At 43.2% G+C, this 70,937-nt stretch overlaps 2 protein-coding genes across 5 annotated transcripts; one reads left to right on the top strand and one right to left on the bottom strand.

Moving 5' to 3' along the window:
• Positions 1 to 5,594: 5,594 nt before the first annotated feature.
• LOC101146023 (nmrA-like family domain-containing protein 1) lies at positions 5,595 to 24,953 on the bottom strand. 2 transcript variants are annotated; one of them, XM_031008989.3, is made up of 5 exons: positions 24,550 to 24,953; positions 17,691 to 17,929; positions 14,567 to 14,816; positions 11,093 to 11,283; positions 5,595 to 6,806 (listed from the first exon to the last, which is right to left on the bottom strand). In XM_031008989.3, exons 1-5 carry the CDS (start codon positions 24,587 to 24,589, stop codon positions 6,627 to 6,629), a joined length of 900 nt encoding a protein of 299 aa, XP_030864849.1. In that variant the 5' UTR covers positions 24,590 to 24,953; the 3' UTR covers positions 5,595 to 6,626. The 2 variants fall into 2 exon arrangements, with proteins under 2 accessions (XP_030864849.1, XP_055237408.1); XM_055381433.2 differs by lacking the exon at positions 5,595 to 6,806 and adding an exon at positions 10,252 to 10,452 and having other exon boundaries at positions 24,550 to 24,716.
• A 21,062-nt stretch (positions 24,954 to 46,015) lies between these two features.
• TRA2B (transformer 2 beta homolog) lies at positions 46,016 to 67,844 on the top strand. Of its 3 annotated transcripts, none has more exons than XM_004038154.4 (9): positions 46,016 to 46,819; positions 57,939 to 58,072; positions 59,060 to 59,222; positions 60,676 to 60,864; positions 62,494 to 62,609; positions 63,430 to 63,513; positions 65,119 to 65,178; positions 66,181 to 66,254; positions 66,861 to 67,844. In XM_004038154.4, the coding sequence occupies exons 1-9, from the start codon at positions 46,784 to 46,786 to the stop codon at positions 66,869 to 66,871; spliced, it is 867 nt and encodes a 288-aa protein (XP_004038202.1). In that variant the 5' UTR covers positions 46,016 to 46,783; the 3' UTR covers positions 66,872 to 67,844. The 3 variants fall into 3 exon arrangements, with proteins under 3 accessions (XP_004038202.1, XP_063560507.1, XP_055238019.1); XM_055382044.2 differs by lacking the exon at positions 46,016 to 46,819 and adding an exon at positions 52,799 to 53,074; XM_063704437.1 differs by lacking the exon at positions 57,939 to 58,072 and having other exon boundaries at positions 46,601 to 46,819.
• The last annotated feature ends 3,093 nt before the right edge of the window (positions 67,845 to 70,937 follow it).

The following is a 70,937-nucleotide window of genomic DNA, read 5'->3' as shown; positions in this document are numbered from 1 at the left end:
CCGCCCGGCAGCCGCCCCGTCTGAGAAGTGAGGAGCCCCTTCGCCCAGCAGCCACCCCGTCTGGGAAGTGAGGAGCGTCTCCGCCTGGCAGCCGCCCCGTCCGGGAGGGAGGTGGGGGGGTCAGCCCCCCGCCCGGCCAGCCGCCCCGTCCGGGAGGGAGGTGGGGGGGTCAGCCCCCCGCCCGGCCAGCCGCCCCGTCCGGGAGGGAGGTGGGGGGATCAGCCCTCCGCCCGGCCAGCCGCCCTGTCCGGGAGGTGAGGGGCGCCTCTGCCCGGCCGCCCCTACTGGGAAGTGAGGAGCCCCTCTGCCCGGCCAGCCGCTCCGTCCGGGAGGGAGGTGGGGGTGTCAGCCCCCCGCCCGGCCAGCCGCCCCGTCCGGGAGGGAGGTGGGGGGGTTAGCCCCCCGCCTGGCCAGCCGCCCCGTCCGGGAGGTGAGGGGCGCCTCTGCCCGGCCGCCCCTACTGGGAAGTGAGGAGCCCCTCTGCCCGGCCAGCCGCCCCGTCCGGGAGGGAGGTGGGGGGGTCAGCCCACCGCCCGGCCAGCCACCCCGTCCGGGAGGGAGGTGGGGGTTCAGCCCCCCGCCCGGCCAGCCGCCCCGTCGGGGAAGTGAGGGGCGCCTCTGCCCGGCCGCCCCTACTGGGAAGTGAGGAGCCCCTCTGCCCGGCCAGCCAGCCACCCCGTCTGGGAGGGAGGTGGGGGGGTCAGCCCTCCCGCCCGGCCAGCCGCCCCGTCCGGGAGGGAGGTGGGGGGGTCAGCCCCCCGCCCGGCCAGCCACCCCGTCCGGGAGGTGAGGGGCGCCTCTGCCCGGCCACCCCTACTGGGAAGCGAGGAGCCCCTCTGCCCGGCCACCACCCCGTCTGGGAGGTGTACCCAACAGCTCATTGAGAACGGGCCATGAAGACAATGGCGGTTTTGTGGAATAGAAAGGGGAGAAAGATGGGGAAAAGATTGGGAAATCGGATGGTTGCCGTGTCTGTGTAGAAAGAGGTAGACATGGGAGACTTTATTTTGTTCTGTACTAAGAAAAATTCTTCTGCCTTGGGATCCTGTTGATCTGTGACCTTACCCCCAACCCTGTGCTCTCTGAAACATGTGCTGTATCCACTCAGGGTTGAATGGATTAAGGGCGGTGCAAGATGTGCTTTGTTAACCAGATGCTTGAAGGCAGCATGCTCGTTAAGAGTCATCACCACTCCCTAATCTCAAGTACCCAGGGACACAAACACTGCGGAGGGCCGCAAGGTCCTCTGCCTAGGAAAACCAGAGAACTTTCTTCACTTGTTTATCTGCTGACCTTCCCTCCACTATTGTCCTGTGACCCTGCCAAATCCCCCTCTGCAAGAAACACCCAAGAATGATCAATAAAAAATAAAAAATAAAAATAAAAAAATAAAAAAAAAGAATTTACAGTTTAAAGGAATTTTTAAACTTCAATAATTTAATTATCCATTTCTTAAATGCTGAACATTTTGCTTACTTCTATATTTTTGCTCTCATGAAAAAATACTATCATATAAAATCCTCAAAATTATATTTTTATCTATATTTGTGTTTATTTACTTAAGATGGTTTCTTAGGAGTTTTGCCAAGTAAAGGGTGTGTACATTTTTAGTCCTCTTGCAACACTCAGCGGGGCAGCCCGTCAGAAATGCTATAGCAGCCAAGGTGCAGTGGCTCGCGTCTGTAGTCCCAGCACTTTGGGAGGACGAGGCAGGCGGATCATGAAGTCAGGAGTTCAAGACCAGCCTGGCCACCATGGTGAACCCCGTCTCTACTAAAAATACAAAAATTAGCCAGACGTGGTGGCGGGGCGCCTGTAATCCCAGCTACTCAGGAAGCTGAAGCAGGAGAATCACTTGAACCGGGAGGCGGAGGTTGCAGTGAGCCGAGATCGCGCCACTGCACTCCAGCCTGGGTGACAGAGCAAGACTCCATCTCAAAAAAAAAGAAAAGAAAGAGAGAGAGAAAGAGAAGAAAGAAAGAGAGAGAGAGAAGAAATAAAGAAAAAAAGAGAGGGAGGGAGGAAGGAAGGAAGGAAGGAGAAAGAAATGCTATAGCAACTTCTACTCGAGACGGTTTAAAATTCATGTTATTGCCTTCCTGCTCACTCCCATGAGGAGTCCAAGTCAGGACTACATTGCCAGAGTGTTCTGCTCTGTTACTTGGGAGAATGGACAGTGCCTGAGGGCCGTTCAATACGCACTTCCTAACAGTGCCCCAGTTTCCTTTTAGTGAATTGTCTCTGCCCCTTGTGTAGTCTTGATGGGATTTCAGAGTTGCAAAGATCCCTTGGGTCGGGGAGAGGATGACAAGAAGTGTGGCCAACGGAGAAGCCAGCAGCAGGAGCACCAGCATCCAGCAAGGCTCGGCCCCAGCTGCCAGGCGGAGAAAGGGCAGGCCCTGTGCTCTGCACTCCTGGGGCAGGGTCTGAGACCCCTCTATGCAGAAGGCTCACCCTTAGCCTGAGGGCCTTCCTCTGCATGGGGCAAGCCAGTGCTGGAGCCTTTGGATAATCCCTTGGTCCTCCCTTTCCTTCCCTTAATCTCAAATCCGGCACGGAGAAGGCACTTCACCCCAGAGAAGGTGACCAGCGCACGTCTGTCGAAATGGCCACGGAGGGTAACCGACAAGGCTTTAAGATGCGCCGTATAACTATCTCCTTCGGTTTTATTCCCCAAAAAAGCCCGGGGAAAAATCACCTGGGATGAGGCTGGAGCGATCCTTTCTTATGCTGGACTCATACTGCCATCTAGTGGTAGGAGAAGGGAGCTGGGAAGGGACGGGACACCGGGCAGCGGGCGGTTAGAGCAAGATGAACCTGCAGTCCAGGAGGCCAAGGTCAGGCGACACTGGGAACCGCCCAGGGGGCACTTCAGAATTTTGGGAGGCATATGAAGGAGGCAAGGGGAGGAATTATGCTCAACAATAATTATAGCTGTTTCTTTGCCGGGCGCCGTGGCTCATGCCTGTAATTCCAACACTTTGGGAGGCCGAGGCGGGCAGATCACCTAAGGTCGGTAGTTCGAGACCAGCCTGACCAACATGGAGAAACCCGTCTCCACCAAAAATACAAAATTAGCTGGGCGTGGCAGCGCGCGCCTGCAATCCCAGCTATTCGGGAGGCTGAGACAAGAGAGAGTCGCTTGAACCCGGGAGGCGGAGGTTGCAGTAAGCCAAGATTGCACCATTGCACTCCAGCCTGGACAACAAGAGCCTCTGTCTCAAAAAAAAAAAAAAAAAAAAAAAGAGAGAGAGAGAGAGAAGAGAGAATAATTACAGCTGTTTCTTGAGCACTTACTACCTGGCAAAGACTATACAAAGTGCCTCTCATGCTTTCAATCTTTCAGTCCCCCCAGCAGTCCCCAGTGAGGATAGGGAGACCAAGCCTAGAAATCAAGTAACTTGACCAAGTTCACACAACTTGTCAGTGGCAGAGGCAATCAAATCCAGGATTATCTGACTTTGTAGCTTGAATTTCTAGGGTCATTTCTGGAATCACGGAGAGAGATCTTCTGCATCCTTTCTATTCCATCGCCCACACCCCCAACCCTAATCTACTCCTGGACAACAGAGGGTGCTCTTGTTCACTGAGATGCACGGCCCTATTTCCACCTTCTGTGCCTCTCTTGGGTCCCCAAGTCTCTACCTGAACAACTGCAAAGGGAATCCTTTCCCTCCTTTGGCCTGGAGACTGTTGGGCAGGAGTGGGAGAGGATAGTGGGTGGAATCTTTTGTCCACTGTCAACAAATATTAAAATGTCTCAGACTAGTTGGAAGTTATTTTCCCTTCTTTGTTATGTGAGATTGAGGTCCCTAAAGTGCACAGTCTCATTTCAGATCAGCCACTGCAAAGTTTGGTTCTAAATCCTGGAAGGACTTCTCATGCTTTCCAGGAACAATTGTTGGGACTGATCCATGACAGCCCTGGCCTGTCTTAGTCTTCTTTTTTTTCTTTTCTTTCTTCCTTTTTTTTTTTTTAAGAGATGAGGAAGTCCGGGCATCGTGGCTCATGCCTGTAATCCCAACACTTTGGGAGGCTGAGGCAGGCAGATAGCTTGAGGCCAGAAGTTTGAGACCATCACTTGAGGCCAGAAGTTTGAGACCATCACTTGAGGCCAGAAGTTTGAGACCAGACAGCTAAGCCCTGTCTCTACAAAAATACAAAAAGAATTAGCCGGGCATGGTACTATGTGCCTGTAGTCCCAGCTACTCAGGAGGTGGAGGCAGGAGGATTTCTTGAGCTCAGAAGTTTTAGGCTGCAGTGAGCCATGATTGCACTACTGCACTCCAGCCTGGGTGACAGTGTGAGACCCTGTCTCAAAAAAAAAAAAAGAGAGAGAGACAAGGAAGGTCTCACTCTGTCTAGAATGCAGTGGCATGATCACAGGTCACTGAAGCCTCAAATTTCTGGGCTCAAGAGATCCTCCTGCCTCAACTTCCCAAGAAGCTGGGACTACAGGCACACACTACTATGCCTGGCTAAGTTTTATTATTTTTTTTAGAAACTGGGTCTTGCTATGTTGCCCAGTCTGGTCTCAAATTCCTGGCCTCAAGCAATCCTCCCACCTTGGCCTCCCAAAGCGCTGGGATTGCAGGTGTGAGTCACCATGCCCAGCCATCCCGGTCTTAAAGAACCAACCTGCCATCCCAGCAAACACACAAAAAGTCCAGGGACCCTTGGGCCTATAGTCACTCTCCACATGGGGGACCCTGAGGTTATTTAGGGAACAGCAGTCGTTCTTCCTGTCTGGCCCACCCAGATGAGTAATAAGTCATCTATTTTTAGTTTAGGGTTTTGTTTTTCTTTTTCTTTTCCCTTTTTAGAAATTTATCCAGGCCCATTTCCCAGGGCTGAGCACTTAAGTTGCACTGAATTTATTGCTGGGGACTTGGTATTTTGAAAAGGAGAGTGGTCCTCAAATGCACTTCAATTGTGATTTCCCCCCGAGATAAAAATTTGCTTGCAACAACTTCAACATCATTTATCAACACTTATGCCTGGGAGCTCTAAAAGAAAAAAGGCTGGCTTTTGCCACCACCAAGTCTCTCTCTCCTGAGTGAGATTCCAGGCCAAGGGCTCTCACACAGTCACCACCATCTCTGTCCTTGCTCAGGGACTTCTATCATCACATGTTGGATAGTGGGGGAAGCTCCCTTCCAGGAAGTGGACAATCGCTCGCCCTTAAAAAGTATCAGTTGCTAGTTCTTTTGGGGGGATAAAAACCACACCCCCCCAATTCACACAACCAATGCACCTGTTTATTTATTTACTTATTTAGAGACAGGTTCTTACTCTGTCACCCAGGCTGGAGTGCAGTGGCATGATCACGGCTCACTGCAGCCTCAACCTCCAGGCTCAGGTGATCCTGCAACCTCAGCCTCCAAGTAGCTGGGACCAAAGGAGCACAACACCATGGCCTGACTAATTTTTTTTTTCCAGAGAGAGAGTCTCACCATGTTGCCTAGGTTAGTCTTAAACTCCTGGGCTCAGACGATCCACCCACCTCAGCCTCCCCCAAAGTCCTGGGAGGACAGGTATGAGCCACTGTGCCTGGCCACTCTTTTCTTGTAATGATAGAATTAACTATTTACTCATTTAGTCAATCAACATTTATTGATCACTTATTATGTACCAGGCACTGGGATAAAGATGACTGTAAGTCACTCACAGTAAGGAAGAAAACTAGCAAATAAGACGATTACAATATGATGTAGAAAATGCTAAGCCAGAGATATAGAAAGGTCCTATGGGGTCCTTCTGTCACCTTGTCTTTCCACATCCCTACCCTTCACAGGCCTTCCCTCCAGCTTCCTGCCCCCGCTCCCCACTGCAGATCCCCTGGATTTTGCCTAGAGCTAAACGAGGAGATGGGCCCCCTGGCCCTGGCATGACTTGAACCCAACCACAAACTGGAAAGGAGCCTTTTGAGAGTGGATCACTTTGATAAGAAAACACATAGGAATGAAGAGAAGTCCACAAATGGCCACCTGTGCTGGTGCTCAAGAAAAGTTTGCAGAATGGATAAATGAAGGATCAAGGAATTAATAGATGAATAATTGAATGGTGGCTCAATAGATGACTTCATGAATGAGTCAGAAAATAAACTTCCAATCTTGAGGCAAAACTGAATTTTAGCATTTCCAATGCTTGTGCTTGTTCATTGAACACCATGTTCCCCAGAAAATTCTCTACAAAGATGTTCATTTTTTTAAGTTAAAATTACTTAAAAGTTCACTGGGAATTTTGCAATGCAGTTGAGAAAACTGGAGCTGCCTAGGGGAATTTCAGCATTAGGGCTTGAAATTACTCACCCAGGAGAAATCCCAGTATAATCTGCCCTCCCATTAGTGTTAGGAGAGAAGCTCCAAGTTCCGAGGCTTCTCATTTTACCAAACAGGTGTACCACCCTTATCACTAACTAGCAAGTTAAATGTGAATCAAATTACTGTGTCCTATCACCAATGCAGTGCTTCCTACTGAAGAGGCGACCGCAGGAAATCCTTCGGTGTTGCAAACAATTGCATTCCAGCATGTTCTGTCAACATGAATGTTGTGCCGTAAAGAGGAAAAGGATCAGAGAGGAAAGAGGCTGTGTGGTGCAGAGGCCTATCTGAACAGCTGATTTTCTACATGCCCTTGAAGGCTCCCTGGTTCTCTGAGATAAACTGGCTGAAGCTTTTGACTTTGGGATTTAGTTGGTGGGTGAGCTTGACGTCTCGGTCTGGCTTCATTTCATAGAAACGACACATATTGGCTATTTCCTTCGCTGCAGGGAATCCCAGCTTCTCGAAAGCTTCCGGGGTAATCTTTTAAGAACAAATAAGAAGACAGAAAATGTTATAGCCCATACTTAAAATAGTTTGAAATGACATTATTCACCTTAATGATGACACAGGTCCATAATTCTGTTTTTTTTTTTTTTTTTTTTAAGACGGTGTCTCACTCTGTCACTCAGACTGGAGTGCAGTGGCGCAGTCTCGGCTCACTGCAACCTCTGCCCTCCGAGTTCAAGTAATTCTCCTGCCTCAGCCTCCTGAGTAGCTGGGATTACAGGCACCCGCCACCGCGCCCGACTAATTTTGTGTATTTTTGGTAGAGATGGGGTTTCGCCATGTTGGCCAGCCTGGTCTCAAACTCCTGACCTCAGGTGATCTGCCCGCCTCTGCCTCCCAAAGTGCTGGGGTTACAGGTGTGAGCCACAACAGCACCCAGCCAGGTCCACAATTCTTTAGCCTAACTCCAAAATCCAAGAGACTCTAAAGTTTTTTTTTTTTTCCCATAAGCCATTTGGCAGGAAACTGACCTTTTTGAACTAAATTAGTGGCAAACCTGATCTAACTATGTGAAGCTATTTATGGTCTTTAATTATACCATTTAGTGGAAACATTCAAATATTTGCCTGCAGAGATACAGATGTGTTTGATTACAGGTTCCTGCTCCAGCCCGTGCTGGTGATGTTATATATGTAGACAATAACCTATCTAAAAGCTGAAAGATTCATAAAGCTGAATTGTTTCTGGCCCCAAGCCTTTTGGGTAAGGTACTGTAGATCTGTACCAGCCTTCATGTGAATAGCACCTCACAGTGCTCTTGCCTATACTTCCTCTTCGTATTCCCCCACCAGCCCTCTGAAACCCTCCACCCACCTGGGCCTCCATGCAGCATCAAGATCCCCCCTCTCTGGCACCAGGCTCTCCTTCTCACCTGGCTGATGGCCCATCCATCCTCGCTCCCTTTCTTGGTTAGAGGTCTGTATTTTACCTCTAATTGCCCCAGCCTTTGCCAAGGCCAGGCCCAAGCAGAAATGGAGCCCATCCCAAGCCAACTGAGCTGCCTTCTGTCACCTTCCATAAAATCCACTCCTTGAATCCTTTCTAACACTAACTAGATCCATAATTTCCCCTACTGAATTAGCTAAAATCATTTCTATTGGATCCAGTATAATCTGTCTTTAGCCCTCAGAGATAAACTCTGACTTTGAAATTTTACTTGGCCTTTAAAAAATGTGACAGACACAAACAACTTAGGCAAAACAATGATTGTCACATGCATTCATAATAATGAGAAAATTAAGAACAATCTACATGGCCAACAATACAGAAATGGTAGAATTAATTGTGGTACATCTACTCTCAGAACATAATGCAGTTTAATGTTTTTGGAGAAGTTTAACAAAATAGAAAAATTCTCATAACATTAACTGAAAAGTAATGGTACATTTAGTGTTATTTTAATTGTGTTAAATATATACATATGTATATATATGTGTGTGTATATATGTATATATTTAATACAATAATGCAATTTAATAATTGTATTAAATATATACATATACATATGTATATATTTAATACAATAAATATATATAAGTATATACAGTATATACATATATAGATACTTATATATACTGGAAAAAGACAAGACAATCTGTCAAATCTTAACAGTAGCTATCTCTGAGAGATTGAACTACGTGTGATTTGTATTTTCTTTTTCATAATTTTCCGAGTTTTCTTCAATAAGCAGTTGCTATTTTTGAAATCAGAAAAACGTTGAAAATTTGAAGTGAGTTTGGAAATAGAAGTCTATGTGAGAAGCATGGAAGATTCTTTCATGTCTGTCTCCTTGAGTCACTCTTTCATCCATAACTTTGATACCAAATGTACTTCAGTAAAATAAGGGATTCTTTTACTGCAGATGTTTGAAGGAAAGAGGTCTGTTCTGTTGTGTCTCACTTTCTGAGAAAACCGTCTTCCTTTGGGGGTTAGACAGTTTCAACCAGACATTTCACACCCACTTGAGGAGGTAGGAGGAAGTCAGACCGTGAGGGCTGGAGCGCCACCTTGTGGCCAGATGCACCCTTCCCCGGAATTGTCAGACCATTCTATAGAAGTTCCAGCCTCTGATGCCCTACAGTCTGTGGTGCCAGAGGAGCTTCAGCTGCATTATAAAACAATTTGTATACCAAGAAGTGTCAGGGACCAAGTATAAGACTAATAGATGCTTGGAAGGTTCTGAGCAATTCAGAACAATGTCTACTACATCCTCTGAGAATCAATACACACACTCACCCCCTACACTCACGCTCTCTCTTTCTCTCCTTCCTTACGGAGTTCAAACCCACAAGACAAAATGAATATATGACCCAAATGCAAATGGCCTGGGAGAAGGGTCACTGAGAAGTAAATGTGTACCCAGGTGCAAGGAACCTTGCAGATCTTCTTGTGAGCCCATCTTTGAGTGGGTGGCTACCTTCTTGGGTTCAGGAGTAACAATCTCTCCGAGAAATGTGTGTGTGGCTTCAATTAGATAACCAGATGTGGTTTTGTGGCTGGATTGACTCCCACACTGGTTTTCCAGAAAAAAAAAAAATATATCTCTTTGCCTCCTCACAACTTCAGTACCCGAGGCTGAATTGGGAATCTAGATATCCCCTCTAGAATCATTGGACCAAGAGCTGTTGATCCAAACAAGAACCAACTTTCTATCCCTAATTCTAGGAAATATTCTAGAACATATGTCAACAAACTATTTTTTTTTTTTTTTTTTAGACAGAGTCTTGCCCTCTCGCCCAGGCTGGAGTGCAATGGCACGATCTTGGCTCACTACAACCTCCACCTCCTGGGTTCAAATGATTTTCCTGCCTCATTCTCCCCAGTAGCTGGGATTACAGGTGCCCACCACCATGCCCAGCTAATTTTTGTATTTTTAGTAGAGACGGGGTTTCACCATGTTGGCCAGGCTGGTCTCAAACTCCTGACCTCGTGATCCACCCTCCTCGGCCTCCCAAAGTGCTGGGAAACAAACTTTTTTTTAAAGGCCTAGATATAAATATTGTAGGCTTTGTGGGCCATAAGGTCTCTGTTGGAACTACTCAACTCTATCATTGTACCCTGAAAAGAGCCTGTTTTCTTTTCCCTTCCTCTTGTCAATACCTGCTTGGGGAAATGGCTGGTGATGCTCAATATCACCAATTCTCACTCTTCTGTAAAAAGTCTGTCCTGGCCAGGCACAATTTCCTGGAGAAAATAACTTACCCCCAAGCCCAAGAAGGCAGCCACCCACACAAGGCGGCCATTCCTGCATGATTTATAGCATGATAAGTTGCTGAGGGCTTACTAAGTGCCAGACCCAGTGCCAAGCACCTGCTGTACAGATCTCATTTCATCCTCACAATGATCCCATGAAGGAGGTATAACAACTTTTTTTGGAACATATGAAGACACTGAGATGGAGAGGGGTTAAGTAAATTACCAAGGATAGAGGCAGAGCCAGAATTTGCCTCCTTCCCGTACTGCCTCTGGTTTGTCGTGTTTATTCCAGAATTAGCCAGGCCAGCCTTCTTGATGCCTCCTCTGTCTATACACGGTCATGTTTCCTCAAGGACCAACTCAAGCCCACGTCTTCCATGAAACCTTCTTCCACTGTTTTCTGGTCATCTACAGCACAGATAGTCTGAACAACACAATTAAGCACCTATAGAGTTATGTCTTATAATAATCATGGCGACTTGATGGGCATCAATATTTTTACTCCAACCTTGCTGCAAATTCCTTAAAGTAGCACTGGGTTCATAATAGAGACTCAATACATCTCTGCCATGTGCCAAACACTGTGATAAGCCCTTTAAATATATTCTCTGTAACTTTCACAAGAACACCCAAAGTAGATACTATCATTCCCCACTTTGCAGCTGAGGAAACTGAGGCTCAATGAAGCTAAGTGTCTTGTTCCACATCAGCTAGCTCTGGATGACCGAAGTGGTCAGCAGCAAGGGCTTATGAGAGGAGTTGGGATCATGTGTGTGAAAAGGCTGTATCTCAATCTTCACATTCTACCTTCTTTCCACTCAAAAGTAATTTTACTTTTACAAGTCAATTAACCCTAAGCCAAAGAAATAAAGCCATATGGGAGAGATTCCACTGCACCAATCGATGAAGATAGATTTATGGAACCACAGTCCTTCTCAATTTATTCTGAAAGTTTAAGTTCAATCCTGCCTAAATCCACAGAGAGTCTACCAAAATTTGTAAGTCAGTGGAATGTTAACCAAGGTGGCCTCTTGTGATCACATGGATGTCCCCTAAGAACTCACCTTTGCATCTCGGACTTCTTTCCCCAAAACCTTGGACAAAACATCAGCATATTGCTGTATTGTTAGTGCTTCTGCACTGAGCCCCACGGCCTTGCCTAAAAATTCCTCTGGAGAATTAAAAATGCTACAGACGGCTGCTCCAATATCAGCAACAGAGATACCATCCATTGGTACATCTCCCATCGGTATAGCTAGTTTAAAAAAAAATAGAAAAAGATAAATAGTTAATTATATCACATCCTTGGTAGGTCCCACCAACCCAAACTAATCAATCATTTAAAGAAAAGGTGTGGGAAGGCAATGTAAAACCCAGTGACCACAATCTATACACAGTTACAAGGTTTTGTTTGAGAAATTACAGGTTGAGCACGGTGGCTCACGCCTGTAATCCCAACACTTTGGGAGGCCGAGGCAGGTGGATCACCTGAGGTCAGGAGTTCAAGACCAGCCTGGCCAACATGGTGAAACTCTGTCTCTACTAAAAATACAAAAATTAGCCAGGTGTGATGGTGCGTGCCTATAATCCCAGCTACTCCGGAGGCTGACGCAGGAGAATCACTTGAACCCAGAAGGCAGAGGTTGCAGTGAGCCGAGATGGTGCCACTGCACTCCAGCCTGGGTAACAGAACAAGACTTCATCTCAAAAAAAAAAAAAAGAGAGAGAGAGAATACTACAGTGCCTGGATATCGATTTAAAAGAGCAACCATTTACTAAATATCTTGTCTATGTAAAGTATGATTAAATGTATCTCCAGCCAAAACTTCTGCTGAATTCCAGACTCATGTGTCCCACTACGTACTCAAATCCTTACCTGACTATTCAATAGACATCTTAAACTCAATAGGCCCCAAACTGAACTCCTACACCCCCCAACCTGCTTCCCTACAGCCTCCCACCTCAGCTAATGGCAACCCTATCATTCTGATTTCTCAGGTCACAAATCTTGCAGTCAGCCTTGACACTTCTCTCACATCCCATATCCTTTTCTTTTTTTTTTTGGAAATCATATGCATGATATGTACAAAATCTGGCCACTTCTCATCATCTTCAATGCTACCACCCTGGTCCAAGCCACCATCATCCGTGACTTGAGTTATTGCAAAATTTGTCTCCTTGTTTCCACTCTTGCCCTTTTTTTTTTTTTTTTCAGATGGAGTCTTGCACTTTCACCCAGGCTGGAGTGCAGTGGTGAGATTTCTGCTCACTGCAAGCTCCGCCTCCTAGGTTCACGCCATTCTCCTGCCTCAGCCCCCTGAGTAGCTGGGACTACAGGCGCCTGCCACCATGCCCAGCTAATTTTTTGTATTTTTAGTAGAGACGAGGATTCACCGTGTTAGCCAAGATGGTCTCAATCTCCTGACCTCGTGATCCGCCTGCCTTGGCCTCCCAAAGTGCTGGAATTACAGGCACCCACTACCACACCAGGCTGATTTTTGTATTTTTAGTAGAGACAGTGTTTCACCATGTTGGCCAGGCAGCCCGTCAGAAATGCTATAGCAGCGGAGGCACGGTGGCTCACACCTGTAATCCCAGCACTTTGGGAGGCCGAGGCAGGCGGATCATGAGATCAGGAGATTGGGACCATCCTGGCTAACACGGTGAAACCCTGTCTCTACTAAAAATACAAAAAAAAATTTTTTTTGAGACGGAGTCTTGCTTTGTCATCCAGGCTAGAGTGTGCTGTGGCGTGATCTCAGCTCACTGCAACCTCCGCCTCCTGGGTTCAAGCAATTCTCCTGCCTCAGCCTCCCGAGTAGCTGGGATTACAGGCACCCACCACCATGCCCAGCTAATTTTTGTACTTTTAGTAGAGATGGGGTTTCATCATCTTGGCCAGGCCGGTCTCAAACTCCTGGCCTCAAGAGATCCGCCTGCCATGGCCTCCCAAAGTGCTGGGATTACAAGCATGAGCCATCGCACCCAGCCCTGTCTGCTCAGAACCTTCTGATAGTTCTCTGTGTCCCTCAGAGGAAAAGCCGGTTGTTTACAAAGCTTACACAACCAGACCCTCTGTTAGTTCTGACCTCACCTCCTACTACCCTCCCCTCCCTCATTCTATTTCAAACAATCATGTCACCTAAGCCTCCTGAGTAGCTGGGACCACAGGCCACCCCTCCCGGCTTCTAGTGAGTGTTAATTCTGAATCTAGGAAGAAAGCCTGAATTGTCATTGGTATTCCCACATTCCCCCCACTGCACAAAGGCCAACTCTGACCATGGCCACAGAAAGTGTCCCCAAAGGGAAGGGGAATGCCGGCCAGTGGACCAGCAGAGTTGGAATTACCGGGAGTCCTTGTTAAAACTAGACCTCAACCCAGACCTGGACTCAACCCAGAATTGGACTCTCTGCAGGTAGGGCCTGGGAACCTGTCTCCCAGGCAGGTCACAGTCCCTCTCAGCTCTAATTCTGACCATGGGACCCAGATCAGAACACTTTTCCTCCATTGTTGCCACAGAAGTTCAGATGGATGAGCTAGAAGGGTCTTAGAAGTCATCCTGAGGCTGGGCATGGTGGCTCACACCTGTAATCACAGCACTTTGGGAGGCAGAGGTAGGAGGATCACTTGAGCCCAGGAGTTCAAGACCAGCCTGGGCAACAAAGAGAGACCCCATTTCTTCAAAAATAAAATAAAATAATAATTGGCCAGATGTGATGGTATACACCTATAGTCCTAGCTACTCAAGAGGCTGAGGTAGGAGGATGCTTGAGCCCAAAAGTTTGAGGCTGCACAGTGAGCAATGAAACCCAGTATGGGCAAAAGACCCACTGCATTCCAGCCTGGGCAACAGAGACTCAGACTCAAAAAAAAAAAAAAAAAAGTCATCTTGTCTAATTTTCCCGTTAAACCTTGAGGAATCTGCCAGGCGTGGTGGCTCACACCTGTAATCCCAGCATTTTGGGAGGTTGAGTTGGCTGGATCCCTTGAGTTCAGGAGTTTGAGACTAGCCTGGCCAACATGGTGAAACCCCGTATCTATTTAAAAATGCAAAAATTAGCCGGGCGTGGTGGCAGGTGCGTGTAATCCCAGCCACGCGGGAGGGTGAGGCACAAGAATTGCTTGAACCCAGGCTGTGGAGGTTGCAGTGGGCCAAGATCACGCTGCTGCACTACAGCCTGGGCGACTCCATCTCAAAAAATAAAATAAAAATAACCTGAGGAAACTGAGGCTGGAGGTCACATAGCTAACTCCAGTACTTACATTAAGGAGGGTCAGTATGTTAAGATTGGAAACGTAACCCTTTGTGCTTCTGATCCCAGATCTAGTTCTCTGCCCTGGAAGAGCAACTTAGTGTAGTGCCCTAGAGAAGCCAAGGACAATTTGGCATCCCTCTCAGCACTTTACATAGGGCTAAACACATAGAAGGCACTCAGATGACAGGTGTCCACTGCAGAGGGGCAAGAAGGGAGAGAGGGAGGAAGGTGAGTGGAGAGGAGGGCAACCAGGTGCCTAGTGAGTTTTCACTTTGTTTTACCCAAGGTGTAGTAATCTCCATCAGAGGCTTTCACGGGCCGCCACGCCGCGAGAAAGTTTTCAAAGTAGGCCGCCACGCGGACACTGGTCATGGGGATGCCAATGGACCAGAAGTACTCCTCCACCTCGCCCTTGCTGTCAAAGTGCGGCACCTCCAGCTTGCCATCCGTCAGTCGCTTGACGTTCTCCAGGCCGCTGTACACCACGTGCTTCAGACCCAGGTGCTTGGCGGAGTCTGCCACCAGCTTCCCCTGAGGATCAAAAGTAAATCCTCATATAGGCCGCTGTATTTGTATTTGCATTTGGACAGATGTTAAGAGCAGGATCTCTTCCATCTCCCCACCTCCCCTCTACCCCCTCTCCCCAGTGCTTTTTTTTTTTTTTTTAATACAGAGTCTGGTGATTTCCGCTCACTGCAGCTTCCGCCTCCCGGATTCAAGTGATTCTCCTGGCTCAGCCTCCCGAGTAGCCGGGGTTACAAGTGCGCACCACCACGCCCAGCTAGTTTTTTGTATTTTTTAGTAGAGATGGGGTTTCACCATACGGCCAGGCTGTTCTGAAACTCCTGATCTCAAGTCATCTGCCTACTTCGGACTCCAAAATTGTTGGGATTACAGGCCTGAGCCACGGCGCCGGGCCCACACTGTCCTTTTCTTATTACCCTCATCCCTATGGAGAGGAAGCTCTACCAGCCGCAAAATATATTCAATTTACCTTATGAGAGGCCACCACAGCAGCATTGGTGAGCAGAGGCTCCACTCCAAAACGCCCATCTCCTCAGCCTGCTCCCAGAGGGGCTGTCAGCAGAACACCAGAGGTGGGGGAGTAGTAGAATAAGAAATGAGAGAGGTGGCAGAGGATAAAGGAACCCCAGGTACCTGTTTGAAGCCAAGAAGCAACCTGGTGGGAACTGACCAGGAAGAGATGGCCTTTTTCTCTGGGCTCTCAGTGTCTTTGTGATCAACTGCAATCGCATTTATTTATTTTCTATAATTGTGTCTAGTAATGGAATATATCTACACACCATTTGGATATTGAGGGCATAATGGAGGCATACATACACACACACACAAACACACAGGTATATATATTCTCTTTTTTGTGTGTTTTTAGATCCAAATTTTCCAAAGCACTTTCATCTCTCTCTTCTTTTTTCCTTTCTTTTTGCTGTTACTTTCTTACTTTTCCTTAAAAAACCTCATGCAGCAGGCAGAGAAGACATAATTAACCTGGGTTAGCAGAGGCAGGAAGTGAAGCAGAGAGGTGACTTGTATCCCTACATTTCCTAGTAAGTAAATATCAGAAGTAGAATTCAAGTCTCCTAAAATAAGCCCTTCCAGAGTTTATCACTAAAACAGAGGCTGTGAATGGTATAATTAATTCAAGAGACATTCCTGGAACAGTTTGATCCTGCTCTCGATTTTTTGAATTGTGCCATTTCTTCAAGTGGCTAATACTATCCATTATATTTTTTTAAATCTAATCTTCATTTTTTCTCAAATGTATACATATACATAGTTTAAATTTTCAAATAGTACTGTCATGGGTTGGGAGGGAATGGATCTTATAATGAAAAAGAAATTCCCGGCCGGCCGCGGTGGCTCACGCCTGTAATCCCAGCACTTTGGGAGGCCGAGGCGGGCGGATCACGAGGTCAGGAGATGGAGACCAACCTGGCTAACACAGTGAAACCCCGTCTCCACTAAAAATACAAAAACTTCTCCGGGCGTGGTGGCGGGCGCCTGTAGTCCCAGCTACTCCGGAGGCTGAGGCAGGAGAATGGCGTGAACCCAGGAGGCGGAGCTTGCAGTGAGCTGAGATTGCGCCACTGCACTCCAGCCTGGGCGACAGAGCCAGACTCCGTCTCAAAAAAAGAAAAAGAGATTCCCAAGAGGCTGAGGTGGGAGGATTACTTGAGCCTAGGGGATCAGGACCAGCATGGGCAACACAGTAAGACCCTGTCTCTAAAAAATAAAAGAAAACAAATAAAATAAAATAAGTTCCCTGTGCCCCATGCTGATTACTGTTCTCCAGAAGTAACACTTTAATTTCATTTAGCTGTTTATTTTTGTAAACGTTTATACCACTAATTCTTGATTTTTTCAATTTGAAATATCATCTACTAAATCTACTTAATGATTGTCTCTCACTCACTCGCTCTCTCTCCTCTCTTACTCACTCACGTTGTCCACCACCACACATATACGTAATTCCCTTGTTTCATTCTCCCAATCATTGTTTTTGGCTAGATCAATATTCAGTGCTTACACACAGCTGAAGCTGAGTCATGTGATATTCAATGGTTACATTTACTTTTTCTTTTTCTTTTTTATTTTATTTTATTTTTTTGAGATGGAGTTTCACTCTTGTTGCCCAGGCTGCAGTGCAATGGTACGATCGTGGCTCACTGCAACCTCCACCTCCCAGGTTCAACCGATTCTCCTGCCTCAGCCTCCCAAGTAGCTGGGATTACAGGCATGTACCACCACGCCCAGCCAATTTTGTATTTTTAGTAGAGACGGGGTTTCACCATGTTGGTCAGGCTGGTCTCGAACTCCCGACCTCAGGTGATCCACCTGCCTCGGCCTCCAAAAGTGCTGGGATTACAGGCATGACCCACTGCACCCAGCCTACATTTACTTTTTCTACAAACTTTCATTTTCCCTGAATTTAATTCATTGTGGGTTTATTTGCTCTTTTATTTCTTTTTCTATGTACCCATCCCCAAATTATCTATCTGAAGTATAAATGAAGTGTAAATTACATCTTTATTCTCTCCATTTCACTCTCAAACTAGCCTCAAATTTGGGGGTACCCTTGCCACCACCCCCCCATGCCATGTACAAACAAATGGTGAGAAGTGGAGAATCCAATGACTAGCTTCATTAAATGCTCGCTCTGAATACTCAAGGTCTCGAGACCTAGACAGATGCTACATAACATTAGTTTTACAAAGATACCTTTAACAAGTACTTAAAGTACATATTTTTTATAAATGCCAAAACGAATGTAAGACATACATTTGCCCAGACTGAAGGCCTGTCCCCTTATAGGAAGGAAAGAAGCTGCTAGGGAGGGTAAGAGGAAAGGGTTCAAGAGGAAAAAAGAAACAATTTGGTTTCTACCTGACACACTTCCTTATCTTGGTTGAGAGGGTCCCAGAAGTTGGTCACCAAGAAGGCCCCATAGACACCTTTTAAGGCACTGTCCACCGATGCTTTATCATTCAGGTCACCTTTGACTACCTCAGCTCCAAGGCGCTGGAGCTCCAGGGCATTTGGTCGAGTCACATCCCTGGTCACTGCTCTCACTGCAAATTTTTTGCTCTCCAAAATTGCCCTGGCCACAGAGCCACCTTGAGCTCCTGCAGGGTCAAGAGAAGAGGAAACACAGGAAGGATCAGGAAGAATGTTCACTGAAAGAAGGTCAGAAATCTCATAATTCAGAGTAGAGCTGCTGCAGTACCTACTGCAGGGGGTGCTACATGGCCCTTCACATATCCCCATGGCTTTCAAACTAAGTTCTTTGTGGCCTCTTCAGAGGCATTTTTGCAGAGGACATGGGAAGAGAAAAGTGGGAGAGGCTGGGGGCAGCCTCTGCAGAGGTTGCAGTGAGCCAAGATCTCGCCACTGCGCTCCAGCCTGGGTGACAGAGTAAGACTCCAAATTAATATCCTCTGAGATTAGAAAAGGTTTTGCATTCCAAACACTATATCAGCCCAAAAAGAGGAGAAGAAGAGACAGGAGAAAGAGAGCAAGCATTCAAAAGATAAGCAGCTGCTCTCAAAAATTTATTATAGCAGAAATAAAATGTCAGTAGAAAAAGTTGGAGAACTCTCCCAGAATTAGAAGGGGGAAAAAAAAGCAAGTAAAATAAGAGAGAGAAAAATAATTAGAAGATCAAGCCAGGGGAATTATAGAGTGAGAAATAGATGGAGGTATTGAAATTATCTAAGAAAATAGTAATTTCTTGGAGTCCAAGGATATTAACTGAGCTTCCAGATTGAGAGGTCACTGAGTGCCCAATACAATGATAAATGAACTCCCACTTTATGCACATCACTGTGAAATTGCAGAACACTGGGTGCTGGTTTGGATATTTGTCCCCTCCAAACCTCATGTTGAAATGTGATTCCCAATACTGAAGCCTAATTGGAGGTGTTTGGGTCATGGGAGCAGATCCCTCATGAATAGATTAGTGCCCTCCCTCAGAGGTGAGTTCTCATCTATTAGTTCCTGTGACAGCTGGTTGTTAAAATGAGCCTGGCACCTCCACCCTCCCTCTTGCTTCCTCTCTGTCCATGTGATCTCTGCACATGCCAGCTCCCCTTTACCTTCCACCATGAGTGGAAGCAGCCTGAGGACCTCATCAGATGCAGATGCACAATCTTGAACTTCCCAGCCACGAGAATCATTAATCAAATAAACCTTTTTTTTTATAAATTAGAGAAAGTAAAACAAAACCCTTTTTCATCCCTCCTAGGATGGCCATTATATGGAACCATTCACAATTAAAAAGCAGTTGGGTTGAATATTTTACTCTGACTTTATAAAATAAACATCTAAACAAACTGAAGTACTTTCTATTTGAGTATAATTTGTGCTTTTTGCAGGGGGTTGGGGGCTGCTGGAGTAGGTAGGGTGGGTCATGGTCCTTGAAAAGGATTTTTATAGGGAAGTTTCTGTTATTGTCCTGGGACCATGTTTTTGAATGACTTTTACATGCTGTGCTATGCCCTGGGGATGTAGTGGTAAACAATAGCAGGTTTGAACAAGTTGGATATAAGATAAAATTTATGAAAGACATTATATATTGGATTATGGCCTAATGAGTTCAAGGATTTACCCCAGATTATACAGCTGCTTAAGTAAGGATTTCAGGATTCAAACCTGAACATGGCACCTGCCAGCACAGAGCTTAAAGACTAGCAGAGGAGATCATTAAAGAGCAATTATAATACAGCATGATATGTGCTATTAGGGGAGGAGGTAAAGGGCTGAGGGCACACAGGAGGACATAAGTGGAGCATCTAACCCAGACTAGAGAGAGGCTTCCTGAAGGAAGTGGTAACAGAGATGAGCCCTAAAGAACAGGCAAGAATTGGGAGAAGAGAGGCATGTGGAGTGTGTTGCATGCAAAGCAATTGCAAGTGCTTTATTCTAGAGGTGACAGAGAAGGGAGTGAATTCAGAGAACTGAAATGAATCTGACTGAGAACTGCAGGTCAATGTCACACATGAGGCTGGAGAAGCAAAATAGGCCTAGAGGGCTGCACTTTGTTCTGGGAGCAGGAGATTTTATGAAATTGAGCAGTATGTTCAGACTTACATGCTGGGAAAGTGCTCTGGTTAATGGAGAGTGTGGAATAGGATAGAGAGACCACAGACAAGGGTACAATTAGTGGGCTTTAAAATAATCTAGGTAAAGGTTGATAATGACCTGTGCTAGAAGGGGTTATTCAGGTGGAGGGAATAATGCAAATTTAAGAGATACTCAGAATATTAAAGGATACATTTTTAAAGAGTAAAATGATAATTTGTACACACATAAAACGAATGTGTCAAAATTTTGTTTAACTCATTAATTAATGAGGGAACCAGTACAATGTTATAAGAAAAATTCAAAGAACACACATATATGTAGGCAATCAAGAATGCCAAAATGCTAAAATGAATGTACAATTAGGGACAAAACCAGTCAATATCCACCAGGCGATAATCAATTGTGGTCCACCAGACACAATTCATTTGTATTTCTTTTTTTTTTTTTTTTTTTTTGACACAGAGTCTTGCTCTGTTGCCCAGACTGGAGTGCAGTGGCGTGATCTCAGCTCACTGCAACTGCCGCCTCCTGGGTTCAAGCGATTCTCCTGCCTCAGCCTCCTGAGTAACTGGGACTACAGGTGCCCGCCACCATGACTGGCTAATTTTTGTATTTTCAGTAGAGAAGGGGTTTTACCATATTGGCCAGGCTGGTCTCAAACTCCTGACCTCATGATCAGCCCACCTCGGCCTCCCAAAGTGCTGGGATTACAGGCATAAGCCACCACACCCGGCCTTCATTTGCATTTCTATGGACTAGAAGCGGTTGCGTTATTATCTATTTGCTACAACTTATAGAGTTATAGATATCTTAAAAACAAGGAAAGCCTCACAAAAGTGAGAACGGTGCCCTGGGCAAGGACACCCAGCAACCTTTTTTTCCCATTTCAAAGTCTTTCACAGTTTTCCTTTTTTTTTTTTTTTTTTTTTTTTTTGAGACGGAGTCTCGCTCTGTCACCCAGGCTGGAGTGCAGTGGCGCAATCTCGGCTCACTGCAAGCTCCACCTCCCGGGTTCACGCCATTCTCCTGCCTCAGCCTCCCGAGTAGCTGGCACTACAGGCGCCAGCTGCTACGCCCGGCTAATTTTTTTTTTTTTTTGTATTTTTAGTAGAGACCGGGTTTCACCGTGGTCTCGATCTCCTGACCTCATGATCCGCCCGCCTCGGCCTCCCAAAGTGCTGGGATTACAGCCGTGAGCCACTGTGCCCGGCCTTCACAGTTTTCCTTGACAAGATGATATCAACAGGATTTTGGTGATTAACTGGATGTGGTGATGATGAACAGGGAGGATTGAGAGACAAAAGTCAAGTGTGACCATTTATTCAAAGAGGTTGAGGGGGCATTTAGCAAGATGTTGATGTTGGAACAGAAGGGTTCCGTGAGAAGGTTTTGTAGGCAAGGGAGTCTGAGATGTGGGGTCAAGGAAAGGATGCGTGGCGAAATATAGGGTTGAGACTAATAACCAGAGGGGCTTACCTCTTGGGCAGTAATGAAGGAGAATGGGAATGTGATACAAGGTGGTATTAGCTGGCTACAAAGTTTGAAAAATTAATCAGATTTGAAAGATGATTCTGTTTAAAGGTAGAACATGGAGAGAAGGCAAACGGAGTGTGGAAAAAGCTTCTAAGAGGGAGAATGGAAAAAATCTGAGAGAGATTTGGAAGACAGAATTAATAGAGTGACTGGCCACTCCCAAAAATCTTATCCAACTGCCTACCCAGTCTCTGGATGCCTAGTTGGCAATTCAAGTGTAATGGGACCAATTCAAGTTTAAGGAGTTCCTGACCTCCTCCCCCGCCACTGTCTCCCATATTTCAGTGAATCTCAACTTTATTCTTCCAGTTACTCAAGCCATAAAACTTCAGAGTCATTTTCAACTCTTCCCTTCTTACCCCTGATATCTGGTCCACCAACAAATCCTGCCAACTCTACTTTTAAAACCTCCGCAGAATCTGACCACTCTCCACAATCTCATTGCTACCACCCTGGTCTAAGCTACTATCATCTCGCCTATTTTATGACCTCCGCCTCCTAACAGGTCTCCCTGCTTCAGCCCTTATCCCCTATAGTCCCTTCACAAAGCATAAGCTAAAATGATCCTTTTAACACCAAAGTCATGTCATTCCTCTGCTCAAAATCCTTCAATGTCTGGTATGCTGTTGCAATCCTGCAGTCCCAGCTACTTGGGAGGCTGAGGCGGGAAGATCACTTGAGCCCAGGAGTTTGAGGCTGTGTACTATGATGGCTGCTGGGATGGAGAGTCACTACCCTCCAGCCCAGGCAACACGGTGAGACCCTGTAGCTAAACACAAACACACTGAAAAAACCAAACCCTTCGATCACTTTTCCCTTTCAGGAAAAGCCAACATCTTTACCATCACCCTAACGCTTAATAGAGTCATCCCCCACTCCATTGCCTCTTCTTCTCCTTTTAATATCATACTTGACTGTTGATTTTTGAGGATTTATTTCACTCTGCTTCCTGCTTTAGCCCTTGACTTCCTCCAGACAAATTCCTGTTCTCATAGAGCTTATATTCTAGTGTGGAAAGACAGGCAGAAATAGAAGAATTGAAGTAACGAAGGGAGCCAGACATGGGCAGGGTGGAAGCAGAGTTGCAATTTCAAATATAGAGGTCTGGAAAGTCCCATGGAAAAGGTAACATCTAAGCAGAGACCTGAATGGCATGAGGGGGAAAGCAGTGGGTAACTGTGTTAGTCCTTTCTCACACTGCTGTGAAGAAATACCCAACACTGGGTAATTTATAAAGAAAAGAGGTTTAACTGACTCACAGTTTCACATGGCTAGGGAGGTCTCAGGAAACTTACAATCATGGCGGGAGACACCACTTCACAGGGTGGCAGCAGAGAAAATGAGTGCCCAGTGAAGGGGGAAGCCGCTTGTAAAACCACCAGATCTCATGAGAACGAACTCACTATTGATACTAACAGGAGACAGGGAAATACTGGGTAGAAGAGGGTGGTTCCTGGCAAAGGCCCCACCCTTAAGCCTGGATACCTGCGGCCCTAAGTAATAAGCATTCCTGTTTTTGCACCCCAAAAGTTGCCTTCTGGCCTGCCACACCCCCTATCCTGTACCCATATAAGCCCCAAACCCCAGGCTCCAGAAGCAGACTAGGAGACAAGGAGACAAACAGATGGCAGAATGGTGCAGCAGAGGAGAGAGGAGAAGTAACGTCAGGAGGAGTTTGGCTGAGGATGTTCGGAGAATCAGCCACTGGACAGCCAAACTCCAGGGGAAGATCATATTTCTACTTCATCCCCTGTCTAGCTCCCCATCCATCCCACTGAGAGCCACTTCCACCACTCAATAAAACCCCTGCATTCATCCTTCAAGTCCATGTGTGACCTGATTCTTCTGGGATGCTGGATGAGGGCTTGGGATACAGAAAGTTGTCACACTAGCCCCCTCCTTTTGCAAAAAGGCAGAGGGTTCACTGAGCTGGTTAACCCTTAAGCCATCTGTGGATGGCAAGGCTAAAGGAGTGCACTGTTACACACGCACACTTGGGCTTTGAAAGTTACAGACACCCACCCCTAGATGCTGCCATAGGGCCGGAGCCCAAAAGCACTTGCCCCAGTTTCTGCACCTACCCGTATGCATGCTCCCCCTCTCTTAAAGAGTTTGAGTTTGCAGTGGCAGAACAGAGAGCCACACCCCTGTGGCACACCCTGTGGTGGGGGACCAGGACCAGGGAACTCTCCCGTTTCACTATCATGAGAACAGGCTGGGGGAACCGCCCCCAGCATTCATTTATCTCCACCTGGTCACTCGTATGACATGTGGGGATTGTGGGAACTACAATTCAAGATGAGATTTGGGTGGGGACACAGCCAAACTGTATCAGTAACAGAGGGAGATCATTCTAGGTTGAAGAAGCAGCCAATACAAAGGCCAGAGCCTTTGTATTTGTGGGATTGTTTTGGAGGAACAGCAAGAAAGCCAGGGTAATGAAGCGGAGTGAGAGGAGGGTGGCAGGAAGAGAGTTCTGACACGACATTTCCAAGGCCCTGTTGCAGGGCATTAGCAGGACTTTGCACTTTACTGGGAGTGCCATGGGGCTGGGATCTTTTAGAGGGTTTTGAGCAGAGGCCTGACATGATCTGACAGTTTCAAATGGATCCTTGGGAGGCTGAAATGAGAATAGATTGAAGGAGAAAAACCTGATTTGATTTATATTGTGCAAAGATGGCTCTGACTGTTGAGGAACAAATTGTAAGGGAGCCAGGAATGCAAACTTCCCACACACTCCATCCTTGCAGACTCCCTGGAAGATTGGTCAGGCATTGGATATTCACTACAAACCCCCAGGCCCCTCACACTTGTACCTTTTGCTTATTAGGAAGTGAGTGGAGAGAAGACTTCAGAGTATAGCTTATGTTGAAATGAGACTTACACCAACCAGTTAGCCCCATGACTGGGAAAGGGAGATTACGTCAGTGTCCTTGTCCTGCTGAGATCAAGTTACAAATCAAATCATGCCACCCCTTTACCACATCAAGAACTAAAGCAATAGGATACTTTAAAAAATTTCTTCCAAAGAGCTCTTTGTTCAGCCCACACTTGCAGGCTCTAAAGTTACAAACAGGAAGACAGGAGAGTGAGCAAAGTCAGCATGCCCTAAAAATTAAAGACTTTTTACCTGTGGCTCCAAACACTGTAATTACTTTCTTGCTGGCCATGTTATCAGGAAAAGAGAGAGTCGGTGGAGTAGCAGAACTTTCCCTGGAGCAGCGACACCAGCCGAAATGCTGTGTTTCTTCTCTGGTGAGAATTATAAACCCATTCCAATTACCACGCCTTTTATTGTGCCCCTCCTTGTTCCTGTTACCACTAGTCCGCTTACTCACTGTGACACTGCAATTTTCAATTTTCTTTTTTTCTTTTTCTTTTCTTTTCTTCTTCTTTTTTTTTTTTTTTTTTTTTTTTTGAGATGGAGTTTTGTTCTTGTTGCCCAGGCTTGAGTGCAATGTCACAGTCACAGCTCACTGCAATCTCCACCCCCTGGGTTCAAAGGATTCTCCTGCCTCAGCCTTCCAAGTAGCTGGGATTACAGGCACGTGCCACTATGCCTGGCTAATTTTTTTTTTTTTTTTTTTTTTTTTTGTATTTTTAGTAGAGACGGTGGGGTTTCACCATGTTGGCCAGGCTGGTCTCGAACTCCTGACCTCAGGTGATCCGCCCACCTTGGCCTCCCAAAATGCTGGGATTACAGGCATGAGCCACCGCACTCAGCCAACACTGCTGTTTTCTTTCTTTCTTTCTTTCTTTTTTTTTTTTAATGGAGTTTCACTCTTGTTGCCCAAACTGGAGTGCAATGGCGCAATCTCAGCTCACCGCAACCTCTGCCTCCCGGGTTCAAGCAATTCTCCTGCCTCAGCCTCCCAAGTAGCTGGGATTACAGGCATGCACCATCACACCCAGCTAATTTTGTATTTTTAGTAGAAGTGGGGTTTCACCATGTTGTTCAGGCTGGTCTCGAACTCCCGACCTCAGGTGATCCACCCACCTCGGCCTCCCAAAGTGCTGGGATTACAGGCATGAACCACTGCACCTGGCCTGACGCTGCAGTTTTCTAAATGAAGACTGATTCACTCACGTATTTATTTGTTCAGCAAATGTGTATTGAGTGCCTTTGGTATACAAGGCATTGAACTAGATGTCCCGGTGATGTGGCTCTTGTAAGGGGGCTAAGCTCATAAATAAATAAAACTGTAGTACAGGGCAATGGCAAAGGAAACTCAAGGGACCTAAGTAATGGAGGAGAAGCACAAAACCCAGAATTAGGGAAGGTTTTCTCAGAGGAGATAATGCTGCAGTTGGCCTGAAGACCCAACATGAGTCATTTACTCAGGGAGTGTAGGGAGAGAAACCATCGCAGGCAGTAAAAACTTCACACAGCCAAGCCCAAAGGCAGGGCAATGATCCCACAGGGTCATGATGGCTGCAGCAATGCTATGTGAGCAGCAGGAAATAAGATGGAAGGAGAGCAAAGGCCCAGAACACAAAGGGCATGCTAGGCATGGTGAGGAGCTTGGCTTATCCCAACAGCCACAGCAGTATTATGAGATCTTCTGGCAGCAGAGTAGTGGCTGGGTTGAAATAAGACAATGCTGGAAGCAGGGACAGTCCTAAGCTTATCCTGAAGAAATGACGTAGGTGAGAAATACCAAAGGCTTGAACAGAGGCAGTGTCAGGAGTTGTATTGTGTCCTCCCTCCACCAACAAAATCCATGGTGAAGTCCTCATCCCCAGTACCTCAGAATGTGACCTCATTTGGAGATAGGGTTCTTTTTTTTTTTTTTTTTTTTGAGACAGAGTCTTGCTCTGTTGCCCAGGCTGGAGTGCAGTGGCGCGATTTTGGCTCACTGCAACCTCTGCCTCCCAGGTTCAAGTGATTCTCCTGCTTCAGCCTCCCAAGCAGCTGGGCATACAGACGTGCGCCACCACACCTGGCTAATTTTTTGCATTTTTGATAGAGACGGGGTTTCACCATGTTGGCCAGGCTGGTCTTGAACTCCTGCCCTCAAGTTATCCACCCGCCTCGGCCTCCCAAACTGCTGGGATTACAGGTGTGAGCCACCATGCCTGGCCTGGAGATAGGATCTTTACAAAGCTAATCAAGGTAAAATGAGATAATTAGGGTGGGTCCCAATCCAATATGACTGGTATCCTTGGTAAAAGGGGAAATTGAGACACAGATAGGTACAGGGGAAAGGCAATGTGAAGATACAGGGAGAACACCTATGATCATGAAGCTGGCTATCTACCAGCCAAGGAGAGAGGGCTGAAGCAGAGCCTTCCTTCATAGCCCCCAGAAGGAACCAACCCCCAACATCTCGACTTCCAACCAACAAGAGACAATGGGACAATACGTTTCTGTTACTTACGCCACTCACTTGTCGGTACTTTGTTATGGCAGCCATAGCAAACTACTACAGGTGGTGACAATGGGAATAAAGTGAAAGAAATTTAAGAGGTAAACTGAGAAGGTCTTCATGATTGATTGGATGTGGACAAAGGGAAAGTAAGGAAGAAAAAGGGCTAAAAAAATGACTCTGCCAACTGGATGGGGAATGGTGAGCAGGAGCAGGGGTCACGGGGAATGACTTCAGAGTTGGACTGGTTGGAATTGAAACTACATCTTGGGAGGTGAGGAGGTGAAGAATACAAGTGCAGATGCCTCCTTTGAAGAGCCCTGCCATGAAGAAAGGACAAGTGAACTGTGGTTACAAGATGAAGTGGAATTTTTTTTGAGACAGAGTCTTGTTCTGTTGCCCAGGCTGGAGTGCAGTGGCGTGATCTCGGCTCACTGCAACCCTGCCCCCTGGGTTCAAGTGATTCTCCCACCTCAACCTCCCGAGTAGCTAGGACTACAGGCATGCACCACCATTCCCAGCTAATTTTTGTATTTTTTGTAGAGACGGGGTTTTGCCATGTTGCCCAGGCTGGTCTCGAACTTCTGAGATCAAGTGATCCTCCTGCCTCAGCCTCCCGAAGTGCTGGGATTACAAATGTGAGCCACCAGGCCTGGCCCTGTAATTATTTTAATAGGAAAGATATGAACATGTTTCTGAATTCTGCCTCCATGCCCTTCAGCTTTCTCAGGAACCTAACTCCACCAATCATATATTCATAGTAGCATATGAATGGAATTGAAAATAGCAGTTGAGGCCAGGTGCGGTGGTTCACGCCTGTAATCCCAGCACTTTGGGAGTCCGAGGTGGGCGGATCACAAGGTCAAGAGATTGAGACCATCCTCGCTAACACAGTGAAACCCTGTCTCTACCAACAATACAAAAAGAAATTAGCCGGCATGGTGGCGGACGCCTGTAGTCCCAGCTACTTGGGAGGCTGAGGCAGGAGAAGGATGTGAACCCGGGAGGTGGAGCTGGCAGTGAGCCCAGATTGCGCCACTGCACTCCAGCCTGGGTGACAGAGCAAGACTCCGTCTCAAAAAAAAAAAAAAAGAAAAAGAAAATAGCAGTTGAAATAGAATGGCATATGAATGGACTATAATAGCATATGGATGGAAACTGAAAATAGTGGTTACCTAAATAATACCTCAGCTTTGTTGCCAAACAGAAATGAATACAGACCCAAAACAGGGGCAAATCATGGATCTGCAGCCCCTCTGCCCTTTACCTGTCCCTCTACTCTTTCATTTACATCTCCTGCTCCTGCCTGATTATTCTCCCAAGAGGAAGCAATTCTAACTTCGCTCCTCCACAATTGTAAACCGCAATGAAACTGAGAGGTAAATTCTGGAGTTGTAAAGATTAAAAGAGTTGGTTGTACACAAGTGTTCATTTCTTGAGGGCAAAGATGCAGTGGCTGGCCTGGACAAGCTACATCCAGAGGGCCCAGGTAAGTGGGAAACTGTATGCTCTCATTTCCAAGATGAAGATACTAATGGAATAAAGCGAGATATGTCAGAAGAAAGATATATAGTGCCTCTGCTACTCTAAACTACACACAGTCCTACACTAACCATACAGGGAATTTTCAGTCCCATTCAAAGCAGAGGCGCAAAAGAGACAAAGATTTACATCCAAGGTAGTTTATCCACAGCATTATTTGTATTGACAAGAACTGCAGATAAGCTAAATATCAACCATTAGGGGGTTAGTTAAATAAATTGTGGTAGAGCCATAATACAGAATGATAGAGATCTCCATTAAAAATTACATTTTGCAGGAATTTTTATAATGTGAGAAATGCTCACAATGCAAAGTCATACAGAATCAATGACATAGGAGTTAAAAAGAAATTACTTAGGCAGATAGTGAGGGTAAGGAAGTCCTTAGTAAGTTTTCCCTTTAATGAAAAGCAGCCCCAACATCATTTTCTTCTCTAACAAAGAGCAGCCTGTAAAATCAAGCTGCAGACATAGACAAGCAAGCTGGAAACTTGCACGGGTGAATGTCGCCAGTCGTGCCAATAGGAAAAGGCTACCCGAGACTAGGCATGATCAAAATGGCGGATCCATCTTCCCTTCTCTTTGCCAGCCATGCATACAGCAAGGAGCAGACAAGATGGCACTGGCCAAGTGGAAAGCCCATTTGCATAATAAGATTAGGGTGGGATGACCAGCCTTCCCCACAAGCTAGGTAAATGTCACACCTGGTCAAACCAATCCATGGGCCCTACATAAATCATACATTGCCTCCTCAAGCCTACCTGTAAAATCTGCTATGGTCCACCGCAGGCCAGCTTTTCCCTTTCAGACGCCCCTCTGTCTGGTAAGAGAGAGGAAACTGCTCTCCTTTCTCTTTCTTTTGCCTATTAAACCTCTACTCCTAAAATCACTCCTTGCGTGTGTCCATGTCTTTAATCTTCTTGGTGCGAGACAACAAACCCCAGCTATTTACCCCAGACAATGAAGCCGCTACATCAGCAGTATAGAGAACTTCATATATAATGTGATTCAAGGATGTAAAGGAAAAAAAATCTGTACATGCACACACACACACACACATGCACATGTACACACATACATATTACCTAAGAGTAATCGAGTGGTTTTATGCAATACATTGGTGGTAGAGCCAAAGGACTGGGTGGCATGACATGACATGATTGTTGTCACATCTTGATTACAGCATGATATAATGAGCTGCACATCTTAAAGGCTGACTGAAAAAAAAATCAAAAGTCTACGAGGACATGACTACACTACTTATGGTAGCCAAAAGTTGGAAGCAACCCAAACTTCCAATTCTAAGGAGTAGAAGGGTAAAGTGTGGCATAGTCAAACAATGACATACCATACAGCAAAAAGAATAAATTAACTTTAGCAACACGCAACAACCTGGAAGAATCTCACAAATATAATGTTGAGCAAAAAAAAGTAAAGGAGTGTCTAGCACATGATTCAATTTCTATAAAACTCAACCACAGGAAAAACTAATCCACAGCGTAGACATCAGAATAATGGATACTTTGATGGAAAGTTACTGAAAGACGCTTAATGGGAACTTCAGAAGGACTAGCAATGTTCTATTTCTTAATCTGGGTATTGACTGCATGAGTGCATTCATTTTGTAAAAATTTATCCAGCTTTACAGTTAAGATGTATGTAATTTTCTATATGTATCTTCAACTTCAGTAAAAAGTTTATTTTTGAAATAATCTGTAAGGAAAAATGAGAAGTATAAATGACTCAACAAGAAAAGCTAAAATGAGTAAGCACCAGTCTATAAACATTTACACTGCGAGCAAGAAGCTGTGGCCTTTTACCTAGGCTAATCTCTACCAGGACAAACCCACTAAACTTACAAACCATTAAAAAAAAAAAAAGCACTGTGCTTGCAGAGCATCATCAATGATGCCCTTTTTTTTTTTTTTCCTTTTTTAAGTTTGACAGTTTGTTGAGCTGAGGTCAAGGTGTTTATTTAGGGTCCCTTTGATGAAAGAAGTCTGCTTTGGGGCCAGGCGCGGTGGCTCACGCCTGTAATCCCAGCACTTTGGGAGGCCGAGGCAGGCGGATCACGAGGTCAGGAGATCGAGACCATCCTGGCTAACACGGTGAAACCCCGTCTCTACTAAAAATACAAAAAATTAGCCGGGCGTGGAGGCACGCGTCTATAGTCCCAGCTACTCAGGAGGCTGAGGCAGGAGAATGGCGTGAACCCAGGAGGCGGAGCTTGCAGTGAGCCGAGATCGCGCCACTGCACTCCAGCCTGGGCGACAGAACGAGACTCCGTCTCAAAAAAAAAAAGTCTGCTTTTGGGGTCTATCCAATGAAGAAAATGAGCAGGATTCTCGACTCCTAACATTCAGCTGTATAATCGTTTGCCTACGTTTATCTCTTACTTCCAAGTATAATTAGCTCAGCCCAGCTTACTCTGAACTGGAAGGCTGTATATCACAAAGATTAAAGCTTCTGAGCATGACAGTCCTGGGTTTAATGTTTAACACCAAGTTCTGCCACCTACAGGCTGTGACCTTAGGCAAGTTTTACTATTCCTCCCAGCTTCAATGTCCTCATCTATGTAAAATGGGTGTAATAATATTTACCTCATAGTTGTAGCGAGGATTAAATAAAATTAAACCACTTAATCTATGTGGCACATTCAAAAGAAATTAACTGCTGTTATTTCTCAACACATTTTTTTCACTATCAGCCTAGTTTGCTACCCCAACCAGCCTCTCACACTTTATCTTCTCCCACCTCCTGCCTAAAATGGTAGTGCTCAAAAAACAACAATTCATTTATAAAGAGAAATAAGGCCAGACATGGTGGCTGGCACCCATAACCCCAGCACTTTGGGAGGCTGAGGCGGGCAGATTGCTTGAGCCCAGGAGTTCGAGACCGTCCTGGGCAATATGATGCAATCCTATCTCTACAAAAAAATACAGAAAAATTAGCCAGGTGTGGTGGCTTGCACTATAGTCCCAGGGAAGTGGGAGAGTTCCCTGATTTCCCCTTGCAGGACATGCGACAGGGGTGCAACTTGCCTGTTCCGTCACCTTGCAGCTCAAATCCCTAGGGGGAGCATGCAAACAGGCAGGTGCAGAGGCCAGGGCAAGTGCTTTGGGCTCTCAGCCCTGCAGTAGTGTCTAGGGGTGGGTGCCTGCAACTCCAGTGTTACCAAGTTCTTTCAGCTTTGCTGTCTGCAGACGGCTTGAGTGTTAATCAGCTCTTAACACAAGGGCAGAGGGCCAGTGTAACAGACTTCCATATCCCGAGCTCTTGCCCGGTGTTCCAGAAAAATCGAATCACACACAGGCTCCAAGGATGAGTGCAAGGTTTTGTTTGTTTGTGTGTGTGTTTGTTTGAGGTGGAATCTCACTCTGTCACCCAGGTTGGAGTGCAGTGGCGCAATCTCGGCTCACCGCAACCTCCGCCACCCGGGTTCAAGTGATTCTCCTGCCTCAGCCTCCCAAGTAGCTGAGATTACAGGTGCCTGCCACCAAGCAAGGCTAATTTTTGTATTTTTAGTAGAGACGGGGTTTCACCATATTGGCCAAGCTGGTCTCAAACTCCTGATCTCAGGTGATCTGCCCACCTCGGCCTCCCAAAGTCCTGGGATTACTGGCATGTGTCACTGCGCCCAGCTGAGTGCAAGGTTTAATTGAGTGGTGGAGGTGGCTCTCAGCGAGATGAGTGGGGAGCTGAAAGGGGGGATGGAGTGGGAAAGTGATCTTCCCAGCAGCTGGCCTCTTCCAGCAGCTGGCTTCTTCTCCATCGGCCCCTGGCCAAACTCCCCTCGGCATCCAGATGTCCCTCCTCTTCTCCCTTTCTCTGCCTTGTTGTTCTGCTGTTGCTGGTCTGCTGGTCTGCTGCTCTGCTGGTCTCCTCTGGAGCCTGAGGTTTGGGGTTTCTATTGGGGTAGGATAGGGGACCTGGCAGGCTAAAAGGCAAATTCTGGGACACAAAAACAGAAATTCCTGTTCTCATTTAGGGCTGCAGGTATCCAGGCTTGAGGGTAGGGCCTTTGCCAGGGAGCCGCCCTCTTCTACCCAGTATTTCCTTGTCTCCTGCCCATATCACCAGCTACTTGGGAGGCTAGGTGGGAGGAATGCTTGTGCCTGGGAGGCTGAGGTTGCAGTGAGCTGTGATCATGCACTGCACTCAGCCTGGGCAACAGTGCAAGACCTTGTCTCAAAAAAAAAAAAATCACAATTCTAAATAAAGACAAGCTCCAAGAGGGTCACAACCTGTGCATCCATCAGTGGATGAATAGATTTTTTTTAATGTGGTATATATACACAACGGAATACTAGTCAGCCATAAAAAATAATAAAATCATGTCATTTGCAGCAACATGAATGGAACTGGAGATCCAGTTCCTTATATTAAGTGAAATAAGCAGGCATAGAAAGACATGCCTGGGAGGCGGAGGTTGGAGTGAGCTGAGATCACACCACTATACTCCAGTCTAGGTGAAAGAGTGAGACCATGTTTAAAAAAAAAAGTTATTCTCATTCTCATGAAAGTAGAGAGTAGAGGTTATCAGAGGTGAGGAAGAGATGAGGGGGCTGAAGACAAGTTGGTTAAGGGATAAAAAAATATAGTTAGATAAAAGGAGTAAGTTCTAGTATTCGATACAGTACAGTAGGAAAATTATAGTTAATAATAATTTATTGTATATTTCAAAATAGCTAGAAGAGATGCGAAATGTTCCCAGCACAAAGGAAAGATAAATGCTTGAGGTGATGGCTATCCCAATTGCCCTAATTTGATTGTTACATATTGTATGCAATTATCAAAATACCATATGATCCCCAAAATATGTACAACTGTTATATATCAATAAAAAAAGAGAAAGAAAATCAAAATTTTACATTTTTTGAGGAACTCAATAAACATCTCTACAATTTATTTAAAAGAATAAAGTTTCATAAATAACTAAGTCAATCTTTTAAAAAATATATTATAAAGAAAGTGTATTGGGACTAAGACAGAAAAACAGAACCCTCCCTATATGGGAGATATATATTAAGAGAATTATTCCAAGAAATTGGCTCACAGAATTTGTGTAGGTTTCCCCCAACAAGTCTGAAATCCATACAGCAGGGTATCAGGACAGGCAGGCTGGGATTCTCAGGGACAGGACTCTACAGTCCACAGGACTAATTTTTTCTTCCTTAGGGAAGCCCCACCTCTGCTCTTTAGATCTTTAAACTGACTGAATTAGGCACACCCAGTTAATCTAGGATAAATTCCCTCACTTAAAGTTAACAGAGTAATGGATTTTAATCACATCTACAAAATACCTTCCCGGCAACACCTAGATTCATTTTCATTGAACAACTAACTAAGCTGACGCATCAAAAAGATAATTGCAAAGGGAGTCTCGTCTTACCAGTTTTAATGACACGCCCGTAAACCTTAGTAATAAAATGTTTTAAGCAATATCGTTGCAGGCACAGTCAAGTAGACAAATGGAACAGAGTAGATAGCTTAGAAATAGACATGTGCATATATGGAAATATACAATAAAAGCAGCACCACAGAGGAGCCAAGGACAAGTTATTTCATACCCAATGTTGGGAAAACTGGTGATATCTATACGGAGAAAAATAATACGATCTATATCTTATACCAAACAAAATTTCCTAGTACACTGGTAGCCAGTTTAAGACTTAATAGAAGGCCGGGCGCGGTGGCTCACGCCTGTAATCTCAGCACTTTGGGAGGCCGAGGTGGGCGGATCAGGAGGTCAGGAGATCGAGACCATCCTGGCTAACACCGTGAAACCCCGTTTCTACTAAAAAATACAAAAAAAAAATAGCTGGGCATGGTGCCGGGGGCCTGTAGTCCCAGCTACTCAGGAGGCTGGGGCAGGAGAATGGCATGAACCCGGGAGGCGGAGCTTGCAGTGAGCCGAGATCGCGCCACTGCACTGCAGCCTGGGCGACAGAGCGAGACTCCGTCTCAAAAAAAAAGACTTAATAGAGAGGAGCTACAACAAAAGTACCTAAAAAAAAAAAGCTTAATAGAAAGGGTATTTTCATGCGCGTCCGTGTGAAGAGACCACCAAACAGGCTTTGTGTGAGCAACATGGCTGTTTATTTCACCTGGGTGCAGGCGGGCTGTGTCCGAAAAGAGAGTCAGTGAAGGGAGATAGGGGTGGGGCCGTTTTATAAGATTTGGGCAGGTAAAGGAAAATTACAGTCAAAGGAGGTTTGTTCTCTGGCGGGCAGGAGTGGGGGTCGCAAGGTGCTCAGTGGGGGAGCTTTTTGAGCCAGGATGAGCCAGAAAAAGGATTTTCACAAGGTAATGTCATCACTTAAGGCAAGGACCGGCCATTTTCACTTCTTTTGTGGTGGAATGTCATCAGTTAAGGTGGGGCAGGGCATATTCACTTCTTTTGTGATTCTTCAGTTAGTTCAGGCCATCTGGGCGTATACGTGCAAGTCACAGGGGATGCGATGGCTTGGCTTGGGCTCAGAGGCCTGACAGGTATCAAATAGAAGAACAATATCAGCACAGTCTCCGTTAAGACACTTAGAAGTAAGCCACGCAGTCTGAATTAGAGCCCCCAATTCCCAGGGTCGTGGCAGGCAGTGGTAGAGAAATGCCAAAAGGAGAAAGCAAGCATCTCTCTAAGGACTCCCTAGACTAATCAGGAAGGGTTGGGGCTGACTGGGGATGGGAGGCAGGGTTTTAACTAGTTCAGCATTGAAAACTCTTTTATAACTGGTCATGTGACCTTTCACCTTGTCATACTGCTGTTGTCTGTGAATATCTGTGTTACTTTTTTTTTTTTTTTTTTTTGAGACAGAGTCTCGCTCTGTCAGCCAGGCTGGAGTGCAGTGGCACGATCTCAGCTCACTGCAACCTCCGTCTCCTTGGCTCAAGCAATTCTCCTGCCTCAGTCTCCCTAGTAGCTGGGATTACAGGCTTGGGCCACCATACCCGGCTAATTTTTGTATTTTTAGTAGAGATGGGGTTTCACTATGTTGGTCAGGCTGGTCTCAAACTCCTGACCTCAGGTAATCCGCCCGCCTTAACCTCCCAAAGTGCTGGGATTACAGACATGAGCCACTGCACCTGGCCTTTTTTTTTTTTCAGTGTAGAGATGGGGTTTCCCACTGTTGTCCAGGCTGGTCTTGAACTCTTGGGCTCAAGTGATCCTCCATCCCTGATTGCTCAAAGTGCTGGGATTACAGGTATGAACCACTGTGCCCGGCCTGTGTTACATTTTTTTAAAAACTCAGTCCACCCTTTGGGTTTTCTTTTAATGGTGTTGGCCCCATAAATATTCTATCTTAAGCAAAAAAGTTGCTTAAGGAATCTATCTTAAGCAAAAAAGTTCTGGAGAGGACAATATTAACATTAAGATATTCCATTTGCCCATAGAAAATCAGTAAAAGACAATCTCTTATATCAAATTTGTCATCCTCTTTCTCTTCTGTTCAGTTCAGAAAATTCGTTCCTGCACTGAACCTTGTTTTCTGTGGTTTCTCCAGTGTTTTCAAAGTGAGAACTTCCCAACTGCTGTCAAATGTTTAAAAGAAATCACTTTTTAAAACCTAGAGGAAAATGTAAGGATACATGTCATCTCAGAGTGAGAAAAGACATTCTAAGCCTAAATGTAATAAAATTTTAACAAAGAATATTTGTAGGTCTCAGTACAGAAAAAATTTTAAACTTCTTGTGGCTGACACAAATCGGAATAGCTGCTCAGCTCACAATGATTTCTTACTAACTGTATTTGTGACACTGTTTATTCCAGTAATAGACCTGCCTCCAAGGAAGAGGGGTAGACACATGACCCAGGTTAGCCAATCATAGTACCTTTCCCTTCCTACTTCCTATTCATTTTTTTTCATGCATTCATTCATTCCACAACCGTTTATTGAATGGAAAGTCAACGATAAGCAAAAGATTCCTACCTTCCTGAAGCTTAGAGTTTTGGGGGAATAAGCATTAATTGAACAATTCCATTAGTAAATATGTAATTTCAAGTAGAAAGAAGTGGCTCAGGAGAAGATCACAAGTCTATGAGAACATCTATCAAAAAAATCAGACATATTATTGGAGGCAAGAGGAGGGCAGTCAATACTGAGGGGTGTCACTGGAGATGAAAGATGAAGAATGGGTAGGAATCAACCAGGTGAAGGAGATAGTGTGGGTGGAGAGAGCACAGCAGGCAGGGAGAACCACAGCCATCATTTCATGGTAAAAGCAGTAAGAGATTAGCGGAGATGATCCATGTCACTTGTAAAAGAAATGCAAATTAAAACTACAAAACGCTATATTTCACCTATTAAAAAACTTTTTAGTTATGATGGCAATGGTGTAGTGAACAGTCATTGCTACTAGGAGTGTAAATTAATGCAACTTTTCTGGAAAGTAAGTTGACAATATGTTTCAAAAGTCCTAAAAAAGATGATACTTGTTGACAAAGTATTTTCTCTAAGTATTCTTCTTTTAGGAATCTATATTAAGCAAAAAAGTTTAAAACTCAGATATAAATTTATATACAAAAATACTCAATTTTGTTATTTAAAATGTTGAAAAACTAGAAAAAACAAAGAAAATGATTAAATAAATTATGTACAGCCATATGGTAGAATATTATGCAGCCAGTATTATACATGCAAGATATAACATCACTTTCATAATCAGGACAAAAAAGCCAATTACAACATTCCATTGCCAACAAAAAAATTCAGTGCTCAGTGTATAATTAGTCACTTAATTACTCCATGTTAAATAAAAATTCACGGATGAAAGCAAATATGATTTATAACTTCCAAATGTATAATAAGATTTTAAAGAATATCCAGTTTTATATTTGTATATTCAACTGCCTACTTGACAACTTCTACTTTGATGTTTCAAAGCATCTCAAACTTAATTCAAAATCAAACTCTTGTCCCTTTAGCCCTGCCCAAACTCCTTCTTCCTCAAGTTTCCCCATCTCAGTATGGGGCACCATAGACCCTCCTGAGTTCTTGACATCTCCATCCCCTTACCCTATTACAAGTCCACTCAATTCTGGCCTCAAAATAGATCTACCACTGCCCTTTTTTCTCTATCTCCTTTGCTATTACTGTGTTGCAATGGTCTCTTACCTGGACAAATGCAATAGCTTCCTAACTGGTCTCCTAGCTTTTACCTCCTTCCAACCCATTCTCCATCCAATGGGGAATGTAATCTTATAAAAATAAAAAACTAAGTCAAGACATTCCCCTAATTAAAACATTTCGATAGCTTCCCATTGCATTTATTTAATTATTTAATTATTTATTTATTTTTGAGGCAAAGTCTCACTCTATTGCCCAGGCTGGAGTGCAGTGGCACAATCTTGGCTAACTGCAACCTCTGCCTCCCAGGTTCAAGAGATTCTCCTGCCTCAGCTTTCCGAGTAGCTGGGGTTACAAGTGCCTGCCACCACGCCTGGCTAATTTTTGTATTTTTTTAGTAGAGACGGGGTTTCGCCATGTTGGCCAGGCTGGTCTCGAACTCCTGACTTCAAGTGACCCATCCACCTGCCTTGGCCTACCAAAGTGCTGGAATTACAGGTGTGAACCACCGTGCCCAGCCCCCACTGCACTTAAATAACATCTGACATCCTTTCCATGACCTGCATAATCACTGCTGACTTATTATGAGTTAGACATTGTTCTAAGGGATTTTTATGTATAGTAATTCTTTGGATCCTGACAACAAGCATAGGAAGTAGGTATTATTATCATTCCTATTTTACAGATGAAGCCACAGAGGCACAGAGGTTACACTTGCCCAGGGTCTCTCAGAGAGCTACTGTGGAGGCAGGAAACAACCCCAGGAAGTCCAAGCCCTGCTCTCTGCACCACAGTCTCTGGTCCTCAGATGGACCCACTGGTATCCCATGGTTGGGTCTCTCTGTTCCTGGAACCCGACAAACATCCTCACCCCAGTGCCTTTGTGACCTTGCTAATCCCTTCCCAGGAACACAGTTTTCTCTGCTTTTTAAATGGCTGGCTTCTCACCCTCCAGGTCTCCATAAATAGGAATGGTATAATAGGTTATGGCACATATTTGCAACGGAATACCATACAACTGTTTTAAAATATGAGATAAATCTATGTGTACTGACGTGGAACAATATTTAGCATATTTTAGATTGCTAAGTGAAAAAGGCAAGTTACAGAATACCATGTTAAAATTTAAAAATATGAGCGGGGCATGGTGGCTCATGCCTGCAATCCCAGCACTTTGGGAGGCTGAGGCGGGTGGGTCACCTGAAGTCAGGAGTTCGAGACAACAGCCTGAGCAACAGAGTGAGACTCTGTCTCAAAAAAATAATAAATAAAAATAAAAAAATAAAAAATATGTATAGCATGATTCCATTTGTTTATGAAAAGAAAATTTTAAGGCCAGGCTCGGTGGCTCACGCCTGTAATCCCAGCACTTTGGGAGGCCAAGGCGGGCGGATCGCGAGGTCAGGAGATCGAGACCATCCTGGCTAGCATGGTGAAACCCCATCTCTACTAAAAATACAAAAAATTAGCCGGGTGTGGTGGCGGGCACCTGTAGTCCCAGCTACTCAGGAGGCTGAGGCAGGAGAATGGCATAAACCCGGGAGGCGGAGCTTGCAGTGAGCCGAGATCTTGCCACTGCACTCCAGCCTGGGAGACAGCGAGACTCCGTCTCAAAATAAATAAATAAATTATAAAAAAAAAAAGAAAAATTTAAAATTTATCTAAGGTCTAGAAGGTTATGCACTACATTTTTTAACTAGGGTGACCTCTGAGGAGCGAGACTGGGAAAGAGAGCATAGAAAATAGGGTTTGCATTTTTCACTTTGCACATTTCTTATTGTTTGACTTTTTATCCCCACCCTATATTAGTAACATAATAATTCTAAGACAAAACATTTTCTTCATATGTTTAATGTTTGAGCTCTAAATTTTGTTATTTGGGTATTCTAATTTTTATTCTCTTCCTCTCTTTCCCAGATTTCTCTTGAGTATCTGGAGAAAGTCTTTTATTTCATTCTTCTCTCTCTCTTTTTTTTTTTTTTTTTATTTTTTTGAGACGGAGTCTTGCTTTGTCGCCCAGGCCGGACTGCAGTGGCGCTATCTCGGCTCACTGCAAGCTCCGCCTCCCGGGTTCATGCCATTCTCCTGCCTCAGCCTCCTGAGTAGCTGGGATTACAGGTGCCCGCCACCGCACCCAGCTAATTTTTTGTATTTTTAGTAGAGACGGGGTTTCACCGAGTTAGCCAAGATGGTCTCGATCTCCTGACCTCATGATCCGCCCACCTCGGCCTCCCAAAGTGCTGGGATTACAGGCGTGAGCCACCGCACCCGGCCTCTCTCTCTCTTTTTTTTTTTTTTTTTTTTTTGAGACAGAGTTTCACTCTTGTCACCCAGGCTGGAGTGTAATGGTACGATCTCTGCTCACTGCAACCTCTGCCTCCCAGGTTCAAGCGATTCTCATGCCTTGGCCTCCCGAGTAGCTGGGATTACAGGCATGCACCACCATGCCCGGCTAATTTTTGTATTTTTTAGTAAAGACAGTGTTTCACAATGTTAGCCAGACTGGTCTCGAACTCCTGACCTTAGGTGATCCACCTTTTTTAGGGTTCAGAACATTGAAAGTGATTGGTTGTTTCAACTCAATTATCTACAATATGTAGCCATAGTCAGCATAGTAATTCAATGTTGTTCTTAATTTCCACTCAGTCCTAAGCTGGTTCGTGAAGACCTGCCTTAATGAAGTCTCTAAGTTTTTGACTTCCACATTCATACTTCCAAGTAGTGAGTGGGTGTTCAGTCACTTTTTATACAGAGATGCATTAGTTCTCTGAGAGCACTCCTACACCACTCCCTTGAAGATCTCACTTACTCAAAGTAAGGTTTCCTTGACTATCTCTACACTAGTAATTTCATTTCTGTATATTCCACCCAGCTATCACCTGAGCCCCAGACTGCTCTAACCAGTACTCACTTGATGTCTCCAATTTGGAGATGGTACCACTGATACCATTAGCTAGGAAGAAAAATGAGGTCAGGAGGGATAAAATGATGAGCAGTTACTCTAGCTTCCGTTTCTCCTTCACCTCCACATCTCGGTAGTATTTTGAGAGACCACTCCTGGCAAAAATTCTGAATCAGTCTGTCCATTCTGAATTCTGATGTCTCCAATCAGGAGAGATCAAATACACAGTAATTTGAATAGGGGAAGTTACATATATGTAATTACTAACTATAAGTTAGTAACAGGGGTACTGAGGTAAGTGAGGATAGGGGTAATGACGGATTAACTAGTAAGAAGTAAAGAGAAGTCTTAATAACATGGGAATAGCAGATATAAGGAGGAGCCCTAGCTCTAGGTCTGAGATAGAGTGCCCAAGAAGAACCTCCTTTTCCCTCAAGAGCTCAGATTCAGACTTTGGAGCGGGCACAGCCATGGATATCTGGAACACAGAAAAGTTGCCGTGATGCCACACTGGCAGAACTTCATGAAAACCTGCCCCTGGGATTTTCCAGAAACCTTTAAGGTGTCAGGGACAGTTGTTTATGGGGTGCATCTCACCTACAAAACTATCTGATGTGGCTCCAGGAGAGGCTGCCCTCTGCTGGTTGCTGCTGGGAACTACACACTGCAGGAGCCAGACACTGAAGAAGCTGCAAATGTTGTTACGAAACCTGGCCAGGGGTGGGAACGGGTGCTCTAGAGGCAGCTGCTGGCTACTAGGTGCTGCTGACTGCCAGGCACTGCAGGAGCCGGGAAACTAGAGACACTGTCAGCATACTACAGAAGCTCAGTGTTGGAGAGAGCTATGCTCTGCAGGAGCTGGTCCCTGGGGAAGCCTCATGTGATGCAGGAGCCTGTGGCACACACACAGGAATCAGGAAGTAAAAGCTTTCCTCCTGTAATGCCTGTCCAATTCTGACAAAGCTTCTGTGCCATCTGGCAAAGAAAAATATTGAAAGGTTCCAGATCTGTTTTCACAGAGCAGGCAAAAAGTATGAATTGGGAGCAACTAGCACAGCAAGTCATCTCCATCCTCTCTAACCTCATTGGCCACTGCCTTAGGTCAGGTTCACTCACTTGCTTGCTCTTTTTATTCCTTGTCTGGACTGTTGAAAGAGTCTAGGAACTGGGCTCCTGGCCTGGCTGCCACTGGCCCAAAGGATGACATGCGAATGTGAAAAAGGAGGCCCTTCCTTCGGGTGTACAGAGCACAATGCCCGGCTCTCAGCTCTTACTGACCCTTGCTAGGTACACCGGGCACAGCTCAGAAGAGAAGCCTGGCTCCTCACCTGCTCCCGGTCTCCAATCTTCCCTGCTCATATCACTGCTCAAACCCATGCACCACACTGCCACCACTTTTCTCAAACTTAAAATTGAAAGTATAATTCACCTTTTCAGCACCCCTCAATACTTCTCTACTGCCCATTAAATAAAATCTGAACTCCTTAGCTAGGCATACATGGTCATCTGTGATCTGCTTCTTGCCTGTTATCCAGTATGTTGAATGACTAAATGAGAGAAGGCAAAACAAAACAACAACAACAAAAACAAAACCCCACTAAAGACAGAATGCACTAGTGAATCCCAGGGCAGAAGTTGAAAATTAAACAAGAAATGCTGGAGGAGAGAGTCTATGACTCTGGAAGGAGACAACAACAAACAAATTTGAGTGCAGCCTCTGGCTTGGCTCTAAGCTACAGGAGTAAGCCTGTTAGACAGCATTCCCAGTTGGGTGCATTATTTTCTCTGTATATATCTCCCCTACCAGGACTAGACATTTTTGTTGTTGTTTTTGTTTTTTGAGATGGAGTCTCACTCTGTCATCCAGGACGGAGTGCAGTGGTGCAATCTCGGCTCACTGAAACCTCCATTGCCCAGGTTCAAGCGATTTTCCTGCCTCAGCCTCCTGAGTAGCTGGGATTACAGGTGCCTGCCACCATGCCCGGCTAATTTTTGTATTTTTAGTAGAGACGGGGTTTCACCATGTTGGCCAGGCTGGTCTCGAATTCCTGACCTCAGATGATCCACCTGCCTCAGCCTCCCAAAGTGCTGGGATTATAGATGTGAGCCACCTCACTCAGCCTAGGGCTCAAGGTTTTTACAGTCATTTCTGACTATCCCTTTCCCCATATTCCTATCACATTGGCCAGTCAAGCCCACCCTTTCATAGTCTCCCTACTCCCTGCTTAGTCCTCATTCTTGCTGCCTTGGGAATCTAATCCTCACTGCCTCATATTTACAGTACTGGATCCATATCCCACATGGCCACTCATTCAACAGCATGGCCCTGCGCTAGATGCTGGAGACACAGACATGAATGACACAAGACCTGCAGCCTGACCTTCCTATCTTTGCCAGGACAATCTTGCCTACTTTTAGCAAGTTAGTCTCCTGCTCAGGGACCTCTAAAGGCACCCTGATGCCTACCCAATCAATTCTAAATTCATACGTTGCTTTCTTTTAATCACTCAACAAGTACTACTAAAGGCTTACTGTGTGCCAGGCACTACGTATAAGGCAGTGGTCAAAACAGGCACCGGCCCTTCCCTTAAGGAACTTATTATCTAGTGTGGAAGACAGACGTAAAAGCTATATTCACAGAAATAATAATGCAAGTAGGGCTGAGCGCAGTGGCTAATGCCTGTAATCCCAGAACTTTGGGAGGCCAAGGCAGGCAGATCCCGAGGTCAGGAGATTGAGACCATCCTGGCTAACACAGTGAAACCCCGTCTCTACTAAAAATACAAAAATTAGCCGGGCGTGGTGGCGGGCGTCTGTAGCCCCAAGCTACTCCAGAGGCTGAGGCAGGAGAACTGCTTGAACCCAGGAGGCGGAGTTTGCAGTGAGCCAAGATTGCGCCACTGCACTCCAGCCTGGGCGCCAGAGTGAGACTCTGTCTCAAAAAAAAAAAAAAACCCCACAAAGAAATAATAATGAAAATAAAATAATTATATAATTATTATTCTTTAATTATAGTTGTGAGTAATATGAATGTCAAGGGGTGCCATAAGAATGTATAAACAAGAGATCTAATCTAAGCCAAAAAGTAAGATAAGGCCAGAGATCTGAGTAGGAGTCCAGGTTTAGGTGTGTGTTGGGAGCACAGGTGTTCTCAGGAAAAGGGCACAGCTCATTCAAAAGTTATTTAGTCACTTAACACTTGAGTCATCACCAAATCTCTGGGTCTCAGGTACCTCAAATATTGATTCTGTTCTGGATGACTATTTTACCAAACAAGAGCCAAATTGCAAGCTCTTATAACTCAATAATAAAAAGATAAATAACCCAATTAAAAATGGGCAAAGTATCAGAATATTCGTTTCTCCAAAGATCTACAAATCACCAATAAACGCATGAAAGCATTATCATTATCGCTAGGGAAATGCAAATCAAAACCACATCGAGATACCACTTTAAACCCACTAGAGTGGTTATAATTTTTTTTGAGACGGGTTTTTGCTCTTGTTGCGCAGGCTGGAGTACAATGGCGCGATCTTGGCTTACCGCAACCTCCGCCTCCCAGGTTCAAGCAATTCTCCTGCCTCAGCCTCCCGAGTAACTGGGATTACAGGCATGTACCACCACGCCCGGCTAACTTTGTATTTTTGGTAGAGACGGGGTTTCGCCATGTTGAGGCTAGTCTCAAACTCCTGACCTCAGGTGATCTGCCCACCTCGGCCTCCCAAAGTGCTGGGATTACAGGCATAAGCCACCATGCCTGGTCAATTTTTTTTAATACAGTATAACAAGTATTGGTGAGGATGTGGAGAAATTGGAAGCCACATACACTGCTGGTGGCAGTGTGAAATGTAAAATGAATGCAGCCACTGTGGAAAACCGTTTGGCAGTTTCCCCCCAAATTAACCGTAGGGTTACTATACAATCCAGCAATTCCATTCCTAGGTGTATACCTAAGAGAGATAAAAACGTGCTCGTACAAAAATTTGTACATGAATGTTCACAGCAGGATTATTCATAAGTTAAAAAATGGAAACTATCCAAATGTCTATTAAATGATGAATGGATAAATAAAATGTCATATATCCATACAACTGAATATAACTTGACAATGAAAAAGAATGAAATAGTAGTACATTCTACAACACGGATGAACCGTGAAAACGTACGCCAAGGAAGCCAGTTACAAAAGATACATACCATATGATTCCATTCACATAAAATGTCCTGAATAGGTTAATCTATTGAGAAAGAAAGATTTGTGATTGCCTAGGACTGGGAGGGTTGTGAGGAGTGGAGAGGAGGAGGGATGCAAAATGACCATTAATGAGTGTTTCTTTTCTTAATGTGATGAGACTATTCTAAAATTGTGGTGATGGTTGCACAATTCTGTGAATAAAAGCCATTTGAATTGTACACTTTAAATAAGGGAACTGCATAGTAGGTGAGTTGTATCTCAATAAAGCTGTTAAAAAAAAATCAGGAGCTGGGGATATGGGGCTGAGGCAGGAGGATCACTTGAGACTGCGAGGTGCAATGAGCCACCGCACTCCAGCCTGCACGACAGAGCCAGAGAGACCCTGTCTCAAAAAAAAAAAAAAAAAAATCAAATGACCCTTTACCAGTATCAAAGTGCCTAATCAGCCAGGTACCACCTTATCAATGGATGGGGAGACTGAAGTGTAGAGGAATTAAGTATCCGACTTCGGGGTTGGGGGAAGTGGCTCACGCCTGTAATCCCAACACTTTGGGAGGCCGAGGTGGGAGGATCGCTTGAGCCCAGGAGACCAGCCTGGCCAATATGCCGAAACTCCGTCTCTATAAAAAATACAAAAAATTAGCCTGGCGTGTTGGCAGGCGCCTGTAATTCCAGCTGCTACGGAGGCTGAGGCAGGAGAATCACTTGAACCCGGGAGGCAGACGTTGCAGTGAGCCGAGATCGCGCCGTTGCACTCCAGTCTGAGCGACAAAGCAAGACTCCGTCTCAAAAAAAAAAAAAGAAAGAAAGTATCCGACTTGGGCTTGGGCTCTTCTCACTATAATCCAACTATATTCTCTTACAAAATGGCAGAATTAATCTTCCCTCCTTGTGACACCCCTGTAGTTATACATGCCTCTGGCACTTACAATCATTTTTTCTAATTGTGTTTAACGGTTCTAGCACATTACTTTGTAACTTTAGAATAGAGATTGTGTCTGATTCCTGTGTATTAAGATCCGACCTTTTTTATTTTTATTTATTTATTTTTTAGACAGAGTCTCGCTCTGTCGCCCAGGCTGGAGTGCAGCGGTCAGATCTCGGCTCACTGCAATCTCCGCCTCCCGGGTTCAAGCGATTCTCCTGCCTCAGCCTCCCGAGTGGCTGGGATTACAGGCATGCATCACCACTCCCGGCTAATTTTTTTGTATTGTTAGTGAAGACTGGGTTTCACCATGTTGGCCAGGCTGGTCTCGAACTCCTGACCATGTGATCCGCCTGCCTCGGCCTCTCAAAATGCTGGGATTACAGGCTTGAGCCACCGCGCCCGGCCGATCTGACCTTTTTTTTTTTTTTTTTTTTTTGAGACGGAATCTCGCTCTATCGCCCAGGCTGGAGTGCAGAGGCGCGATCTCGGCTCACTGCAAACTCCGCCCCCTGGGTTCACGCCATTCTCCTGTCTCAGCCTCCCAAGTAGCTGGGACTACAGGCGCCCGCCACCGCGCCTGGCTAATTTTTTTGTATTTTTAGTAGAGACGGAGTTTCACTGGGTTAGCCAGAATGGTTTAGATCTCCTGACCTCGTGATCCACCCGTCTCGGCCTCCCAAAGTGCTAGGATTACAGCGTGAGCCAGCGCGCCCAGCCCGATCTGACCTTTTTTAAATGAAGACGTATTCAGGAAGGAAATATCAACAAGTAAGGCAAAATGAAGTAAGAACCCAGTGTACGAACCTTCACTTCTCTAACAAAGGAAAGACACAAAACAAGAAACTAATAAGGCAGAGAAAGGAATTGAGACTGGGGGAAACAGCATCTCCTCCCTCCCTGCACTCTCGGCAGGTTCCCTGGAAAGTTCTAGAAGGGATTCAGAAGTGGCTGGTGACATCACTGTGGCTCCGTGGCGCCCACCACAGCAGCCAAACGACACGCTAGCTTTCCCGCCTCATAGAGGCTCGCGAATGGGGGTGGGGCCCTGCGAGGGGCGGGGCCCTGCGAGGGGCGGGGTCACGTCACTTCCTGTGCGGGACGCGCTGCGGCTGGAGAGGAAAGGCAGAGCGAGGAGGGGCGAGGCCAAGAAAGCGCGCGTTTCTGGGAGGGGAGGAGCCTGGCTAAGGAGCGCCGCGTCACATCCGGTAGCGTTAGAGCCCGTGCGGAGGCGGTACGGAGCGTTTCGGCTCTGAGCGGCTGGGCGACCGGCGCGTCTTGCGGGGCTGCGGCGGAGCCTCCTTAAGGAAGGTGCAAGAGGTTGGCAGCTTCGATTGAAGCACATCGAGCGGCGACAGCAGCCAGGAGTCATGAGCGACAGCGGCGAGCAGAACTACGGCGAGCGGGTACGTAGAGCTGCGGTAGGGGGTGGCTGTGTGGTCCTAGCTCCTTGCATCTTTTTCTAGGCCCGTCGGCCTCGGGCCAGGAGGCAGGGGCGTTTTAGGCTCCGAAGTCTGAAGCCGGGAGGGCAGGCAAGGGAGACAGCATTTAACCAAAAAAAGCCCTTGTGGATAGTGCCTTAGTGCCTTGGGTCGTGAAGGAGGGAGGCCACCGGCGGGTTTATGTGGCTTCTGCCCGAGACGGCCGTTTTTCCCGTTATAAGCAGGGGAAGATGAAAATGGCCGCTGCGTCCCCGCGGTGTTGGGGGAGGGGAGCGATATCTTATTTCGGCGTTGCTCTCCTGCGAAGGTCCGCCGCAGCCATCTTGGGCTGGCGGGCTGGGCGAGCTGCCAGAGGCACAAAATGGCGGAGAAGCCGCGCGGCAACGCGGACCCGACCCACCGCGGGCCGCGCTTCGTAAGGCCGCGTGGTGGGGTGCAAGGGGCAGACGACGTTCTTTTGGGTCTTTGGGCCGGTGTTTAGGTTAACGAAGGACCGTCTTTGCCTCCACGGAAAGGACGGAGTCTGGGATGTCCTTGGGGCCTCTTAAGATGGAAACTAATCCAAGGCCGACTAAGTTCTGGGCCCGTTAGGTGGAGGGGATTGCGTGAGGGCTTTGTGTTTGGCCTAAATGAAGCGCTTTTCTCTGATGCTGAAAGGGCTTCCCAGGCAAAAATCTGTATCAGTATTCTATTAGGACAGATCACAAAGTCGCTAAGATGATTTTGTGGACATTGCATTTCCACGGGATTGTGAAGGAGAAATTGGCGGGCAACCATTTACGGCGCCGTTATTTCCTTTGTTTTGAGGCGTTCTAATACTTAGAACCACAGCGTGTGTTGGCTACAGTTTTCTTTCCCTTAAGTTTCCACCTCTTAAAGGTGTTCAGTGAGGGTTGATTGAATTGCGGGAACAAGACAGTTCTAGGGTTTAAACAGCATACGTAGTGGTCTGTGGGGCTCTGGGTATTAGATTCGGAAAGCATTGAATGATGCGAACATACGAGGCTTGCTAGAATTAAGAGGAATCTGTTAGAAGGGTGATAGAAAAGCACCATAGAAATTGATTTTTGAGGCTGTTGTGGGAATAATTTGTGCTTTTTTTTTTTAAACAATTTGTTACCTAAGTTTCCCCTTGTTGGTAAAGCTACCTTAAGATCTGAATATGATTTATCAGGTAAATAAGACTATTAAATGTCTTAGCAAACTTTTGATTAAGATTTTAGATGATTCCTCAGAGTATTTTAGGAAGAAATTTTCAGTGATGAAGCGTGAGTTTCCGGCGTAATTTTGGAGCCCAAACTGCTTAATTTGGTTTGAACTAATCAAGTCTTGCGTTTACATACTCGGATGAGCATAGAGTTTTTAGTTTTTGATGTTTTTCCGGAAGCTGATTGACTCCAATGTCACGAGTGTTTTAGATTTTTTTTTTAAGTTCTTGCTTTCTTGGGTAAGAAAGTTGGGATTGAGCTCAAAAGTTGTTAAAAAGTCGTGACTTCTGATCATTGGTAGTTGAATCTGTTAAAACTAGTCATTAGTGTTTGGACTGCAAAGTAAGCGATTTTAAAGTCTTTTGTTATTAAACAGAAAAATTCAATTATTGGGTACCTTTCTACTCTTCAGAAATACTAAATGACTGGCTTCTGACTAGAGCTCTCGGTTGAATACACGTGAAGAATGCTTGAGAATGGAAAATTGCCCAAAGAGTTCATTAGTATATTTTACGTGAGAAGGGAAACAATTGAAACTAGGTTCCAGTTTGAGACTCGGCTCAAGAGAAATTTGAAATTTTCTGATTGGTTGTTATCTTTTTACTAGTAAAATACACTGTGTTTTTCGCAATCTTTGAATTGTAGAGGGAGGTTAACTTAATGTGTTAAAAATTGAGATTTTTTTTCTTACATGAGAGTCTTCGCTTTCTGGCCGAGATCTCTAAACTTCTACGTTGTGAAATACTTCCATATTGTTGTGTTTGGTGTTTGCGTGTTTGTGTTCCAATTGGAACCTTTAAGGGTTGGAATACACCTGAATCAAACACGTGTCTAGGCTTCCAAAGCAAGCTTGGGAAAACCATAAAGCTCAATGGAACAGCTTGATCTTAGACATGCCTGTGGTGTAAATGATGCTTCTCTGGAGCCAGAAAAATGAGTGTTATTCAACTCCAGGCTTCTGAACTGGGTCTTAATGTAAATCACTAATCTCTTCAAATCAGTGGAATTCTCCCTTATTTATCTGTCTCTAATCCAGACAACCCCACCCCTCTGTGCCGCACCTTTTCCAGTGACTGTAGGAGTTTGTTGCTGTGTCCCTCCCCTTTAAGGTTGGGTGTGTGGGATAAATTCTCAGTTTGATCACTCAATGGAATACATTTGGGTGAATATAATGACATTTAAAGAACTGGTGTGTCCCTCATCCCTCGTTGGTCTGTGGCATTTATTTCCCCCCCCCCCCCCTCAAAGGTAATAGATTAACACTAAAATCTGTCTATAGGGGTCTAATTAGCAGACTTAACCTGATCTGGCCAAACCACTTTCAAAAGTAAGATCTCGTTTTCATCTCCATATTCAAGACTCTTCCCCCCAAATTGCTTGCATTTTGTAAAGGGGTTGACTAGCACCATTTCTTTGCAAAAAGAGGCACTCCTGGCCTTTAAGTCACAATTACAAGAACTTGAATAAAAAGTTGATGACAAGTTTAGAAGTGCAGGGTAATCTTTAGAGCCCAATAATGGTCACAGCATATAGGGTGTGTGAGATTTGTATGTTGGTCTTGCACGCAGTGTAATGTTCTGAGCCTCTCAATATTGTAATGAGTTTCTACGAATGAGTCTTTACTAAAGGAATGCAGAAACAGGAGACACTGATGTATGGACCAGATGTTAAAGAAAATGTTTTGACCCAGCAGATACTCTGATAGAATACTGGCTATTATTTTTGTAAAACCGATGTGTTTGCAATATAGGCACGTAATCTTTATCATTAGAGATGAATAGCAGCATCTGGACACCAACCCATCAAACTGCTTTTCAAATTCTGCAGTTTTTCTCATCTTCTACTGAATCTTGGGATGTCTTTTTATATTCCTTGGTTTTAGCTCCTAAACTCTAAATTCTAATTTTCAAAACTGAAACATCTCTGAATCTACTTCTTTCTAAAGAATTGCAGCCATCTCACCAAATTTCCTTTAAAAAAGGATTGAATTGTCAAATAGGAAATTGTTTTGTAATGTGAGTCTGGTTAGGTTTATCAGTCTCTTGAAACCCGGTTGAAATATTTTTTTCTTGGTTTTAAACAAGAATGCTTTAATATTGTGGATATTGTCTGGAACTAGAACGTGACATTTTCAAGCTGACATTACAAGTGATTTTATAAGGTAAGTACTACTGGTTTTGCCAAAAGGTTGAAGAAGAATTCAGGTGGTGGGGGAAGTGTTAATGGGATTTGCCTTACATAGCTCTTTTTCCTTCTTTCTCTACAATAAAATCCGAACGTAGGTGGTAAATATTAATGCTTTCATAGTTATTTTGCCCAGGACAAGGGCAGAGCTACAGCTGTGTATATTTCTTGAGCCTTAGCATTTTATGTTGATCAGTGTTTTTACATATGCGACTGTTTTCTTAAGGCATGGTGACTGATGTTTAGGAATTTTAAAAGTGTTTTGACCCAGGTTAGTATTGGGGGTGTGGGCTATGTAGAATTAGATATTGAAATCACTTAGTATTGTTTTTAAACTGCAAACCAAAACAAGTTCTTCACTGTAGCAAATTACAGTCTTGAAATTCCCCCAAAATCTTTGCTTTGAATTGGGTTTTGGAGGTTACATTGAGATTGATGTTATCAACATAGATTGTTACCTGACAGTTTGGATAAGGGGCCCCTTTTTCTCTAATTTTTGTGGTTAGAAATTAGGTTAAAAGGTAGTCTTCTGAAAAGTCAAAAGATATTTATATTTGCTTTTGTTGGGGAGTACTGAATGTTTTATGAATGTAAATTTAACAGTCTGTGCTATATTTGCAAGAGAGTTTTTATAAGCACGGGCCTACAACTAATTTCAGATGATGGTTTTTTCCAGACACTATTCTCCAGTTTTTGAGGATTTATCTATCCATTCACTCTTCTGGTAGACAGTTTGGCTGCCAGAAAAAAATATAGTCCTTATTATATTGATATGAGCATTGACCTTTCCATAACAGGATTAATGAGGTTTTCTTTCCCCCTATCCCTCCCAATTTTTAAAATATTGCCTTGTCAGTTAACTTAATGAGTTTGTGCATGTTTAATGTTAAATGGATTCCAGTTGTATCCCCTAGAAACATTTTAACAAAGATTGTGTTGATAGGACAAGTTTCTGTTTATTTCTAACTAGGGTCTCTTAACTAAATGTACATAACATTAGCCCAAGAGTTGATCTTCTGGTTTTATAAAGTAGCCACTTGAACTTAGCTGAGTTGAATTAAATCTAATATTTATAATAATTTAGTAATGGTTTTGTTCTTAGACTATAAGAGAAGGAACCAGGTTAGGAAGGGGTAATAAAGTAACAGCAGGAAGGTATCCACATTGAAAACAGTTGTGATAGCTGGAGCTATGGCCTCTATTCTTGTATCTTCTGCATCTAAGTGCCCTGTCTGTATCGAAGTTTTAGGAGGCCCTAAGGAAACCTGCTTGGGCATTCTGATTCCATGATTACATTTGTGCTGCCAGAAAACATTTCCCATTGCATTTTAGTGATGGAGATTTAAAGAAAACCAATTACTGTAACTCCCTTAAATAAAAACATATTTAAAAATTTTTGGATTAGATAATAATTGACTCTAAAACTAGACTAGAAATTATCCTTTTGTTAGGAAAGACATCACAGCACTTGCCAGGTTAACGATGGTTGTCTTTATGCCCAGATAGGTATAAAGACTTGGAATTTTTTTAAACAAAGCCTTACATTTTTTTCAGGAGGAAAAACCAGGAGAGGAAGTAATTGACAATAAAATGAAAGATCATCAAAGTGAAATGTAGGATAACAAGAAAAACTAGCATGTTTTATGTAGGCAGTATTTTATTTTGTTTAGTATGTTCAACAGACATTTACAGATCAACTAAATTCAATCTTTTTAATTATTTGAGGAGGTGAGCTGTAGTTTAAATAGTGCCACCTTTTAAAGTAGTATTTCTCCTTTGGACATCCAGAAGACTTAATATTTTCTTCACTAAGGGGGAAAATGTACAACAGAACTCTTTGAAAATACCAGTGTTGGATTCAAGTTTGTTCTGCTTTCCTTCATAGCTACTGGCATATTGTAGGTGGTTGACTTGATTTGTCTTTTTATGATTCATACTATAAAATCTCACTAGAGCAGCTTTTCCAGGGGGTGGGTTACACTTAAGTTCCAAATTGTCAGGTTCCCTGACACTGTCTTTCTACAGAGCTGTTTAAATACAGTACAAAAATGTGTGACGCTAAATACCTTTCTTTATCCTATCTAGACAAGTCACAATACTGTAAACCTCTTCAACCCTGAGCGTTTGTCATTGTACAAATGAATTGTCCGTGCTTTCCTTTCATGCACTTATGTATTAATGTGTCACTTTTTGACTAGAGGTGTGCTTTTGACACTTAACCTATTTTCTATTGAATATAATAAGAAGTGTGAAATGTAACTAATAGTTCTTAAAATGTTAAGTGAACAGTAAATGTTCAGTGGCGCACTTCACATTCAACTTAAGCATGATAAATCTATTTGGAGTAGAGAAATGAGATTGATTACCATATATTCTAGAACCAGCAGAAACCTATGTAGTTTTCAGTTTTTTGAGCTGCATATTCTAGTTTCTTTTTTTTTTTTTTTTTATCCAAATCAACAAAGGGATTTTTTTTTCTAGTTTCAGTTTTGGCACTGGATTTTATCCTGGAGTTTTAAAATATTCTTCATCCTGTTCTTTTTCTATTAAGGTTAATGTTGAAGAAGGAAAATGCGGAAGTCGTCATTTGACAAGTTTTATAAATGAGTATTTGAAGCTCAGGAATAAGTGAAGCTGAAATTTGAAAAAATAAAAGAAAGAATGCATGCTAATTATCAGACCAGAAGTCCCACTTGTAGAATATTGAGCAATTTGTGTGAAGTGGGGAAGATGAAAGAAGTCAGAATTTGAAACGGAAGAATGAAGAAAAGAAATAAAAATGAAGTTAAGATAAGAAGTAATCTGGAATCAGAAAGCACTACGCTAAGTAATTACTAGTCTGTTTATGTGTCCCTGTATATTTTGCTAAACATGCATGCATTATTTGTTTAATAGAGGAAAATATATACAGGGTAAAGAAGTGCCTTCCAGGGGAAACGTTTAAATTAGGTAATTCTGATTTTAACTGCTTAGTTAAATGATTGAAATGCAATTTTTAAAAAATATTTAGTAGTCAAGCACCAGGCAGCAATGAGCTCTCCAGCATGGGTAACAGTGGGCTTCATGTTGTCCTCTCTAGATAAACTTTACCTATCTAATGTTGCTGGTCCTGGGGCATGAGCGAATACCTCCAGGGTTGGAACTGGTGGTCTTTGCCACCTCCCTGGACTCTTAGATTGCACTGACCCCTTTCCTTCAGTACTGAGCAATGTATAGTAGAATATTTTCTGTTAAACCATTTTCAAAAGAATGTCACCAGGATGGTTATGGAACCAAACCCCCAAAATCCAAACAAAGCATTGAACAAAATAGTTCCCTTTGGCATTAGTGTGTTAGTTTTTTCCATATGGCACTAGTGGAAATCTGTGAGCATTTGGGCCCTAAATTTAAGATGCATATTTGCTAAATACACAGGGATGGTTTTTCAAATTCTGTTTCTGTTTAATGCCTATTTCAGCTGATTGACTAGGATTACTGATAAAATACCATAGCTTCCCCTTAGAAGAGGTGGGTCACACAAGTGAACAGGATAGCTAATACAAATTGCAATAGTGGCAGATGCTCTCATTCCTATTTCTCCTTTTTTGCTATCAACATTTAGCTATTGTAATGTTAGAGGTAATGGTTACAAAGTAGCTTTATTCTGGTTACCTGTCCCTACCACTTATTGAGAAATTCAACCCAAAAGCTGTCCCTTTTCTGTGTGTTTTGTTTTAGATGAGTAGAAGGGTCAAGTGATTGGTGTAATGTTACTTTCAGTTGAATGAGACAAGTACACATATCAAAAATAATACCCAGTAGTAGCCAGCCAACAGTTTTCTATCCAGTTGAGAATGCCAAGGGTATCATGTCACACATGTCTTCCTGAAATAAACTTTCTGTGAGAGTTGTCAGGTCTTCATGCTCTTGGAGAAAGTGACTTAAATGGCATTTCTTAGAGAATCCATTTTCTGATGCTTTCAGGCCTGTTTATTTCTATATCTTGCAAGCAGAAGAAAATTTTCTCTTAAGAAGTTTTGCATTCCTTTGTCAAATTTCTTGCCATAGATAAACTAATGATAACAAATGTTATTTTATGTTCCAAATTACTCAAAGAGCAGGCAGGAAACTGAGGTAAATGTGTGAATGAATATTACATTTTAATTCCAAGCCCATGGATTCTTTTATCAAGAAACCTGACAGGTCCTTGGGGTGCAAAAGAGGAAAAGACCTCTTAACCCCCAGCCCACTAAAGGAAAGAAAGCAATTTGGAATCTGGTTATGACCCAAGCTGGATAGACTTAAGGTGAGAAAACGTTGCTAGTGGACCATTGTGTCCATTTCTTTTTGTTTTCCCCCTTGACCAAAGCATCTGTGGGTCCTAATGTGTCTCCTCCTCGGGCCATAGGGAAGATGAGGAGGAGGCCGGCTTCTGTTCCTGAGAACAGGCAGTGTGTGAAAGACTGCCTTAATCAGAGGTCTGATTAATGCTAAGGGGAGTCAAAACAAGGAAGGGGATGACAGTGTTTCAGGAAGATAACCTTTGCCAAGGGAAAAAAATGAGTAGGAAGCATGTAACTTCCGAGGTTGACTAAGTCAAGTAAGTCAGACTTAACTAGTATGATAAACAGTGTTTTAAGAGATGCAGAGTGTTTATGAGCCACTATTTTAAATCTAACAAACCACATTCAGTTTTTAAAATAATACAGGGATTGGATGGTTAGTCCTTCTTTCAAATATGTTTTTGTAAGGTGGTTGCTGTTCTCAGAATAGGGAGATGTGGATTATTTTGTTGGAAGGCTAAGTGTGTTGTGTTTTTACTTGATGTATTCCCTTTAGGTTTTGTATTAGGATGTGGCTGAGATCCAGTCTGTGAGAGCTTGATTGATTTCCTGAGCATTTTTTCAGGGAAATTTTGGCTTTATTCATGCTAATTTTCATTTCATGGTCCCTTTTTTTGAGGCAGTGGTGTCCAGTTCTGTCTGTTGGTGTGGTTTTAATGTGTTGACCATGTCAGCCCTGAGAGTGGAATTTGAAGTATCCTTAGATTTAGGGACTTCCCCAACTGGTTTTTATAGCTTTACCTGTCTGCATTAAGATTTAAAGTTAATTATGCTTTCGATTTGGGTGCTAATTTTAGGTCTTATTTCTTGTAGGCAAGTTTTATTCCCTTGCATATGTATTTCCCAGCCAGTTAAATGGCCAGAATAACTTCAGAAAGCTTTAACTTCTTTAAGAAAATATCCCTGATAAAGGTGGAGATGTTTAGGTGTTACCCAAACAAGGGTCAGTATAGAAAAGGAAGCCTTTGCATTCTGGTATTTCCCTTATTCCTGGCCCAAGAAATGATTGCTTACAAAATATATTTGCATAGTCCGTTAGTTTTGGAGGCTGAGTGAAAACTCCTGTGATTTCAGAAATATTGTATCTGTGATCTGCTAGATTTTAAGGAGAAAACTTCATTAAGTCTTATTTTCTAGGTTAGGAGTACTGTCTCTTCCCTCAGTGGACAGGTTGCCGAAGCATCTTAGCTTAGAATAAAGGTTTTTCTGTTAAAGCCAGGAGCTTAAAGAGGATCTTGACTTGACCCATTCTTCCTTTATACTCAGATTCCTGGGCTGACTGATTTCTGTTAACTACAGTTACTTTATTGGTAGTCTTAACTGTTACTGTGAAACACCCATATTCTGCTTTCACTTCTGGAGAAAATTGTTTCATTTCCATAGAGGTAATCTTTCTAGTGTTGGAGTAAACAGGCTTTTAGCAACTTTTGGGTTCCCCATTTCTATATTCTCACCTATGTTAATTTTTGCCTGTGGTAAAAATAGCAAAAACTACACCCTCATTTTTGAGACTTCCTCCTTTGTCCATGGAGAGAAAGGAAGTGTCCGTTCAGAATACTTGATAGGGAATTCCAAGGGATTGTTGTTAATTGGAAGCCCCAGAGCATCACTACATCCTTTAACCATTTCTTGATGTTAAAGGCAGCTGTCCTCATTAATAAAGAAGGGTATCATATATTTTTCTTTTAATCTTTTTACAGTCACTCATGGAGGGAGGTAGAGGGGAAAGGCTGTCACATTTCATGTCACCCCACCATGTTTTATAATGGCTTTGAAGTCATTTGAACGTTTCTAGAGTCGTCTGGGGCCTAGAGACCTGAACTCATTTTACTGGATGAGTTAGCCTTTCCTTCTGTGTTAAACCTCAAACCTTAATTTGTCTGTTCTGTGTTACATTATAAATGTTTTCCCTGAGCATCAAAGGATCATCCAAATTTTCTCCATTATGTTGTAAACCACAAAACTATCTTCTAAAGTGTTTTGAGCTGTAATTTAGAATAATCCTCTACTGTCCTTTCAAGAATGTCCAGAATACTCTGATGTATCACACAAGGAAATCTCTTGTGATTAAATTTTATCTGAAAGCTTCACCTTTGATTCATGCCATATAGTGACTTACTGTAATACTGCTTCCTTTTGAGTCTTGACATTTCTGCTCTCTGGAGTAGAAAGGCTCACCAGGCTTTACTTTGTCTAAGTTTGATAACCTAAAATAAAGGTTGCCTTGATAATTTTACCTAGTTATCAGACTGACTAGGAGTAGATTCTGTCCTTTCCTCATCTACTGTTTTGGTGCCTTGGCAGAACTTTTCCTTGGTTTCATTACTTAGTATACCCTTTTGTTGATTGACTATGTGTCTTTAGCTCGTTGGTGACCTAGTTATCCTGGTTACCATTCCTTTGCTATTTTTCATTACAAATCCCCCCTTAACCTGCCAGCCAATCCCAGTTTTGGTTGGGAAAGCTATGAGTACACAATATTTACCTAAACTTTGGCTTTTGTATGTAGTTTCTGTACTCTTTTTGCTTCCTGGGCCCTAGGTTAGGAGCTTCTGATTTAGCTGCCCTGGTTTTAATGTGTACTTAAGTAACTAGGTAAGTTAGGTTAATTCCTGGTTTCCCATAAGTTTGCCCTGGCTCATCTCCATTTAGCTGGAGAAGCTGTGGAGGATCTCTGACACCCTCTCTACTCTTATTTGTGTGTAGTTCGCTATTCTGTTGTAGCTCCATCTGGTTGCTTTCAGTTTTTTAGGGGGCCTCCCACCGTGGTTAGATGCAATAGGGTTTTACAGGGTTTAGTGTCCTTCAAGCTAGCCTTTGCTTTCCACTAGGTTTCTGCTTTTCTCTAGGATTTGAAACTGAGATCATCATCTTTATCTCTTTTATCACTGAATTATAAGTAATAACTTGAAAGGTCAAGGTCTTTAAAAATCAAGCATTTTTTTAAGTAAATTATAAATTATATAGGATTTTGTTTTATTGATTGCAACTTGATTGAAATAGGTATAAAGTATAGGTGTCATAGTTAATAAGGTTCCGCCTCACCCTAGTCTTTATGGAGTAACATTCTGAAACACAGTCCTTGGACAGTTCCCTTAACTGCTTGACTTTGGCACCCCTTTCTGAAGGAAGTGGGGTCAAATAACTTATCCCTGCTCCAAAAAGGTGGAAGAAAGGACAAGTTAATTGACTTATGTCATTTGGAGCAATGAAACTATTAACACCAGGTATACTCAGTTCCTGCCCTTACCTATATTTTCTTATCTTGGAAGGGGATTGCTGTCCCTCACCATTTATCTCACAGCAGCTTATTTGTTTTTAAAGTTGCCCAGAAAGTGTGCAAATTAAACTTTTAACATCTACGTGTAGGAATCCCGTTCTGCTTCCAGAAGTGGAAGTGCTCACGGATCGGGGAAATCTGCAAGGCATACCCCTGCAAGGTCTCGCTCCAAGGAAGATTCCAGGCGTTCCAGATCAAAGTCCAGGTCCCGATCTGAATCTAGGTAAGAAAGACTGTCTTGAGATTTCCTTGTTACTCTTAGCTCTGAAATTGGTGCGTGTTTTGTAAACCAGGAAGGTAGAGAGGGTTAGATTATTTGTTGGCCTATTAAATATTGGTACTAGAAGTGAACTTAAGTTCTGGGAGGCAAGACTAAAAGCGGTTAAGAGCCTGGGCTTTTGGAGTCAGGGTTTTCTATTTTTGCTGGTTTGGGCAGATTATATAACCTTTCAGCTTTAGCTTCTTTATAAAAGGCAAATTAGTAATATAGTACCAGTTCTTCAGGGTTGTTGTGAGGATTTACTGAATGTAAGTAAACTGCTTACTAGTATGGCAAATACACTGCAGAACATTGGCTTTCAGTAATTAGAATTCTTGATAAATAAGTATATATATGGTGCGCTTTTTTTTTTTTTTAATGTTGGTCAAGAGTAGGCTATATATACATCCTGGTTTGCCTGGGGCGATACCATTTATGCCTGTGGTCAGGCATAATTAACAGCACCCCTTTTCTTAAATGTGTGTCCTCGTTTTGATGACAATTTAGAGTCACTCTAGTTAGTCAAGAGCCACTCAATTTTTTTGTTTTTTTAACTGCTGGGGAATACTCTTTGTGATTTTGTTACTGTATTAAATTAATGGTGGGCATAATGGGAGACAGAAAAGTAGAGAATGGTCTTCTGAGGGGGAAAGATGGGCACAAGCCAAGCTAGTAAAATGCTGCATGACTTGATTTGTAAAAGATAAGTAATATGTCTTTAATTGGAAGAAATACTGGAGGAGAGCTTGTGGTTTTTAGAACGCTTCCTAGCAAAGTTGAAATGACTAAATAATTAGAGAAGAAAAGTATTGATCCTACTAAATTGGTAACCATGTTAGCATATTCCTGGATTGTTCCCTCTTCTGGAGTTTAACTTCAGAACAGAGTAATAAACTTAAAGAAGACAATATTTGTTTTCAGTCATAACCTTAGGAGGTCTTTGTCTTGCAGGTCTAGATCCAGAAGAAGCTCCCGAAGGCATTATACCCGGTCACGGTCTCGCTCCCGCTCCCATAGACGATCACGTAGCAGGTCTTACAGTCGAGATTATCGTAGACGGCACAGCCACAGCCATTCTCCCATGTCTACTCGCAGGCGTCATGTTGGGAATCGGGTAAGATGAAAAACTGGTTTTGAAGCAGTGAACTGCCTAAATTTACTTTTTCTTAAAGTTAGAGCTGATTTTGACAATAGAGCTTTAGCAGTGGGTGCGTGAGTGAAATCTTCAGAGGCTTTTTTAGTGTTTTGAGAGAGTCTTTTAAGTTAATCTTCCATGACGGGGTCTGCATTTGGGCTACCTGGCAATTAAGCATAATACTGACACAATGGTGTAACTCCTTAGCCCATCAAAAAAAAAAACTTCCGACTGTGCATTACTATACTGTACTATAGTATTAGTACATTAGTTCAAAATATAGTTCTATGCTAACGTTAACTCTTTTCAGGCTGCATAAACCTAGTTAGATGCTCTCATGACTTTCCCATTTAATTTGAAGCTAATTTCTTTTGGGCGTTGTTAAGGCATTTTTTACATTTCATGAAAGGCTTCAAATGAGATGATATTTATTGTGATTTCATTGTATAATCCAAGTGGTTTAGGAGGAGGGTGCAGGGGGGGACTTAATGTTTTTAGAGTAGAGTAAAATTTTTCCCTAGTAAATTGTTAGTTTATGAAATAAATGGAATCTTTAGGTAAATTCATCACAGCATCTGGAATGTTAGCAACATATGGCGCACTCTTTATTCTTTCCTCTTGTCATCTTTTTTTGAGACAGGGCCTCACTCTGTCACCCAGTCTGGAGTGCAGTGGTGCAATCTCAGCTTACTGCAGGTTCTACCTTCCAGGCTTAAGCGATCCGCCCACCTCAGCCTCCTGAGTAGCTAGGACTGGAGGCATGCCACCACACCCAGTAATTTCTTATATTTTTGTAGAGACATGGGGTCTCACTGTGTTGCCCAGGCTAGTCTCAAAACTCTGCTGAGCTTCAAGCAGTCCACCAGCCTTGGCCTCCCAGAGTGTTTGGATTACAAGCATGAGCCACTGCGCCTGGCCAACTCTTGTTTCTTACGATTGCAAGCTGTTTATGACCTGTAAAATGGTTTGGTACGCATCCCCTCAGGCTTCGTTTATGTACATACTTGTGTATTGTGTTTCCAAAAAAATCATCAGAGCATTCTATTGAATGGAAGGTGTGTCAACATTACAATTTTTTCTAGCTGATAGACACAGTGTGGTTCCAGTTATCCTTGTATGTCATATTATGAATATGTGAATTTTTCTTAGAATAAATTCATAGAAGGAAAGATGCCAGGTTGCTTTTCGCCAACACGAGTGCTTGTTTACCTACTTAATTCTAAGGTTGAAATTTTTTCTTTTGCATTCTTTCCTTACCCATTCCCAAAAATACTTGTACTTGCTGTAATTTTGTAATTTCTAAGTGGTGTTTGGTCTAATCATTATGTACTTTTCTTATTGGTGACATTTTGGCTAGTATACAGCTCCCTTTTTAAACAACTTTGATTTTATGACAACTTTTCCAAAGTTTAAAACTTTTTTTTTTCCCTAGGCAAATCCTGATCCTAACTGTTGTCTTGGAGTATTTGGGCTGAGCTTGTACACCACAGAGAGAGATCTAAGAGAAGTGTTCTCTAAATATGGTCCCATTGCCGATGTGTCTATTGTATATGACCAGCAGTCTAGGCGTTCAAGAGGATTTGCCTTTGTATATTTTGAAAATGTAGATGATGCCAAGGAAGTAAGTAAAAGTCAGCCTGTTCCTTTGTAAACCATCAGTTCTATTGTTAACGCCAAGTACCAGTTGGCTAGGATAAGGACAAGGACAAGTCAGTAATACTTCGAACTTTTTCTCCAACCTCTCGTGGAGACTCAGGATACATGCAGAATAACAAAATTTTGTATAACTTGGGAAAGTTGCTCCTACCACCTGCTTTATTAGTTGCCACCTATTGGTGTCAACTATACCCCAATTCCACCAGGATATGTAGTCAGTGTTTACACTGGGTTCACATTCTAGAGTCAAAAATAACCAAAAGCAAAGTTATGATGCAGAAGGAAAACATTGTTCCTTTTTTGGCTAGTGAATGATGTCATATTTGGATTTTGATTTGTCTTGAGGCAGAATATAGAGTCAAGATTTGAAACGTGGGGCTAGACCACATTTAAGAAATTCAGATTTTAGGTACATTAAGGATGGTAGCTAAAGTCGTCTCCAAGTATAGAGAAGAGGAAGAACTGAGAAACACTTAATGACAAACGGAGTTTCACTCTTCTTGCCTGGGCTGGAGTGCAGTGGCGCGATCTCTGGCTCACCGCAACCTCCGCCTCCTGGGTTCAAGCAGTTCTCCTGCCTCAGCCTCCTGAGCAGGTGGGATTACAGGCCACCGCACCCAGCTAATTTTGTATTTTTAGTAGAGACGGGGTTTCTCCATGTTGGGTCAGGGTGGTCTCAAACTCCCAACCTCAGGTGATCCGCCCCCCTCGGCCTCCCAAAGTGCTGATTTCCTAATTAAATTTTTGCAGTAGGATCATAGCTCTCGGAAAATAGCATAAATTTTATCTTAATCTCTAGTGCCAGAAACTGCCTGGGCGTAAACACTAGCTTGAACATCTGAACTAGAAAATAGCATAGTATTGGAATTAGAAACTTAAATTCTATTTAGGTGAAAGGATGTTTCCTCAAATTATGAACAAACTTTAATGTGTTTGAAATGGGGTATTTTTATTTTTTAAATGTATGCTGTTAATACATATTCTGGGAAAAGGAACTATATGTACTTAAGGCTGTGCTTCAGTCTTAGCTTTTGGCTTCCAGAGAAGGGCTAAGAAAACTTCCAAGGGTTAAATAATGTGTTCAGGTTTCAGTCATAGGATCTCAGTCACAACTATTTAACTCTGTTGTTTTAACCCAACAGCAGCCAGATGAATGAGTTGGGGCCCTATTCCAATAAAAGATTATTTTGGGGCATTGGAATTTGGATTTTGTGTGTTTCTTCACTTGTCATGAAATACTATTTTTCCCCCTAGTTATTTAAATTCTTAGCTTATGGGTTATACAGAAACAGCCAGCTGGCCAGAGTTGACCTACAGGCTATAGTTTGCCAATTGTGTGCTGCTTTGGAGCTGGAAATACTGTCAAGATCATAGTTAGGTAAAATAATTGTTTCAAGTTTTTATGAGTAGCTTTTACAAATGAACATTTAGTGGAGGGAACAACACATTTGTAAGTTGTAGACCTTATGTTCTGGCTAACATTAAGATAACTTAATGCACCTAACTGAAATGTCCAGTGAGATCTTACTCATAGCCACAGGATAATTAGTGGCTTTGTTCAGGATGTATGTAACTATTTATTTATCTTTTGAAGGCTAAAGAACGTGCCAATGGAATGGAGCTTGATGGGCGTAGGATCAGAGTTGATTTCTCTATAACAAAAAGACCACATACGCCAACACCAGGAATTTATATGGGGAGACCTACCTAGTAAGTTTATTTTCAAAATAAATATAATTGGCAGTTGTTCACTTGCCAAAGAAACGCTTGTATTAGTGGAAAGTCTTCAGCACTTAGGTTTGTGCCATAAACTTGACTGTTGATTGATTAAATGCTCCTCATTAGGGCATTTTTCTCATAGTAGAAGTTCAGCCATTACAGGTAAAACTAAATCTTAGTCAAGTGCATTTTTAAATTTTATTTTTTGTTTGTTGTTGTTGTTTGGTTTTGTTTTGAGACGGAGTCTCGCTCTGTCGCCCAGGCTGGAGTGCGGTGGTGCAATCTCAGTTCACTGCAACCTTCGCCTCCCGGGTTCAAGCAGTTCTCCTGCCTCAGCCTCCCGAGTAGCTGGGACTACAGGCGCGTGTCGCCACGCCCGGCTGATTTTTTGCATTTTTAGTAGAGGCAGGTTTTCACCATGTTAGCCAGGATGTTCTCGATCTCCTGGCCTCATGATCTGCCCGCCTCGGCCTCCCAAAAAGCTGGGATTACAGGCGTGAGTTGCTGCACCCGGCCTAAATTTTCTTAAATAGAGCAAAGTGATACTATTTTTGTTTCCTCTTAGAAATATGTGGGATATGCAAATTGATCTCTGGCAGGATCTGTGTGCCTCCTTAACCAAAGATTTTTAAAAATAGGTTTATATATATTGAAACAAGGGAAAGGGCAATGTTTGCTCAATATAGGTGAGAATTTTAACAGGAATAATTTTCATTTTCCAGTTAATGTGTCAGAAAAGCCCTACTAGTAGATATAAAAACTCATGTCCAGAAAGATAAGGGAGGTCACCTGAATATTTTTTTCTTCATAGTGGCAGCTCTCGCCGTCGGGATTACTATGACAGAGGATATGATCGGGGCTATGATGATCGGGACTACTATAGCAGATCATACAGGTAAGTTATGAGGTAGAAAGATCAACGTCTGAATCTCAGTACAGTGTACAAAGCAGCACTATGCTTAAGTTTTAGCCTTTGTTAAAAGCTTTGCTTTAGTACTTTTACTCGAGAAATGCAGAGTAGAAGGTTAAATCAGATTTTAAGGTTCTGTGTCTTAATCAATTTAATGTGTAATTGGATTTCTGTTCAAATATTCTAGAATATAAATGGGATTTAAATGATAACTTGGGATATTAATAATAAAATGTGTTTTATTTTTAAACATTGAATGAGGCCAGGCGCAGTGCCTCATGCCTGTAATCCCAACGCTTCAGGAGGCCAAGGCAGGCAGATCACCTGAGATCCAGCCTGGCCAACATGGTGAACCCCATCTCTACCAGAAATAAAAATTTAGCCGGTTGTGGTGGTGCACGCCTGTAGTCCCAGCTACTGGCAGGTGAATCGCTTAAACCCGGCAGGCAGAGGTTGCAGTGAATTTAGATTGCACCACTGCACTCCACTCTAGGCAACAGAGCGAGACTCTCAAAAAAAAAAAAAAATAAATGAATACATAATGAAAGCAAAATTATAGGCTGAGGCGGGGGAATTGCTTGAGCCTGGGAATTTGAGACCAGCCTGAGCAGCATAGGGAACCTCTACAAAAAATGAGGCAGGAAGCCGGGGAGGTTGAAGCTGCAGTGAGCCAAGTACGCTCCCACCTGAGTCTCCTCCCCCAGAGCAAGACCCCACCTTAAAAGAAAAAATTATAGCCTCTGTCTTAGCCTTTTAAAAACAAATTTATAATGGCTTATAAAAGCAAATTTCATAAGCCATTTTGGAAAGCCAACACTTTTCAGGCAGTTTCTTGGAATCTCTTAATGCATGCATCGTACACTGAGGGCAGGTAAAACGGATGCCTTGAAAGAGTCCAGAGAATAATTTTAAAGACGTTAATTTAGTATGACAAGGGTATGTGGCTTTTTATTTTTGCCAAAAATTTGGTATTTCGGGGTTTGGGTAGGGAAATGTCAATCATAGTTAAAAAAATAAAGATATCTTTGAGAATACTTCCAAAGATAAAAATGAAGTAAAATTGTGACATTTTGGTCCTCCCTTGTCAAAATGTGTAATTTGACAAGTCAAATAACGTAGTTGGTAAGTATTGACCACAGTTGTCATTGATAATGGTATTGAGGTATATGGATGTCTTTTTTGTGCATTACTTGGCAATGTTTAAGAAGTTAACAGTTGTCATTGTCTGAAAGTGAGTCTGTAAGTGTATTGTTCAGCATTTTATCACCCATGAAAACCCTTTTTTTATTTAAAGCATCACTCTATTGAATGGTACTAAAGGTACAAATTTGTTGGGGCTGAGATTTTTTTCTTAGTTTGATTTTTTTTTTTAAAGAGCATTTACTTAGGAATGTTCTGTGTTCTAATACTACTCATTTCAGCCACCAGAGAGAACCCTATGCCAGTTTCTAAAAAGGGTGGCAAATCACTTGACCTGCAAGAAACATCTCATTCATGCTCTATGAAAATTTTTATTTTACTAAATGAATGACATAATTTTTTAAAACTTACAAACTGAATGCGTGTTGTGTTGCCTTTCTGTCTTCACAGAGGAGGAGGTGGAGGAGGAGGAGGATGGAGAGCTGCTCAAGACAGGGATCAGATTTATAGGTATGCCAGGAGAGGACTTAGCATCTGTACAACAGTATAAAGCTTCACATAAAGATGTTTGCCTACTAATGTTTTGGTAAATTATAAGTGGAATACCCAAAATCAGACTGTTTGAAGCTCATGAAAATATTCTAACGGAAACTAAATATATAAAGTCTTTGTATATTTATAAAAATTAATTGGGTTTACAATAGGTTATTTAGTGGTACCATTTTATACCGTGATGAGGTACAGTGATGTTAAAGTTAGTCACTGATAACTCATTTTTTTGTCATTATGTTCTTGTATTACATTTTCCTTGCTTTTCAAAAGTAAGCATCTCAAATAGCACAAGAACATTCAAGCCAGCCTTTTTTACACAAAGCTAAATCCTGAAGCACTTGTGAAATTAGTTTTGGGTGTTCAAGAGGGTGCTGTTGGGATTATTTAATGGTATGGGAATTTTCTCATTTTTATTTTTAATTTTTGGAGACAGAGTGTTGCTCTGTTGCCTAGGCTGGAGTACAGTGGAGCAATTTGAGCTCACTGCAGTCTCTGCCTCCCGAGTAGCTGGGATTACAAGCATGCACCACCGCACAGAGCTAATTTTTTTTTTTAGTAGAGACAGGTTTTCACCATGTTGGTCAGGCTGGTCAAATTCCTGCCCTCAAGTGATCCTCCTGCCTTGGCCTCCCAAAGTGCTGGCATTATAGGCATTGAGCCACCGCACCCAGCCAGGAATTTTCTTTTACAAAACTCTCTTAACATACTTCACAAAATTTAAAAAGTAAGCAGATTAAAATATAGCAAGGATTATTTGACCTTAAAGTTATTAAGAGTGCTTATTTGACACTTGGGCCTGATAATGTGCTTCATTCTCAAGATTTAAACAGACCTTGAAGGTTCATGCAGCTTTCCTTTTTTGGGGAACTGATGAAAGGGCAGTATATATGGTCATAAATTTATATGTTTGGTCTAATTGTGATCTATTGAGACTTAGACAATCTTGACATTTGTTTATAGAAGGCGGTCACCTTCTCCTTACTATAGTCGTGGAGGATACAGATCACGTTCCAGATCTCGATCATACTCACCTCGTAAGTTTTTATCTTAATATGATTGTTTATATTGTAGTATGGTATATGTAGTATTGTAGTATGATATGTATATATCAGTATACACTGATGACAGTGTATTCCCTTTATCAGATAATGGATTGGTTTCAGGTAGTTTTATACCTATGATTCCCCACACACCCTGAACATTTTTTGGTTCAAGAAAGTTTGTGGAAACAACCCTTAGAGTCCTATTATTTTTTAAGAAGGAAAAATTGGACAGCCTCCTGAGCCAGAGTAGGCTCGGAGACTCCTGTTGTTTCTAATTGCAATAGTAAATAATGTATTTCCACCATTTAGTAGCTTTTCAAGAGTCCTTAAAAATTTTTGGACAGCACAGAAACATGGATTACTTAGCCCTTTAGTTCTCAGATTGAGTTATATACTTCCCAGCAATTTCTGTTATTTAACATTGCTATCTCATTTCTGGTGTAATACTTACATGGAAGTCTTTCTCTATTTGGGGGTGGTGGGGTTCTGGTACATAGGAATTTCTTAATGGCAGAATATTCTGAAATTCTCAGCATTAAAGTATACTTGATAATTAGTTCACTTAATATTAAAGCATGTTCATTCTTTTCTTCCCAGGTCGCTATTAAAGCATGAAGACTTTCTGAAACCTGCCCTAGAGCTGGGATATTGTTTGTGGGCAATATTTTTTATTGTCTCTTGTTTAAAAAGTGAACAGTGCCTAGTGAAGTTAGGTGACTTTTACACCTTTTATGATGACTACTTTTGGTGGAGTTGAAATGCTGTTTTCATTCTGCATTTGTGTAGTTTGGTGCTTTGTTCAAAGTTAAGTGTTTTCAGAAAAGTATGTTTTGCATGTATTTTTTTACAGTCTAAATTTTGACTGCTGAGAAGTTTCTATTGTACAAAACTTCATTTAAAAGGTTTTTCTACTGAATCCAGGGTATTCTGAAGATCGAAGCCTGTGTAAAATGCTACCAAATGGCAAAAAGCAACAATAAACAGTTTGATTTTTACTTTTCTTTCTAACATATCAATGCTTAGCAGAACTATTCAGATTGTCAGTAGTAAATTTAAAGACAAATGCCCATTTTCCTCCAGTCCATGAAACATACCATACTTATATACCTGCAACTAAGTGTTTAAAATTATGCTCTGTAACTCTGTACTGCTAGTATTAGAACTAAAAATCTTAAAATACAGCCAGTGCTTAATGCTTATATCAATGTGGATTTGTCGGCTTTTATGTAATCTGTAATATGTATAGCAGGAAATACGAAGAGTTACACAGTGTATGCCTTAAAAGGCTGTTTCTTAAAGCTGTTACAAGGGGATAATGGTATTTCAACTAGTTATCAGCAAGTGACAATACATTCCACCACAAATACACTCTTGTTCTTCTAGCTTTTAGACTATATGAAAAAACCGGGTGCTTCAAAGTACATGATAAGGGAACACTATACCTGTGTCATGGATGAACTGAAGACTTTGCCTGTTCATTTTTTAAATATTATTTTCAGGTCCTTTGCTTACCAAAGGAGGCCCAATTTCACTCAAATGTTTTGAGAACTGTGTTTAAATAAATGCAAATGAAAAGAAAAATGTTGGTGCAGCTGTTCACAAAGAAGTGTTCTTGTTCTATTATAATTAGAGTTCTGTAGTTTAATCGTTAGGGCAGTGTGTTGGCTTGGGCTGAGGTGTATCTTTGCTATTTTGGGGTGGGGTGAGCGGGGGAAGAATTTCTGTATTCCTGGAAAATTCAGAGTGCATAACTAGGTATTAGAGCGATCTCCATTTGGGGATGGAGTTACAGTAAATAACTAGACTGCGGGTACTTGGAATACATGTTCTTAGTATTATTTTGCATTTAAGTAATTTTTCATGACCAATTGTAGGGATGTTGCTACAGGTGGGTTATTTTGTTGCCTTGCTAACCTTTATCGCATCTAGGTATTAGTATGTTTCAGGTACTTTGGGAAGAACTTTACATATAATCTTTAGCAATGAAATGATGTAGAGTAACTTACCTTAGTTCAAATAGCTGTTTAAGTGGCAATGCCACGATCTGAATTGAACCTAGGTGATCTTAGTCCACAGTTCTCTTAATCATGATGTCTCAAATCTGGGTACCTGGGTGATGGAAAATACCAGTAATGGAGCATAGGCAGTATTGGCAGGTCTTAATTTGTAAAACTTACTGTCCAGGGTGTTTTCAGTGTTTGCCAACTTTTGGTAAATTAATATGCTTAGAGAACTACCCTTAGGTTTCTTTCTGATAAGTATGTGGAAACAACTTAGTATATGCCTGATGGGTTATTTCAAATTGTTCTCAATGAGTTTTGAAACAAGAATTTGTAGTATTTATATATAAAGTTGAGTTTTAGGGTGTGGTCCCAGAGGGGGTTGTGTTATGGATGGATAAATTAAAGGCTGAGAAACCTGGTTTTATCGTGGTAGTATATACAGGCATCCTCTCCTGAAGTAACTACATTCTCCACCATTTTCTCCCTAACCAAATCTCTCCCCTGATATCAGTTAACTGATGGCTTGCGAGTTCACACTCCTGATAATCTCGAACATAACCCTCGGTTTCTATCCTAAAGCCTGAGTTTTAGCCCTTTAGTTGTGTAGCCATCCTTTATCCTGCTGATTGAAAGGTTCCTTTTTTAGGCTAATTTGAGTTGTTTTCTGGCTTTTAGGTTTGAAAGAATTTTAGCCATTTGACATGGCTACAAAGAGTGTTACAGGCAAAAGACCTTGAGGAAAATTTGGAATTTTACCAAGTTGAGACAAACTGAGAAGTAGTGAGACAAAGTGGTAGTCTTTTGATGTGCTGTAATGCTAGTCACCAGTTTCATGAAAGGGAGGCAGCAGTTACCCGTAGGTAACCCCTAGGTAACTGCTGCCATGGGCAGCTGAATTAGACAAAAGCCATGGGAAAAGATAAATTTTGAGTCTTAAAAGTTACTGCCTCAAGGCAAAGGGACTTGGAGGCTTGTATATGCCAGTACAAACAATCCATTTCTTAATAGCTGTAGGGCTGAGACTACTAAAACCAAATGTAAAGTTCATTTGGAAGATTGCTAAGTTAAATAGTTTTATACTAGGCTTTTGCGAAACTTCTCAGGAAATCAACAGGGTCCCAGCAAGTGGAAATAGGGCTGTGTCAAAAGATTTGTAGACCTGGGAGCAGGGGATTCCGACCTCCTGGCCATGGATTGCCTGAGCTCCGCCGCCTGTCAGATCAGCAACAGCAGATTTTCATAGCAGGAATCCTATTGTGAAGTGCACTTGAGAGGGATCTAGCTTGCACATTTCCTTATGGAAATCTAACTACATGTTAGAGAATGCTCAAGCTCTGCAATGTTTACATTGTTGCCCCTACATAAGGAATATATGCCTTAAGATAAAACTAATAGCTCTTAGCCCTCTTACCCCATTGACTAGGATTCCAATTCTGCAAGGCCCAGGAGGAGAAATTGGGAATTAGAAGTTTCACCCAGAAGAAATAAAAAGATCTGGTTTGCATTATCAAAATTTCTGTAAATTCTGTGGAGATTTTGAGGATGGATTAGGCTGGATTTATTAGCAGTGGACACGCCTCCAATATTCCTTCAGCATGCCATCTCAGTGGATTTTATTTGATTGGCTCTGGTAGGATTGGACTTAACGCTAGCTTATGCCAAATGTCATCAAAAAGCCAGAATGCTACTATAGTAATGTAAAGGATTATTGTATATAGTGTAAAGGATTATTATATGTAATCTTTTATATATAATATATAATGTGTAAAGACTTAAAAGTGACAAGAATACTGGATTGGTTCTATTCCACTCACTCTGTCCCTTACTAGCAATTCAAGAGCTTTACTGGCCTGGCAAGAGGAGATGAATTGAAATTGAAATGGGATCCCACGTTAGTAGAGACCAGTTAATCACTGTTTTTTGGTCGGGGGGGGAGGGGTTCGTTGGTTGGTTTGTGTGTGTGTGTTTGGTTTTTTGAGACAGTGTCACTCTTGTTTCCCAGGTTGGAGTACAGTGGCACGATCTCAGCTCACTGCATCCTTCACTTCCCAGGTTCAAGCGGTTCTCCTGCCTCAGCCTCCCAAGTAGCTGAGATTACAGACACGTGCCACCACGCCTGGCTAATTTTTGTATTTTTAGTAGAGACGGGGTTTGACCGTGCTGGTCAGGCTGGTCTCGAACTACTGACCTCGGGTGATTCACCCACCTCGGCCTCCCAAAGTGCTGGGGTTACAGGCGTGAGCCACCCATGCCCAGCCAAGACCAGGTAATCACTGTTAACCCTTAGAAGGTGAAGTTGGCAGGGTTAATAAAGGAGCAAGATAAAATGTGTGTGATCTGGCAGGAATTTCAAGCTGTAGTTAACTAGATACTAGGTTCACAGAAATAAAAACAATAGCCTTTTTGCCAAAGGCACCTGTAACTATTGAACTGTTGTAGAAAGATAAATACCCAAACTTAACCAGAGATAACAGTTGACCAATATCATGGGTTTGAACTGTGTGGGTCTCCTTATAGGAATTTTCTGCCTCTGCCACCCCTGAGGCAGCAAGACCAGCACCCCCACCCCCTCAGCCTACTCAACATGAAGATGATGGAGATGAAGATTGTGAGCCACTTTGATGTAGTAAATAAGGGTTTTATTTTAACGGATACACATAATACATACAAA

This window comes from Gorilla gorilla, chromosome 2 (assembly GCF_029281585.2).
Source record: "Gorilla gorilla gorilla isolate KB3781 chromosome 2, NHGRI_mGorGor1-v2.1_pri, whole genome shotgun sequence".
Lineage (NCBI taxonomy): Eukaryota > Metazoa > Chordata > Mammalia > Primates > Hominidae > Gorilla > Gorilla gorilla.
Note: the sequence above shows the minus strand (reverse complement) of the source record. Positions and strands in the feature narration are given on the sequence as shown.

Excerpts from the sequence above, each read along its gene's own strand:
- LOC101146023 (XM_031008989.3), bottom strand. The coding sequence starts at position 24,589 with ATGGCCAGCAAGAAAGTAATTACAGTGTTTGGAGCCACAG. Across the intron at positions 11,284-14,566 it reads TGGAGATTACTACACCTTGG|CTATACCGATGGGAGATGTA; the intron begins GTAAAACAAAGT and ends TTTTTAAACTAG. Across the intron at positions 6,807-11,092 it reads AAGAAGTCCGAGATGCAAAG|ATTACCCCGGAAGCTTTCGA; the intron begins GTGAGTTCTTAG and ends TGTTCTTAAAAG.
- TRA2B (XM_004038154.4), top strand. The coding sequence starts at position 46,784 with ATGAGCGACAGCGGCGAGCAGAACTACGGCGAGCGG. Across the intron at positions 60,865-62,493 it reads ATGTAGATGATGCCAAGGAA|GCTAAAGAACGTGCCAATGG; the intron begins GTAAGTAAAAGT and ends TATCTTTTGAAG. Across the intron at positions 63,514-65,118 it reads TACTATAGCAGATCATACAG|AGGAGGAGGTGGAGGAGGAG; the intron begins GTAAGTTATGAG and ends CTGTCTTCACAG.